The sequence below is a fragment of the Phalangium opilio genome, unplaced genomic scaffold (genome assembly GCF_054372755.1).
Source record: "Phalangium opilio isolate 3A_F unplaced genomic scaffold, DU_Popi_V2 ptg000052l_1, whole genome shotgun sequence".
NCBI classification, from domain to species: domain Eukaryota; kingdom Metazoa; phylum Arthropoda; class Arachnida; order Opiliones; family Phalangiidae; genus Phalangium; species Phalangium opilio.
In genome coordinates, this window is record NW_028324171.1 from 977,723 (window position 1) to 1,049,811 (window position 72,089).

At 38.0% G+C, this 72,089-nt stretch overlaps 4 long non-coding RNA genes across 12 annotated transcripts; 2 read left to right on the plus strand and 2 right to left on the minus strand.

The window, feature by feature from the left end:
• Window positions 1-14,863: 14,863 nt before the first annotated feature.
• Window positions 14,864-16,551, plus strand: LOC149673389 (uncharacterized). Of its 7 annotated transcripts, XR_016367063.1 has the most exons (6): window positions 15,492-15,539; window positions 15,627-15,705; window positions 15,791-15,883; window positions 15,957-15,979; window positions 16,051-16,140; window positions 16,324-16,551. It is a non-coding gene; the product is annotated as an uncharacterized LOC149673389 (long non-coding RNA). The 7 variants fall into 7 exon arrangements; XR_016367064.1 differs by lacking the exons at window positions 15,492-15,539; window positions 15,627-15,705 and adding an exon at window positions 16,157-16,235 and having other exon boundaries at window positions 15,740-15,883; window positions 16,051-16,100; window positions 16,303-16,551; XR_016367066.1 differs by lacking the exons at window positions 15,492-15,539; window positions 15,627-15,705 and adding an exon at window positions 16,157-16,235 and having other exon boundaries at window positions 15,740-15,883; window positions 16,051-16,100.
• Window positions 15,543-15,950, minus strand: LOC149673390 (uncharacterized). Its single transcript, XR_016367070.1, has 2 exons — window positions 15,810-15,950; window positions 15,543-15,740 (listed from the first exon to the last, which is right to left on the minus strand). It is a non-coding gene; the product is annotated as an uncharacterized LOC149673390 (long non-coding RNA).
• Window positions 16,552-18,969: 2,418 nt separating the features above from the next.
• On the minus strand, window positions 18,970-19,260 carry LOC149673391 (uncharacterized). The gene is made up of 2 exons (XR_016367071.1): window positions 19,222-19,260; window positions 18,970-19,164 (listed from the first exon to the last, which is right to left on the minus strand). It is a non-coding gene; the product is annotated as an uncharacterized LOC149673391 (long non-coding RNA).
• Window positions 19,261-66,317: 47,057 nt separating this feature from the next.
• Window positions 66,318-69,873, plus strand: LOC149673392 (uncharacterized). Of its 3 annotated transcripts, XR_016367074.1 has the most exons (3): window positions 66,369-66,892; window positions 66,969-69,112; window positions 69,195-69,873. It is a non-coding gene; the product is annotated as an uncharacterized LOC149673392 (long non-coding RNA). The 3 variants fall into 3 exon arrangements; XR_016367072.1 differs by having other exon boundaries at window positions 66,318-66,892; window positions 66,969-69,873; XR_016367073.1 differs by having other exon boundaries at window positions 66,318-66,851; window positions 66,969-69,873.
• The last annotated feature ends 2,216 nt before the right edge of the window (window positions 69,874-72,089 follow it).

The following is a 72,089-nucleotide window of genomic DNA, read 5'->3' on the forward strand; positions in this document are numbered from 1 at the left end:
TGTTTTCAATTGTTTATTTACTTTAATATTTTAAGGATTTAATTGATTTGTTTTTTTATTTTTCAATTTCATTTGCTTATGATTTTTGAAAACTCAAGTTGGGAAACAGGTGTCCTCAATTTGACGATTGTTCTCTACATTCTTATCCACCGATTGATTCTCGAGTCTCCCCTATATTCGAAAACTCGTTCTCATAATATTATATAAACTCTAGTGATTCTCGTTATATAATAACAATCGGTCTTTCTCATAGAATTATAACAATCATACTAACATTGTTGTCCTTAACCTCACTAGACAACTTTGTTATATTTATCTTTCGTCGACTAACTCATTTTAATTATATTCTCCTTACCCTGGCCAGGTACTTCAATTGCCTTAATGAATTTTCCTTGTCTAAGACGTTTGAGGACAAACGTGTCTTTTAGGGGGGAGTGGTGTAACGACAATGAAAAAAAATACTTCATACTTATAAATTCGTATTCTACAGGGCCGGTAGGCCCTTGTAGATATGACTTGATACCCTTCCGTAATGTTAAAGAAAAAGTCACACCTTTTAGGGTTAGCGTCCCATAGAAAAAGCATTAAAAAGTTTTCAGTTTTTTATGGAATTTGTGACAAGCCACACTGAAAAACTACAGCGAAGTTAGTTTTCGGGATACTTCTAAATTAACAAGCATTTATTAAATGGGAAACTTACCTGTTTCGATTTTTAATTAATAAAGTCTAAGTATTGTACTTTAACTAATTAACAAAGTGCATCAAAAAATTACTTTTCGGTCAGAAGTCAGCCTAACCTTATAGCGCAACCTCATAGCGCGCTTAAACCAATTTCTTCATTTAGTTCTCGTTGACAACTAGAAAAGCCTAGGTTTGTGGGTGCTAACAAGTTACGTTGACAAATTGCAAATGTTGGCTTTCTTGCTGATTGTCTTAATTTCTTAGCAGTAGACGCTAACAAATTACTTTGGTATTTCATCCGAGCTTGAGCACCTTTTCTAATTAACTGTAGCACCTTTAATAAGAAATACGTCGTTATCAGGTCGAATTTTCGTCTAGAAAAGTAATTCTGGTAAATAATTACAGTTAATAGAGGTTTTTATATCATTTAAAGTAGGCTTTTCGACGTTCTTTACGGCCAAGTCTTAAATTGTATTTTAGTTTGTCTATGTAATATAGTGACTGTTTATAGTGTCTTTCCTTTTTAAAGATTATAAGGAAGCTAATTCCCAGAACTGTTTTGGATTGGAATTACAAACATACGCAGTCTGCTTTGATTCATACTACAATTCCTAACCCTAGAGCCTAGGTTTTACGCTACTTAATACTGTATTCATCATGGCTTTTTGTTGGCGCTTCTAGTTTTAAGTAAAAAATGGCATATCGAAATTATTGTGGTTTAGAAATCAACGGTAGTGTTTTCACCCTGTGAAGATTTCAACTTCAAAATATTACAGGAAAGCAAAGAGTATTATTTCGGGCACACCCCACACCCCTTCCCCTAAGGAGACCTAACTTAGCCATTTCCCCTAGCTACTATGTGAGACAAATACGATTGGCTCACAGTGCGCCAGGCTTAAGCCAATAGTGTTGATAGAAATTTTGACGATATAAGCAGACGACAAAACAAATCCGATTTTGAAATTAGGGTGTAGAAGAGAACATCGGAAATTAAGAAGGTATTTTTACATTTTTCTTACTATTACTAAATTCCTTCTTATTATTGATACTGATATTCATTTAACTATTAGATTACCATTTTATTGCTATAAAATATGGACAAGCGGAACAGGGTAATTCATTCTTTTTCTGATTTGGATGATGAAAGTAGTTGTGATTCAACTGATTGGCTATTGGATAATTCTATTGCTTTGAATAATTCAAAGTTTTTCAAAGATGAGACATTTTACCATGATGCTCTTATACCTTTTCGTCGAGCTTTTAATGAAGCCCTTGAAAAGCTTTAAGATTTAGAGCGACTAAGTGATGGACAAACTGCTTTGACTATAAGAAAGTTGAAGTATCACACTTATATGCTAGTTGACGAAATACAGGATCTATTTTATCCAATATGTCAGAAGGTGAAAGAATACCCCTGCCCAAATTATGAACGCTTGACATTAGAAACTTCTCGTGATAAAGAAGTTAATAGAAAATTGATTGAAACTTTTAGACGCTTGCAGGTTTGTGTTTTTAATTGATTTAAATTGATAAAATAACATTAAAGTCGTTTAGAAATTTGTTTTTGATAATTTTTCCATTTTTAGATTTTTGGTGAGCTTCCCCAAGTAGACCAAGAGTTCATTGTTCAAGGTTTTCTACGTCGATTCCTCATTTCCTTTCAAAAGTTTTTGTCTAAAAAATACGGATCAGAAATTCAAATTATTGACGAGACAGAAGCCGTTGGCAGCAGTTCTGGAGCAAACAACGTTCAAAATAACAGAGCTAGAAATATTCTTCAAGAAAAAAATAAAGAAAACGATGAAGAAAATGCCCTAAATCATGTAGCTGGATCTGTTGTTGCGAAGTTATTAACATGGAAAGTTGAAAACAAGGAACAAATCGATAAAGCCCCATGAAATTTATTCAACAACTGTATCGAGGGGAAAACTGCTTAGACTAACAGAACAAGGGTATAAAATTTTCAAGTTAATGATGGCTATTAGTAAAAAAGGCTTAAAGCGGGAAAACATTAGACTAAAAACAGAAGCAGAAAAACAAATATCCAGAAATGATGAAGTTAAAACATTCTGGAACAAGTAAACGAACAATTCTTATTGCTTTAAGCGATTGATATTGGCTTTTCTAAAAATTCAAATCAAAGGACATTCCTCAAGTTTAAACGAAACTTTTGAATTTGAATCTAAAAAAGCCAGTAAAAGTTCAAAGGACATTAGGCCAACACTAAGAGCTATGTCAAACAATCTACCTAACAATGATGAATAGAGATAAAAAACTATTATAACTTTTAAGTTCCTCAAAATGGCAATATGAAAAGTGAGATAACATTTTAATAAATATTTTACCTAAAGCTTTTTACTTACATTTTCTTATGATAGGCTTAACAACCCTAAGCCTTTTAGAGTTATGCATATATTCCAGAAGTGATGGATTTAAGTTGGAACCAGTAACCTATCTATGGATACTGAATTCCTGTTCAAGGGGGTCCTGATTCATATGATTGGTTAATACAAATGGTGCTGTTAAAAATATAGACCAGAAGGCGCTTTCATTTTATTTTTAAGTATACCTTTACTAGTTTTAAGAATAACTTTACAAGTACCCCTCCTTTAAAATCCCTACCCAAAAATATGTCAAACGGTGACAAATGGACACTCAAAGAAAACTTTCAAGAAAAGGGGTAATCGGTGCAGCATCTCTTTAGAGATGGTTATCGCACGCGGGGAAACTTGGGTAGTCTTAAGCCATTGTAAAGCCTATAGTTTAGCCGACTTCTTGGCGCCGCAAACTATAGGTTACTGTGAGCCCTCACCTTCCTAGGTGAGCGAGCTTTTTGTAAAAATCAGAACTCTAAGAACCTTTCAAATGGATGGACCTATAAGGCCACTTTTTATTAAAAATAAAACTCTGTTTCTTGTTACCGTTTTTTAACTCGCATCATTCTAATTTCTTGAAAGATAGAAATTATCCTTTTTAACGCGCACTGCACTTAAGCAGTTCCCATCCATAGCTAGCTCTTGTTTTCAGTCCGAGAAGCTAGACTTTATTCAACAGCTCTCCCAGAGTATTTACAGGTGCTCCCTTTGACAATAAAAATTTTACCACGGATATAACTGAAATAACTAAATATATATGTATTCGAATTAGAGATGCGCTATTTGTGACATATTTGTTTCATTTTACCACTCCTTTCCAGGCCTTCTCTCGTTTCTTGGCTAAGAAGCATTTTGTTTCGATCACTTGGGCGAAAATCTCCAGGCCTGCTTTTTACGCTCTCTTCTCATTCTTTTAGGTACCCTAGAAAATCTTCTTCTAACCACTAAGGAAGTTTAAAATTAATCAATAATGAAGCTTTGAAACTAAATCTAGATTTAAAATTTTTTTCACTCTAAAGCGTTCATCGGAGATTGAAAAATAGGGAGCTATGTTAAAGTTGTTGGTTTCTCGAGCCTCCGTTAAATGTTTAGTATTCATAAGGTCAAAAAATTTGTTGAACATTCTTATGAACCTTATTGTTTCCACTAGTTCTTCATTTTCTTCAAGCTCCAAGGCCGCTGCTACTGAGTTACTCAATACTTGCGTTGCATACTTTACTCTCATTTTCGAGTAAGAAGTCATGAAAACGTTCATTGATGAGCCGTTTTAATAGTTTGGCAGGATAATTTTTTGTATAAATTGACAATATGAGTCCAGTTTATTTCTTTTCCATTTATCCATAATTTTCTTGAACATTGGTGGTATCTACTATTGCTCATACAGTTTCTGGTTGTTTTAATCAAATGAGGCACATCTGACACAAAATATACGTCCCTTTCTTTGTCTCTAGCGAATTTATTTTCAACTTTGTGAAGCGATTTTTGTTCTGATTTCATTGTGCACGTTTTATAAAATTTTCTATTGGGCGCAGCGCCATCACAAACAAACAATAGTACTTTTACTCCAATGAGTTCCAACTTTTCAACAGCCTCCCAAACAATGTCAAAAATTTCTGGACCTGTTAACCCTCTAGACGGGAAAAACGATAGCGGAAATCTGAAGTTTGTTGTAACACCACGAACCATCAACTTTAATACTTCCGGCTTTCCCGATTTATCTTTCATGATACCAACGAACTTGTCGCTTTTGCTGTCATAGTCTACTTTCTCTTTGGATTTCATTTCATCCCATAAAAGGGCAACATACTTCTTGTGTGGTTCTTCACCTAACTTCTCAAATTCCTTCTTTAGGTCTAAAAATATTTCACTGGTAAATACAGGATCTTTTTTTTTACCATATTTATTAAAGATTGCTTCGATGGCAGAGACAGAACTTCAGATTTTCTTAAGGCCTCGTAAGCAGCTGGTGAGTGATTTTTCACCAATTGTGACCACTCTAACACATCAGGGTGCCACCTAGCACCCCTTTTGTTTTTGCTTTTAGAGTTTCTTATTGATTGTTCTTTGAAAGTTTTGCTAAATGGTTCTTCATCAACGGCGCGCTCCTTAAAAAAGTCGCGTTGTCTTCTTAGTTTTTGTTGTGGAGTGGTTTTCTTTCTTTTGGCTTTCATGTTTAGTGTTTTTAAGTAAAGAAGGTACTTTCTATATCGTACACATGGAACGCATCTTATTCTTCTAATTCCAGAAGGAATTAATCCGGTGCACTTAACTGAGCGGACACACGTATCAGTTCCGTCGAAGCATTCTTTTCCTGTGCTGGGCCTATTCTTGGAATGATATCTGAAGGCCTGAACTAATTTTTTCTCTGGGCTACCGTAGCAGATATCCAGCTCATTTAACTTTTTAAATTTTCAATAGTTCTGCATTTGTTGCCGCTTTTCTTGATATATATTCCCAAACAAAATGTTGTTCACCCAAATAATTTTCATCATTTAGAACTTTAATTCCAACTTTCTTGTCAGCGGATATTATAACTTGAATTAGCTATTTTACATTGGAAAACTTGGAGAACATAAAATTTTCTAGTTCTTTCCCATATGACCAACCAATTTCAACGGCTGAATTAGCCAGATCTTCGGAATTTTCTTCATTAATAGTAAAACACGGTAATGGATCGGAATTTTCTGTGCTAGGTCCGCTGCCACCAACAAAATGCTTCGAACAAATATACCAATGGCTCTTAACCTTATCGGGTGTCGATTTACCGCATAACTTTTTGGCTTAGGGAATGGAATGAAAAAAAAAAGCCTTTCATGTGCGGTTTATAATTGTGTCGAGAGTCATTATGACAGCCAGGGTACAAACAGTGCCTTGTAGCGACCATATTTGCTAAAAACTAAACCTAATTTTATTATTTTAACACTTTTGTGCGTCAATAAGTGGCAATAGTCAATAATAAAAATATACTTACCAAGGCTTAAGTGAGTAACTCAGCGATTGCTTCTAATATAACCCCTAATATATACATAAAATTACGTAAAATGTAATTACGAACGAAATCATATTTAATTATGAGCAAAATGTTAACAATTTGTACCTTTAAAATAGAAAAACAATAGGAAGAACGTTGTGAACCGGAATTATAAAGGAATTCATCCGCTCAGCGCCTCAAAAGAAACTTTTAGAGGAGACGGATTTTTTGGTGAATCAGAGACCAAGTTTGGCTTTGACCAATAAAATTTGTCTCGGAAAGTAGCTAGGCGCTTTCAAAGGCTAAGTTAGGTCTCCTTAGGGGAAGGGGTGTGGGGTGTGCCCCATATAATAGTCCTTGAGGAAAGATGACAAAATGTTCAATGTGTTTTCCATACGGCAGTTAAAAGAGTGGTGTATACGTTAGCGCAGTTAATTCAACATTCTCATTTGAGGACAGGTATACACGGTCTCATTATTTGTTAATCTCACTAAAATGGTACTAATTGTGAAGGTGTTTGATGTAATTCCTTAAAACTAAACCAATGTAGAGGACCAGATTATTCGTTAAAACAATTTCGGTCCTATTGAATCAGTCATACTGTGATGTTACGTTATCATTTTATAAACTATTTGTTACCAACAGTGGATTGTTTAATTCATAAGTAACAGTGGTACTGGTTAATCCTGGAGGACAGTGTCGTTATATAATTTAATTAGTGAAATTATTTTCAGATTTACATCATAGATTCTCTCAACGTAACCACGTTAAAAACGGAGGGTTACGTTGTTTGCTATTTCCACAGTCCACATTGCCGTTTGTTTATTGGTTTAAATTGCTATGAATTGTATTTGGTTTAATTACTGGTATTCAAGCTAAACTATAGAATAACATCATTCACTAACATATTGTATAGATAATCTTTACCACAAACCTAGCACAAGATATGATAAAAATTTAACGCAATGTGTTTGAAATAATCAAAAACTCCTCTAAACATTAGAGTTAAGGTGAATTATACATACTCAGCTCATACTGAAGAATAGAGCTGACACTTTCGGAAGGTATAGCACTTTCTAAGTAGCAAGTGTACATGAAATTTAATTACGTTCAAGTTATTGATAGATTGTGGTTCAGTAGTGTAAATTTACTTTTTATAATGAGTTTTAATAAAATATTCGCTTTTATTGCAATATTTATTGGTGTTATTAATTCTAACTAAACAGTCACTATTATACACTAAACTTCTAAAAGCGACTATTCATGTTTTTAATGTTAATTTAAACCAGAGTGAAATAGGAAAAATGAGGCTTTACAAACGTCGGTAGTTTTAATATTAATTAAACCTTATTAATATTTTGAACCAAAATTTGAAGTATTCATTTAATTTTTTGTTAATTGTACCATAGTTTAAACTAACCGTGGATTAAGGTTCAGCTACTATTAATTTATATTGATGATGATTTATCGCTTTAATAATATGTTATTGCATTTAATGCGTTTATAATATTTGGTTGCATTTATTGTGTTGGTTACATTTTTTTTACAAGAGAATGGTATGCCCAGTGGCTTAACGCCCAGAATTTGACAGAGTTTTCGGGGATTTTGTTAGGGTCACTTCGAAAATTAGTTCCATGAGCTGCATGTTTGAAGGTAGCGGGTGAGTTTAATAATCCGACGGGAAGGACATTAAATTCAAGAAGACCTTTGTGAGTAACAAAGGCTGTAAATTGTTTGGCATGCTCTTCTAGCTCTATTTGCCAAAATCCATCTTTCAGATCTAGCACTGAGAAATACTTCGATAACCTCCTGCTGCGCTCGAGTTCTGTTTCCCAACACATAAAACACGTGGAACACGTTCTCGCGCGGTTGAAAGAATCAGGCTTAACCTGTAAAAGAAACGATATCTTTTTATGCAACTTCAGGTTATGTACTGTACCTTGGATTTATGGTTAGTGCGAAAGGCATAGAAACAGACTTAACAAAGACCCAGGCTATTAGATACTTTCCACGTCCTAAGAACGTGGAAAAAGTTCGATCTTTCCTAGGCATGGTAGGGTGGTAGCGTGAATTTATAGATAAATTCTCAGATTTAGAATTACCTTTTACAAATTTAACGAAAAACGGCAAGTCCACGAAACTGCAATGGACTGAGGAATGTGAGCGTAGCTATCCAAATTACTCTCTACCATTTTTCTTACGAACATACGCTAGTCTCGTAGGCTTAGGAGCCGTCCTTTATCAGATAGATTAAAACAATGAGCGCATCATCTCCTTCGCCAGTAAAAATCTTAAGGGCGTAGAGACCCGGTATCACGCAACCGAAGGCGAGTTATAAGCTGTAGTATGGAAGGCCAATTAATACCGTCACTATCTCGACTGTGTAGCGTATACGTTAATAACAGACAATAGCGCACTACAGTGGCTTTCGAAAATTAAAAATGCGTCTTCAAAATTAACCCAATGGGCAGTTGAATTACAAGAATTCCATTTCAAGGTCGAGCACCGCAAGGGTAGAGACAACGTCGTTGCCGACGCCTTCTCCCGTAGTGCTATAGACAAAAACGACCATGACGTAACTGAGTCCGCTCTGTTTGAGGAAATTTGTAGTCAAATGGATGTACCGAGTACGCAAAGCCCTATACTGTCCGCGCCATTGACACTACGAATAAAGATAATTGTAGCCCCATTAGAGAATTACGCACCTTGGCCGAAGCTCAAGATAAGGATGCCTCGATAATAGCCCTTAAAACGTACCTTTTAACAGGCGAGCTTCCTCAAGCGTCCAAGTTTGCGCGTAAAATGGAAAGCAAGGGGTCGCACTATTGTGTAACAGAGGGCGTTCTATATAAAATGATAGAAACCCGCCGTTCGTCATGAGGCTAAATTAGCCAAACCTATAACATGTCTTCCTGTCCCTGCGCCATAACGTCTTGCACGAGTTACACGATGACCCAACAGCGGGTCATTTCGGAGAGAAACGAACCCTATGGCGTGATATTTTCAAAATTATTTTAAACTATTGGTCACGTTGATACCTGACATAATCAAAGCGAGTGTTGCTGTAGTAACTTAGCCCATTAATCGTTATGAACATTTAGGTCGGAATGTTATTGAACGCGTTAATGGCATTTTGAAGATGCGTTTCCGACGCTTGGACATGTCAGGAGGTGCCCTGTGCTATAACCCTAGAAAGGTCAGCACTATAATTTATGCTTGCTGCATCTTGCACAATTTCTGTTTGGATGAGCCAATGCTAGGGACCAAGGTAAATTATAGTCATATATGTTGAATGTTGAATTTATGCATGTGCATGGATATACGTACATCTTTATGGCAAGAATGATGGGGAAGGATGCATAATCTGAGACGAACCGGCACGCTTAATGTGCCACAGCTCTGTCGGATGGGTCGCCAAAAATGGGGATGAAAGAGTAGGATTCAATGGTAATTACTTCACCTGTAGCCCTTAGCATTGAGTCCGGTTATTAATCCCCCGTTTTCGGCGTCCCATCCGACCTGAGCTGTGCCACAGTAAGCCGGTTTCACTCAGATTACGCATCATCCTGCCCCATGGTCAGTAAAGAGTGTGTACTAGTCCAAATTTTTTAGAACAGCATTCTCGACTCCATTGGGACTACATTTGATTAGAACCAGTTGTAATCTAAGTTTTTTTGTTTATAACTGGACCAGTTGCATTAAATCCGCAACCACATAACGTTGATACCGATGATGAACTTGAAGCAGAGCAAGCCCATGACTACAATGAACTGCTTCAAGCTGGACGGCAGATTTGGTAAACTTTGATAGAGCTGTAAATTCTGACCTTGGGTGGAACCACAGAATTTAACATCGTGAAGGTGGGGTGCGGTTGCAGTTGCAGTTACCACTTTGTCTCTCACCAAGAGGAAAATTTCGATACCGAACTGTGAAACTAGTCTACTTCTGCGTGGACTTTGCAAGTTCTCTCCCCATACACTTGTTAAAGGAGTTTTCCTCCGTGGTCTCACCCCGTTTCTCCTTTCCATCAAAACATGCTGCGGTTTAGGGTAATAGTGGTATAGGGTACTGTCAGCTGTGTTGGTAGATAAAGCCTTCTACTCCACAACGAAATGCGTGTACATTAACCCTTAACAATTTGACCTTGACATTTCACGACGCTTTAAACCGAAATACTTTGTGTCAGTCACACAGACCCATCATTCGTTCAAGGTTGAATAGTGTGCTCAGTTGAAAGCTACGCTAAACGTTTTAACATCTCAACTATTTATATTCTGGGTCATAAATGAAGAACTCCGGAGTCTCATTATTTCCGTATTGCGCGTCACTAATTAGATAATAAGACGTGGCTCACAGTGTAGTTGAGCATCACAGTTGCTTCCGCCATTTATCCGAGCTTGCTTGAAGAGAATGATTTAGAGAACATTCAAAGAGCTCGTTTGCGCCAACACTGATCAACAGGCATCACAATGGTTGATTTTAGACGGACGTGCCGAACTAGCGAGACCACTTTTTATGCATCACAAGCAGTCTCGACTAAGTTTGTTAATGATCATGAAAAATTCCATGATGTACTGCACCGGAAACCACACTTTGGCCTTTTCCCAAATATTATATATATAGAGCGTCAAGCTTTGACAAGACAACGTTCTAGAACTCTCCACACAAAGACAGACAAATCTACATCACTTGCATCAAACTAAAGCAATCTTCCGTCCAGGTAGTGATGACAGTGGCACGCCGATGAATTGCATTAACAGATCTATTGTAAAGTGAAGGTCTGTCTACTCGCATTTGACACTTCACACTACGAGCCCTCAGTGTGTTCTATGTTGAATAACTACATGAACCCAACACTACTAACCTCAGAGACGACTTATCATCTAGCAATGTCCATATCACGTTCAATGGCAGCCTCTACAGCGTCGAAGCCATCGCCATACCAACTCTCACGGTACAGGTTTGCCAAAAGAAATTGTCTGTTGCCCTACAGCGATTATGGCGAATCACAGCAGACGTTACGGTTAATTGTGGTAACATACTCCATTACTTCCCATTCGTGAAGACATAGTTGAAGAACGCATAAACACAATGCCTTTGTCTTCGATAACGTAAGCACATTATCAGTAGGTCTATTTCAAATATTAACTAAAGATATAATGATGATCATATTTTGATATGTAGAATATCACATTACAATGGATGATTCATCTCACACAAATGGTAAACTTATCACTCGCAGCTCAGTTTCCATCACAGCTTGAGCCGAGCAAACCATACATCTTACCCATTTCAAGTTTGAGACTATATTTTGAGGCGAATGTAGCCCAAAGGCGTCTAATGCGTCTCTTTACCCAATGAGACGTCATCATCCTAATAAAACACAATGCGACTCGCCACGTCAAATTCCCAGGCCTATCCCTCTTCAGACTAGGGTTCAGTTCAAGCCCTTGATGGCGCCAAAAATGTGTGCTTCCCATATCGATCAAGCTTTCGCTGTAGAGCCTGGTAACGCTGAAAAGGAAATTTATTAATTGATGGACATACATATATTAACGTTTACGACCAAATAATATAGATATCTGTTAAATGAGCGCTGCTCTTTGCTGATGACGTAAAGTGTATCTTCCATGAACCCATGTGATTGGACGATGCTCAAAGTGATGTAAACTGAATCTGTGAAGTTAGAGAGTAGTTATTACTCTCACCGTATACTTAGGACCAGGCTGATCTTGCAGTGGTGAAAAGATCTTTATTAACAATTACACATCTCAAGGAAAGTGACAAGCATGAACCTCCTACAGGCTATAAAGTTGCGAGGCACACCATGAAATCAAGAACATGCAATAAGTAACGAGAATAATCGTGTTTAAATATAGCAGGAGCATGCTTAATTTAAAATGTTAAATTAAACAGATTGATGAAAGTGCATGCCAGAATAAGCATGTAAACCATTAAATTAAAAGCGCATGCCAGACTAAGCATGTAAAACATTAAATTAAATTACAATAAAAGCGCATGCCAGAATAAGCATGTAAAAAATTAAATTAATTTACAATAAAAGCGCATGCCAGACTAAGCATGTAAAACATTAAATTAAATTACAATAAAAGCGCATGCCAGAATAAGCATGTAAAAAATTAAATTAATTTACAATAAAAGCGCATGCCAGACTAAGCATGTAAAACATTAAATTAAATTACAATAAAAGCGCATGCCAGAATAAGCATGTAAACCATTAAATTAATTTACAATAAAAGCGCATGCCAGAGTAGGCATATAAACCATTAAATTAATTTACAATAAAAGCGCATGCCAGACTAAGCATGTAAAACATTAAATTAAATTACAATAAAAGCGCATGCCAGAATAAGCATGTAAACCATTAAATTTATTTACAATAAAAGCGCATGCCAGACTAAGCAGGAAAAGCATTAAATTAAATTAAATTACGATAAAAGCGCATGCCAGACTCAGCATGTAAAACATTAAATTAAATTAATTTACAATAAAAGTGCATGCCAGACTCAGCATGTAAAACATTAAATTAAATTAATTTACAATAAAAGCGCATGCCAGACTAAGCATGTAAAAACATTAAATTAAGATTAAAGCGCACGCCAATTTTTGAGTGTTATAAACAATAAATGAAATGAAACAAATGATGATTGAGTAAAGCGCATGCCAAATTAAGCGCAAAATAAATAATACATGAAACTAAGCAAGACAGTAATGAAAATATCCAATGAAAATGTGCAATATATATGTACAAGGAAAATAAGAAAGAAATTAAATAGAAAAAGGTGCGTCATAAATTAAGCGCGAAATAAATGATAAAACACAATTTGCATATCACATTTTGCATGCAATAAATAAAAAAGAAGAACCAAAAAAAGAGGACTTCATGGAAACATGCGTGCAACCAAGGTTTCAGCCTGGACCATTGCTGCTTAGCAGCCTCGGCTTGAATCTTAGCAGCTTCGGCTTGAATCTTAGCAGCCTCGGCCTTCAACCTTTTCGTTTCATTTGCATGCTTCTTATTTTCTGCTTCGCGCTCCATCTTAAGTTTCTTATATTCGAGCCTGGCCCCTTCTTGTTCCAGCACCACCCGTTCATTTTCCACCAGTACTGAGTGAAGGTGTTCTTCATGCTTAACAGCTTCATTGGCAGATACAAGAAGCTCTTCTTTGAAGGACAAAGGTCTCTTGCGAACGTTAGGCAATTCAGCTGCAAAAAAACTATGTTCAGTTATGATACCAAATACTAAGAAGCCTATGAACTAAGCAGCGGACAATCACACTGTCAGTGTTAGATGTACGTCATTTATTCGCTGTTGTGTTAATGAAACAATTTCATTTGCAATGTCTTTTACAAATAGTTCCCGCAAGGTGACAACTGTTTTAACGAATGCTGCGACAAAATAATAAGAACTATTCACAGGTAACGTTAAGATAAACGCCTGGGCACGCAAGTATATTACCCAATTCATAGAACACTGATTGACATCTGTATTGTATTATAAAAAAACGTCTTGGTTTGGACCAAGGCCGAAAAAACAAATGATATGTGTGAGGTTTATCATTTGACTGTAGTTTCAGATATTTCAATTGTTTTAGTTATTTTTATCCATTTAATCCTTAATCAATATTAAATTCAATCAACTGATTTTACTGTTAATCGATCCATTCCCTCTAAATTAATTGAAAAAATTACATATCTACGCTTTTTCAAGAGCAATTACATTTTCCGAAAATATTTTATCATGAAATTTATTATTTTGAAGGGAGTACGTGTTGAGGTGTCAATATTGAATATTTGAAATATTCTACTGACTTTCTAAAAGAGCAGGTGAACTTTGACATAATTCGAAAGGAAAATGTAAATATTTAATAGTGGATGCCAAACAAGGGTGTTGCACGAATTTATACATTTAATTTCGTTAATCGAAATGCTACATTTCTATTGTCGCCTCTATGAAGAAAAGATTGCACTGCAATTTCCCTCTCCGTGCTTTAGAATTTCTTGGTCATAATTCAGTCTTCATTTGAAACGTCACCACCCCTTTCTACATTGTTGGCGCTACTTGTACACGGGTTACGTATTACGAGTAATTATTTTAGCACGCTTAAAGACCATTTCGGAAAACACACAGGGGTCGAGGCCACCATTGGGGTATTCTCCCTCGCACCAAGGGTCACCGCCCGACGGTGCCAAAGTTCACTAGAGGTAGGAGGCTAGTCAACACGCATTGCCTATAGCTTCTAGGCATCACCCTTGTGTTTTAGTTTCTCTGAATGTAATTTCTAAAATGGTCTACTCACTTACAAATGTACACAAATTACACTGAGTGATCGGTCCTTCAGGCGCTAGCGAGTGACAAGCCACAACCATAATCATTCATGTACACGAATCTTTTATAGTTTTAGGTTTTTCAGGTTGGCGGGCAAGTCCGGAGAGTCACTAATGTGAAAAGGTTTCGAACTATATGGTATTATTGGCTGACTGTGTTGCGACGGCTCAGATGACCTATAAACTTGAACCCAAAATTTTTTATATTGGGAAAATAGAGGAAGGGGGTCGGAGTAAAGTGTGACCTTCTTCGCATAACTGGTAATGAATAATGTGTATACCCATATTATTTCCGCATGAAATGTAATCTTCACCCTAACCTTTGGTTATATCAGAAGTAAGATAAGGGACTAGAAGTATCGAGGTAACCAAACTCTTCACTTGGCGATGGAAGCGGCATAAAATCGTCAAATTTGTTCACTAGTGCTAGGCTCTAATACCAATGCTAGGGCACTTTAATTCTAGTCCCTTATCTTACTGCTGGTTATTCTGAGAGAGCGGTTGCTCTCTTAGATAAGACCTCATACTGCGTTTAATGTATAAGGGTGGTTTTTTGATTCGATGTAACTTTTTTCCTATCATGGTTACTGCTTTGAAAAAATTCCACTGAACTAAAATTCGGACCCTTAATATGTGGTTAAAATTTCAAAGAGATCCCTCTATTAGTTTTCTTCATAGAAAATAAAGTTGCTAAGGGTGGTTTTCATTTCCATAAAAAAATTAAGACATTTTGGCAAAAAAAGGGAAATTTTCCCATAGGAATAACATGGGAAATGTTTGCTGTGATAGCCAAATGGTCTCGACCATTTTTTGAAGACTATTTATTCGATAGGTCTGAAAATGGTTTTAAATGAAAGGTTGAACATTTTTCTGGTGCCTTTCGAAGTTTTATTGAAAACAATTAATATTAAGTATTACTTTTTGTACTTTTAAGCACATACTTAAACTTACGACCTTTTATTCTGCTGGACTTACGTGGTATAATCCTAGCTAAAATCATAGAGAAACGTACTGTTGGACTTACGCTGTTTTACCGCTAATATAGCGAAGTTTTTTGTTTACTAAATGCGTCGTCCGCTCTGTTTATGGACGAGCTTAAGGCGAATTTCTCCACTTTTCATCTAAAAGAAGGGGTTAATCAGTCCCAATTTTATTTTATTCTCGTAAGTTAAACTTCATTATAATTTAATACAAAAGAATTTAAAGTTAAGATTTAGCCGATAATTTTTAAATTCACTGATTTCACTAAGCCTCGGTCAAAAGTTCAAGACAGGCTGATTGTACTATTGTAGACTAGAGACCAATTGGCCGTGTTGCGTTCGTTTTAAGGTGTTTCACCTGGTGCCATTGGCCAACGATAGCCGCTAATTAGGTAATTTGTTTAAATTAAATCAATTTTTGTTGTTTAAAGTAGATGAATGCAAACTACGCACAAGGGTTCGTTCCCTGGTTTCTCGACTGGTGCCGTCAGGCAACGGTTACCGCTACGAAGATACGTTTTTTACTGGTAAAATAAATGATAGATTCAATCACACTATCACTAAACCCTGTCACCAAATCAACCAATATTTTTAATTCAGGTTCTTCCAATCATTTGTACTAGGTAACAATTGAATTATTAATTATTTTGCGCCCATTCTAACGTTACCTAAGAAAACAATAAACAATGGCCAGATTGCGAACGATAAACGCTACAGAGATTATGTCTGGTGCAACCGCCAACGGTAACCACTGCGTAGATCATTTTGTTTGTTTAAATAAGTGGTAAAATAATTGATAGATTAAATCACACGATCACTAAACCCTGTCAACAAACCAACCAATGTTTTTATCCCGGCTCTTGCAATCATTTTTATTAGGTAACAGTTACGTTTTTAATTACTATTTATAACCGCTATTTAGAATAAACCCTTTGGTTTAAATTAGATACATTTTTGATGTGTAAAGTAGATTAATTCAAACTACGCAGAAGGGTTCATTCCCTGGTTTCTAGACTGGTGCCAGCAGCCAACGGTTACCGCTACGAAGATACGTTTTTTGCTGGTAAAATAAATGATAGATTCAATCACACTATCACCATCACTAATTCCATTAAAGGGATGTACAGTGTGTTAATTAATTAATATAAATTTTGGATAAATATGTAACACACTATCATTATTAAATTTCTGAAGAGAGGGGAAAAAAGGTTGAAATTAATTTTTTTTAAATTTAAAAAGCAAATTTGGCGCAGAAAAAACCCAGCACCTGAAGCCTGTCTTATAAAATTTTCACAAGATGATTCGTTCAAGAATGTCTAGAATTAAGTCGCAATAATAGAAGTAATAAATATTTCACCTAAGTCAGCTGATTTGGCCAGGCAGGGCATAGCCCACTCGATCCATGCTCACGGACGCAGCTCTGCATCTTGCGTCGTATTACGCGTGATCGAGTGGGCTATGGGCAGGGTAAACAAATACGGGGCTGCCAGGCTGTCTCTTATACCACAATGATGGTCATTATCCTTTACGAGAAATGCTTCCTTGTCCAGTGTGGGAAATAAGGCGGTGGCACAGGGCAGGGCCGGAAATAAGAAAAAATTCTTATAGGACACGCGTCCAGTGACCCCCTGTTTGACTTGAAAATTTATAGGACATTGTCCAGTGTCCACTGGAGTGTGCAAAATAGTGTCGAATCTCTTTAGTCAAGCTATCAAAACTTCGGAAAATTTATTGGTCAAACTGTCCAGTGACCCCCTTAGTTTTTAAAAAAATTATGGGACATTTTAAAATTTTATTGGACAATGTCCAGTGTCTTGTGCTTATTTCCGGCCCTGGCACAGGGCAAATGACCAGTTTGAAAATTAAACCACGGGACCACTAAGAAAATTCAAGGGTAACCAGAGTCCAGACATTAACTGAAAAAGTTTAATTGTCCAATTCCTAAGTTTAGCATACGACGTGACCAGGTCAATTATTATTATATACATAGTTTACAGGCGTGGAGAATTCCTACCACTAACACAAGGAGACCAAGCAACAAAGAGTGTAAAATCGTCTGCTATTTTACACTCTAAGTTGCCAGGTCTCCTTGTGCAAATGGTATGAATCCTCCACGCCTGTAAACTATGTATAGCGCGAGCAGCTTTCGTCCATGAGCGCGGATCGAGTGGGCTATGCTTGCAGGCAGAAACTTTGTCTCAGTTAGACCAAAGAGGGTAGAAAGAGGGGGAGTAGAAGCTAGCGGCTTTGGCAAGGCATTTTGGGTGTTCTCGCTTTTCTTTTTTATTTATTTGTTATATTTTCCTCCTAATATCCGGTTCACCGTATTTCAACCAATAAGAGGGCAGAGAAAGAAGCGCGCGCACACCGGGAGCTTAGAGGTAAACTTTCAAAGCGAGAACACTCCAGCCAAGCCGTCTACTCCCCCTCTTTCTACCCTCTTTGGTTAGACTGCTACAACGAAAACCGAAAACTAGTAACATAAGTCCAAGCCAGTCATCTGAAAGACTCAAAACGATGACTCTGATTCTTCTGAATTTGAAATATCAGTAGAAATGATTCTAGATAATCCTCAGAGTTATTTTAAATATTTTAATACTCAAAGTCAGGGGATAAAGAAAGGCCAAAATAATTTTAGTATGGAAATTTGATGTTTTCAGTGATAAATTAATCTCATTGGTGATAACTGATTAACTGGTACCTGAAACCATTAGTAACTAACTAGCAATATTAGGTCCCTTATGCTTACGCTCCCCTATATTTATGTTTGTGCTTAGTGCAGATTTTGAAAATGCAACAGTTTCTTAACAATCTTAATTAAAATGAAGACTGAAGGAACAGATATTAATCAAAAATGTCTTCGTGGAGTGACGTGGACAAAGACTAGAAAAAGTAAATGATAAGAGAACAAAATGGAATGACCGAAGTAACAGATATTAAATTTTTCAGTTTAAAGACATGATTATAAAGCATCAATTATTTGAAAAAAAATACTTATCTTCGTTTTTTTCACCAAAATTACATTTCTTCAAAAATTTTGTATCATGAAATTTTCCATTCTTTTCAAAATGGTTCGTGTCAAAGCTTTACTATATAACAGATACATGCGACATCGTTTACATTTACAGCTAGATTTCCAGTGTAGACCATGATAGAAACAGTTCCTCGTTAGTGATATTTAAAAGGATTGCAGCTTTTAATTTGAACTACGATACGTTTTAATACTGGAAACTAAACCCAATAGTGAAATAAATACACAGCCCACCATTTTGTCGGTGTCCATTTATGTGTTTCGTGTTATACGTTTGCTCTACAATGTGTTCCTCATAAATAGCAAGTCGAAGTCGTACCAAACTAATTCAATCACAACTTTTAAAACAGTTCTCATGCACTCAAGTTTCTTGTTAATAATATCTTTTATCCAAATTTTGATGATTGATTTATAAAACAATTTAAATCGTCGACCCAAAAAATGGGACCCAATCGAATCGTGGTCGTATAAATGCAGGCGCAAAACCAAAGCACCCTAATGCGACGTTTAAAATGTCAATCATGATGAAAGATAAAATTTCTTCCTTCGGTTGCATTTAGTCGTTTTAATTTCGAAAAGAGGAACCTTTAAAAATAAACCATATCCATACTCGGATATTTATTCTAATCCTTTTCATTCGAAAACTGTTAATACCAAAAAGGATATATCGAATGAATCTTTCTTTCGAAAACAATGCTGCCAATGTAATTTTGGTGAAAAAAACGAAGATAAGTATTTTTTTTCAAATAATTGATGCTTTATAATCATGTCTTTAAACTGAAAAATTTAATATCTGTTACTTCGGTCATTCCATTTTGTTCTCTTATCATTTACTTTTTCTAGTCTTTGTCCACGAAGACATTTTTGATTAATATTTATACCGATATTATATTTTTCCTGTGCTACAGAGAGCCACCTAATAAACGAAACAACACTGGATAAACATTGTTGTTTTATCTTAAGAAGACGACATTAGTTTATATATTAGTTTGAGAAAAAAGTTCCTTATCATATTTTCTCTAACATCACTCTTCTCAGAAACTTACTACAGATTTAAACTTTTTTGGTGAAAACTTGAAAAATTGTTAAGCCAGCAACAATTAAAACTATGTCCGTCAAGGTGCTTACAAGTTAGGGAGCAACGACACGAAATCCCTTCAAAATAATTAATTTCATGATAAAATGTTTTCGGAAAATGTAATTGTTCTTGAAAAAGCGTAGATATGTAATTTTTCAATTAATTTAGAGGGAATGGATCGATTAACAGTAAAATCAGTTGATTGAATTTAATATTGATTAAGGATTAAATGGATAAAAACAACTAAAACAATTGAAATACCTGAAACTTCAGTCAAATGATAAACCTCACACATATCATTTGTTTTTTCGGCCTTGGTCCAAACCAAGACGTTTTTTTATAATATCTGTCACTTCAGTCTTATTGTAATTAAAATTTGAATAATTTTATTTTTGCTTTATCGTCATACATTTTGGGTTGAAAGAAGAACTTATGTATCGTTAATTACATTTAACTTATATAAAAAACATAGATTTCGATAAGCATATAATTTGTACTTTATTTAAGAAAAAGTTTAAAAATCACAATATTTAAAATATAGAATAAAAATGTTTATTTGTTTCGTACACTCTATACATATACAGTGTGGTCGAGATCAGACCAACACCTTCTTTTATGTACAACCCCTAATACTGCCAACGGCTGATGTCATACTAAATTATACAGCGTGTAAATAAATGTCTGGAATTCATGATTATTATATGCTAGTGACAAGTTACAAAAAGAATACTGGATAATATGCCTGAATACAACAAAATATTTTAAAGCACAGTCCTACGATTGGTCTTAGAACGTGGGCCTCAAATTAAAACTTCTTAACTGTTTGGTAAACACATCAACAAAAATATTCGACGTTTCTAGAATTGTGGTTGAGGCACTCTTCCCGACGACTGTCCATGTCTTGCAATACATTTGCAAGCAGTAAACTCATGACGCCTGGTAAGACTAATGGTATTGCCGTCTTAGGTAATCCTCGTCCGTTAAGGCATGATGTAGGGGGTATGATAATGCCGTTAGTGATGCCATTGTAAACTGGCTTAAACAGTAGAATGGCTTAGTGCAACTTCTTGTTCCTTCGCTCTATTATTACTTATTAGCATGAATTGGCTTCAAAACGTGCTACGATGTCAAAATCTCTATCCTCATTACAGACTATACAGTCTCTTCTACATTCACGATCTTGCACTACCGAAATCACGAAGGTGCTCGCCAATGTCGGCAAAGGTGCTTCGCACCGGATGTTGTCGGTGTGGAAGCAGTTCGGCATAGAGCACTGCCTTTAGTTGAACGTTACTGCGATCTTCACCCAAAATAAACATGTCCAATTTGTCCTGGTTTGAATAGGTTGGCATTTTGCTAGGAAACGAGACTAACTAACTATAATTCTACTACTTAGCTGCTACACTGAAGACCCTGTATATCAAAAGGGACCGAAGTACCTCAAAGTTTTCAAAGATTGCCAGATTGAGCGGTCTTATTTTACCCTACACTTTCGAATTTCGCGCCTATTAATGTACTTTAAAGATAATTTAAATTAACTTAAGTGTGAAATAGAAAACATAGGGCTATACCAACAGCTTGTCCAGTTTTAATCTTAAGTAATTTATTTAAAAGTTACTCGAGTTCTCATCCAAAATATGTTTTCCCTTATTAACCCCACTTATATCTGTTCTTCAGGACGTTTTACACTTGAATGACGAGGAGGAGGAGGAAGACTTAGACGAAGGACTCGTCTCCGTCATGACGGAAGCACTAACGGTCGTAGCTCGACCAGCCGTTGCTACGAGGGACGTCGCCGTCACCACTTTCCCTTCGCCGCTAGGCGTATATCCATTCTAATAAAATGGAGTCTCTAGCTAGAGGGTGCTCTATTGCACTACCTGAGCGCCCCCTTGTTTAGATAGGAGGAACTATAAATAAGGTACAAGTATACATAGCCTGATCAGTCTAGGGAACTGAATTAGTCAATCATTTAGTAGAGTAGTTAGTCAAGAAACTAGTCAGTTGGAATCCCGTTCAACACCCGAGAGGCTAACACCTGTCATCGGAGAGGTAGAAGGTCGACATTCCTACCCTCTAACGGCTTAAGTTTGAATTGTATTGAATTCCCGCGCTTCTCTCACTCTAGTCGCGTACCGTTTGTAATCACAGCACAAGATACAGCTCTCTGTAAGTGTTTAATTCATTTAGTACGGACATTCCCTACTGGCGCTCCCGTAATTAATTTCACTCTACCTATGTAAATAGTCATTATCACGATTTATTAAATTTAATTAACCCCATAATTATTATTTTGTATAAATACCACTAACCTAACAAACCTAAAGAATAATGAGATCATCAAATGTCATCTAAATTTTGGTCTCAATTATTTCTAAACCTACTAACCAGAGCTTTTTAAGCGAATCGGTTACATATGGCATAATGGAATTTTTCTCAACGAACCAGCAGGGTTGATAAGAGTTGATCTTCCTTACCACGCTAATTTAGAAAACATCAGGCAAAATGGACTGAAGAAGAGTACATTACGGTAAATTAATTTATCCGAAACTACTTTATTTTATTTTTGTTTCTATTTATTTTTTTCCTTAAGTTGGAGAAAATCCCGTTGCCGGTGGACGGCGAGACGGAAATGGTGGACATCCTAATTTTCTTAGGGTTTGAAGTTGCCCTTCCATAAGCAGTGGTCACCCAACCTACCATTTTGACGTTAGATCTACCATCCTTCCAACCCATCCCATATGTCGTGCTGTCTCTGCCGTCCCCCCCCCTACACACGAAATCCGGGGTGTCGAGACTATAACCAAACCGTCATTTGTCCCTAAATTAGGTTCCGCCAGCCAGAGGAAAAGCCCTATTCTACAGGTTCAGAGAGATCTACAAAGAAAAAAGGGCGAAGCCCATCATCGAGGCGGACAAGTTACAAAAACAAAACAATCTCGATGAGATAATGACCCTGGGACCCTATTCTCTAAGGTCCTTTTGGAGGAAATTCGATCCGAATCTTTTCATTCGGAGTCAATTTCTCCGAATGAAAATAAAACGTATTCTGTAAGAACCTTATCTTAATCATACGGTATAAGAGTGAAAACATGCTGTCAAAACTCGTATAAAACACGGCCTCGTTTTCGTATTTATTGCTGTATTTATCAGTTTCTCTAGCAATCGGAGTTTTATGGTTAGGTCTTCTCGAAAGTCTTTTTCATTGATTTTGGCAAAAGGAAGTGTCACAATTTTGTAATTCCATTCTTTAAGCACTTCCTCAATAATTGAATCGTTTTGAGTTTGCAATCGACCTTCGCAGACTGCATCATTCTTAAAGGTAGACGGTGCTTCGTTAACGGTTTGAACAATATTTTGCTTAAATGCTTTAGTGGTAGACGGTCTTTTTAGGTTTATTTCTGAGTTCAATTCTTTAGACGTTTTGATATATCAGGTTTAACAGTTTTCTCGTCAGCAATACTTTCCCTCTGTCTTGCGCAGATGATGCATTTAAAATCTTAAAGAGCCATTTTCTACCAAGTTCGGGCTCTATTATTTTAGTTTTTTCTCCTTTTAGAAAGATGTACAACGATAACTGAGTGAGTAATCCGCAATCGTAGTCATTTGCTTGCTAAGTGTTATCATACAGAATAATAAATTGCCAATCTATTAGGCAAATATTTGGATCTTCACTAGCTCCCAGACTTAACGATGTAATCAACAATAAGATTTGGAAAGGTTTTAGTAGTTCCTTGCTTGATGTGTTTAATGAATCCAAAATATGTATTTCTTTCGCTTTCATGAAAATAAGACCGAGCATCCAATGGTCATACGCCAGGGTTTCGTGGAATCGAAAGAGCTTAAACCTCTTTCTTTGCAGCTTCACTACCAATCAGAAATTGAAGGAGATATTGAAATTATAATCATCATTTCAGTAGAAAGCTCGAATATAATGATCGCTGCTAATACCTAGAACAAGATCTTTCATATCCAACTTACAAATTAATGTAAGCATAGAATCGTGCAATCTAGAGTTTGAGATATATTCCTCAGACAACAAAATGGAATATTTCTTCCCATTTCTATTAAATTTATTTCTCTGGAGACAACTTTGTCTATGTTATAAAAATCCTTTTCTTGAAGTGTAACGGATTTATGTTCTCTATCAATTTCCTACACACATTTTAGCACTTCTGTTTTAAAGGGAGTGGAAGTCAAAATTTTTCCACTATTTAAAAGCGAATTGGATCGTCATTTGTTTCTTGGAAAGAAATGTTTTGATTCGAAACCTGATATTTTCTTACAGAAGTAAATGTATCTTCATTATTGTCTTCCCCCCGGGAGGTCTGCATATTTTTTGGAATGATGGAATCAACTGTACTTTATGAGAGGCGTCTTGAACAGATTGAGCAACTGAAGGACTCTATGTTGTTTAAATATTTTCGGAGGATCTTCTTTACATAGCATTTCCGCTGCAGAAATGTGGAAACAACTGGTCTTTCGTTTTCGATAACTCCCGTAACGCCAAGGCTGATCTTTCGTGGTAATGGATAGAAGTTCATACTACACTTTGGACTCAGCAACAGGAATTTTCTACTCACAACGATTTTTTCTGTCTTAGTGTCAAGTTGAGTCCCATTTTTTTGGAACCTAAATTAATCATAATAATGGTTGCGGGTCGCGTCCCTATGGGCGAAATATCATGTGTAATTACCCCAGAAGCTACTCCGCTTATAATAGAAGAAATGGAGGATGATTTTATGCTTGATGAGGGAGCTGAAGTTATGAACATCATGATGGGAGTGATTCCGTAAGCCCGTTTCCAATTATCCATCCCGGAGATATGTAAGTGAATACAACAACATATATTGTTGTTTAGTATCAATAATTAAGTTTGTTTTAATGTTATAAGCGCCTACTTGGGACATTTCGATGGGTTTAACGAGGAGATAATCTTAAACAAACTATGACGGATACGGGTAAATACATCCATATTTATACACCCCACCATAAGTAGCGCTAATTCATTTGGTTTAGCATCATGGATCCCGTCCGTATCCTTTTACTACCGAGTTTGGCCACCCCCTCGATCCGAGCTCTTTTGGTCACACTCGAGGACATTATTACGGGTTACATACGCCCAAGGTGTGTATTTAAAATATAGCTAAGTTTCAGATTATTTATAAATATACCTTGTCAACCCCACCTCCTTAGCCCGACGAGAGATATCAATTATTGCTCTTATTTACTATTATCAGTGTTCAAAACGCCATATTCACATTCATGATAAGGAGGCTGGATTCTCGCAACCGCTTAAATGGGGGTGAGGAGTACGAGCTCGCCACCTAGCTCGACAGGGCGTTGATTGAACATGTCGGCGTTGAGATTAATCTCAGTGTTTGCACTAATTACGCAGTATCTTATCAGTATATTCATTATGAAAATATGAATTTTGAGTTGGTCATAGTTGCAGTCTAGCATAGCTACAATTGTCATAAAAGAAGTTTAATTATTGGGGTTTATTAACTCAAAGTAGTAGAAAATATCGCTCTGAGGTTATGCACAAACCTCAAAATTTATCACCTTAAGCTTTATTTGCTTCAGAATTCAACTATTCATTGAAAATGCTCAACTGACGTCATCAAGGGTCAACCAAATGTGCGTTGTGTAATAAATTGATGGAATATACACCAAGAACTAAACAGTAATGTATTATGTACCTCTTAGAACTTCAAGCTAATGGATTATTACCTCTTAGAACTTCAAGCTAATGGATTATCTACCTCAAAGAACTTCGTAAACTCACATGTTTTTTTGCTCCGCTTTTTTTACTCAAACGGAATTATGGCCGAACACTGTGCTGGTTGCGATAATGATATAACCACTACTAAAGATATTATCCAATGTACCGGAGAATGCGAGGGCTATTTTCACGCGAAATGTACCACACTAAAAAATGAAGACAATTTACGGAAACTTGGTGCAAAAAGAACAACCTGGAAGTGTGAGTCGTGTAAATCAACCGATTCAAAGCGAAAAAACTCGGCATCGAGTAATTCAGTAAGTGTAATGCAATCACCAGATTTTCTACATGTTATCATGGTCCAGTTAAACGAAATGTCCCGAAAGCTTGACGCCTTAGATACTACAAACTTAAAACTGAATGATTTTGAAAAAGCTGTCCAGTTCAACTGAGATAAAATATATGCATTTAGTAAAGTTGCAGTTGTTCGTGGTTGTGCTTAGGTTGTGAGTGAAAACGAGAAGTTATCAAAACAAAACTTATATTTTTAGATTTAAAGTAAAACAGGAGCATTTATTGAGTGGAATGATTAAGTCGAACGCAAAGTATACGCGTAGCTTGAATTCACGTTTGAGACTGACTATCTTGGGGTTTTACTAGCTTTTATATACCATTGTTATCTTTGTTAGAGATTTTCCCTATGGAGTATTAGCAATAGGGTATTTGAAAGATAACATTTAATTCATTTTAAGTGACTCTTGGATTAAGTATATGAGAATTAAAGAAAAATTAAGAATAGCTTAAAATACTACGTATCAAGGATTTTTATAAATGGTAAGTACCCTTAGGCCCGGACAGTAGTAGACTTTAAAAGTGAAAGAGGAATTTAGCGGTTTAGTCCTAAAGAACCAAGTGGTGGATAATAAAGTCCAATTTCTGGAAGGGAAGGTTGCTGACCTCGAATTCAATCAAAGAAAAGATAGTTTAGAGTTGTCGGGAATCCCAGAAATCCCGAACGAAAATCCAATAATTATTGTACAAACAATAGGCAAATTATTAAATCTAGAATTACCTACTAATGTCATTATCAAGTGTTATTGTAAACATAGACCCCCCACACATGTCAAAAAAATTCCAAGCCCTATAGTTGTAAAACTCCTTAACTGTCATTTGCGAGATAGATTTTTTGAAAATGCTAGGCAAAATAGAGAAGAATTATATAGTGATAATATCCACAACTCACTTAAACATGAAAAATTCTATGTAAATGAAATACTTCTGTCACACACCAAAAACGTTTATTCGAAGCTTTTGCTAAGGAAGAAGGATTCAAGTATGCCTGGACGACAAATGGAAAAGAATTCTTGCGCAAAGAAGATGGTTCAAATATAATTAAAATATCCTCATTGAAAGATTTACACTGTTTCACATAAGTATTAATAACCAGCTGTTAAATTAAATTACTACCCTACTTAAATACATTAATGATTACTGATAACCCCGAAAACGATTTCTACCCAGAACTTCAGTATAATCTTGATAACTGTCGTAAAAAACTTGTTAATAATAAAAAACGCTTAGATTATTTCATCTAAATATAAAGAGTTTATTAAAAAACTTTGATGAACCCGCATTAAACCTAGACTTCATAGTATTAACCGAATGTTGGCTAGCCGAGAAGGACTCGAAACATTTTCAAATTAAAGGATATCAAACTTTATCTACCACGACATTTTCAAAAAAAAAGTGATGGTGTGATTGTATTTGTAAAAAATACAATCAACGTCGAAAGCTGTGAAATAAGTATTGGAGGATCTAACGCAATTTACTTAGATATGAAGTACAATGGTATTATAACATATCGCCTACTATGTATCTATCAATCACCTAATGGTATTTTAAAAGATTTTGTACATGATTTAAATCTAACATTAACAGAATTTAACAAACAACATGTCGAAAACATAATTATTATTGGAGATTTAAATATTAATATACTTCCTAACGAGAGCGCTGCTTTGAACTCGGATTATTTAGATATATTATACCTGCAGGGCTACTCTTCACTTACTAAATACCAGAGTATCAGACTCCTCAAAATCATGTTTAGATCATTGTTTCGTTATATTTGCACTTGAACAAGTAACTGTTAGTGTAGTTTTGCGATCATATATTACTGATCACTTCCCGATACTTATTAATGTTTGTCAAGAGACGGCTGTAACCGAAATTCTGGGCAACAGTTTAAAAAAAGATGTGCAAATAGACCTCAAAAAGTTACAAATGTTGTTGGGATTTGAAAACTGGTCAGTAATAAACAAACAAACAAATGTTGATTCTGCGCTGGAAACTTTTATAGAACACATGCCTTATATTAACCTTTCTAAAAGTAATAATATTTTAACCACAACGGTTAATAATATGAATCCTAAAAAACAAAAACTGCATAAACCATGGATAACCCCAGGTCTAGTTAATTCTATGAAAACTAGAGATAAGTTAAGAAGAAAATACCTGAAAGAGCCATTTAATCTTATAAGAAAGGAAGAATACCTTAATTATCGTAACAAACTTACCAATCTAATTAAAATCGTAAAAAAATTATTTCGCGCACAAAATTAGTAACGGTGGTAAAGATAGCCGTAAGATATGGCAAATTATTAATGAGTCCACTTCTAGACTTAAACCAACAGAAACCGTTGCTAAGATAATTGATCCCATACAGAATATGGAAATTGATGTTGAAAAAAAACCTCAAACTATGTGCCAATTTATTCAATGACTTTTTCTGCTCTATCGGCGAGAAAATGGCACAGAACATATTGGGAGACAATACACAACCAAACGAAGTAATACCTCCAGATGACAAATGCCTAAAAAATGATAAATCAATATACTTAATTCCTATAGACAAAGTAGAATTAAAAGCGGAAATAAGAAAATTAAAATTAAATACTGCAACTGGGCATGATACCATCAGCGCTTATATTCTTAAAAATGTTGTTAATTTCATAATTGATCCATTAGAATATATAATGAATCTTAGTATCACTAACGGAATTTACCCAAACAGCTTTAAAACCGCGATTGTAACCCCAATACCGAAATCGGGCAGCAGACTAAACGTTACTAACTATCGACCAATCTCAGTTCTTAGTCAGCGCTCAAAAATTTTTGAGAGCTGTCTAAAGACTCGTTTGGTTGGATATCTGGAAAAAAATAGTTAAATCTCCAAAAATCAATTTGGCTTTCAGAAGAATCTGAACACAAATGATGCGATATACCACTTTACAAAGAATACTATAAATTCCTTAGATAAAAGACAAAAAGTCCTGGCAGTATTCCTAGATCTGCTGGCCAAGGCATTTGATTCGATTTCCCACGTAAAATTATTGCAGAAACTAAAAAATTACGGTGTAAGGGGTATCACACTCGAACTGTTTGAAAGTTATCTGGCCGATAGGCAACAAATAGTTCGAATTGGAAATCCCAACAGTGACGCCCAAGTGGTAAAGTATGGCGTACCCCAAGGTACCATACTTGGCCCCATCCTGTTTCTTGTATACATAAACCATTTTTGCGACTCCGATGAGTCAGATTGACCAATATCGTTTGCTGATGACACAGTACTAATTTATGTGGGCCAATCGTGGAATATAGTGTACGCAAAGGCAACGTTGGGGCTAAACAAAAATCGATTTGAATTAAATAGAAACTTGTTAAACCTAAATTTAAATAAAACCAGGGATAGATAGACTTTTTTAAGACGGAATAAACAATATTTGGCCTTTACTTCAGTCCGACTCATAGACGAGTATATAGCCCCTTCCTTCAACACGTAACCAAAAAAAAGGAAATTATCTTATTAGCTCACTAAAACTACGTATTGGTGACGTTGCTGACAAGGAGGGCCAAAAATACGTAATTCTTGTTTAATTCTGTCGCTATGACTACGACCCCTCTTGCGTTGTACCATAGCCCACTCGATCACGCGCGTCACGACGCAAGCTGCTCGCGCTATAGCGGGAGCGCGGATCGAGTGGGCTATGGTTGTACAGATAAGCGTCTTCACAGGGGCTCAAAATGGAGCCGTCTAAATGCGAGGGTCCGGTAATTATTCGGCAATTGTTTTTAATAGCAATTAAGAAGGTAGTTAGTGAATTTGTTGCCGGTGTTTTGGATTTGGAGTACACCTGTAAGGGTGAAAAGTGTTCTCTAATTCTTTCTTAAGCCAAGCATGTCTACTATCCTCATGATTTTGTAAACGAATTTGATGAAGTTAACCAAGGCTTAGTGAATGGGCAGGAGTTTTGTGAGCTTAGTGTTTGGTTAAAACCTGTTCGTACTGTAATATCTATGAAGACTTTTACTCAATTCTAACTCTCACTTTTAATTTTCTTGGGTCTTCCCCGTTTTTTTTCACTTGCAAGCCCTATGCCTTGCGTAACTTCCATTTTTAAACAATGTTATTTCAAAAACTACAATCCGAGCCCATTCCAACTTGGCAGACGAAGGGGCAGACGACGTTTATTTGACCCGGATATACATACAACGCCATAACAAAAATAAGACGCGCCTCTTCTTTTATATCCCTCCGTCACGGGTAAGGGGGTCGTGGACTTGGACGCGCACCCGAATAACCCTGTTACCCATTACGTCTTAAAAAAAGTCTATCTATCCCTGATAAAAGTAAATATATGACATTTACATTGAAGAACCAAAACGGTTGGCCAGAGCTAGAATTAAAAGCCCATAAACCCCATTGTCTAATGCATAATTGCGCATGTACTACAATTGAAAAAGTTAATTCAGTGAAATATTTGGGCCTCCTCATAGATGAACGACTAAAATGGGACATCCACATCAAATCAGTTTTGAAAAACCTTAAGATAAGTTTCTCACAAACTTATAACACTTAGCAAATTTTTAAAGCAAGATTTGCTACGAATAGTTTACTTCGCTTTGGTGCAATCCCATTTGCAGTATGGAATAATAGCATGGGGTAATGCTTCCCAAACAGTTCTACGTTCATTAGTTGTACTGGTTACTAGAATATTGCGTATTTGCCTCCATAAACCTAATGATTATCCAAGTAAACTCCTTTATAAAGAACTTAACGTTATGTCCGTCGAACAAATTTATGTATATTTAATCTTATTAGACGGGTTTAGTAAAAGGTTCCAAGAAGCTATAATATGTCACGAGAAAAACACCCGATCTGTGAATCTTGGTAACCTAGCACTTCTCAAAATGTTAACGTCACTAGGTCAAAGTCACGCCTCGTATATAGCCATTAAGTATTACAATAAATTGGACCCACCTATCAAATGTATAAATATTTATCCAAATTTTAAAATAGCCATTAAAAATTGGACAAAAAATATGATTTAAAAAACCACTCTCAGAGAGAAAAAACTGACTCACTGCTCACAACATTACCATTGAAAAGTCGTCCGCGCACAAGTATATCTTTAGCGGACGACGCAATTCCAAACAAAAAATAACCAGACTCAAATAAAATGTAAAACATTTTGGAAATAAAAATAATAATTTGAATTTGAATTGGCGTTTATTACGTGTAAAACAACATACAAAATTGTACTTTTTATAGTCATACACGTTTTAAATTTGTTTTATATATATATATATATATATGTTATATCTCTCTACTTATAATGTAACGTCAAGTGAACCAACAATTGAAAAAAAAACAAAAAAACTAAAGTTAAAATTAAAATTAAAAGCAAGGTAAAAGATAAAATATAAAAGATAAGATATAAAATACAACGAAAGGGGAAATACTTAATTCAATGTTATAGACTTAAATAAGGTCCACTTAAATAAGATTAAAATTAACATAAGTTAAATAAGTAAATAACTAAATGAAAGTAAAAGAAAGTAAAAGGCTTAATGTTCACAATAGCGCCTTCTTGAGATTGCTAACTAGGGGTGTGCGAATACCACTTTTTGGGTATCGAACCTATTATCGAATAACAAAAAATTTTCCTTATCAAATACCGAATCGAATAGTTTATTCCAAATCGAATACCGAATAGTTGGGCCTTGGTAATTTTTTTCTTCCCGATTAATCGCGAATAGTTAAGCCTAGCAACCGCGAATATTTAACCCTAATATTTGCGAATACTAGGCTTAACTATTCGCGGTTAATGGGGTAGTAACCCTAATATTCGCCAATAGTCCATACAAAGCAAGGAGAAGAACATTTAGAAGCTCCTAAATTTCAAAATACCTCTCCTCATTGGTGGTCAAGTGTTTCTAAAAATTTTCCTATGCACTTGCTGGTAGTTTTTGATGGGAGACAAATAAAATTGGGGTAATATTTTTTAAATAAGGTGGGTCTCTAGCACCAAGGACCTAAATTTATGGTAGTCGAACTTTAACCGAATAGTCAGTTCGGTATTCGATATTCGAATGGAATAGTGAAAATGGGCTTATCGAATACCGTATCGAATTATTCGGTTCGGTATTCGATCGAATTATTCGATTGAAACGGTTAACCGCACACCTCTATTGCTAGCAAAACGAGACTTAACTTTTTCAAAAATATCCGGTGATTCTTTCATATTATTGAAACTATTTTGCATTCTGCATATAGGGTTCAGATATTTATGATACGGTTCATAGAAAAGTGATGCATTTCTCGTTTGTCTGCAAGGTATTTTAAAATTTATTTTGCTCAAGAGTTCACTACTGTCTATGTTTTTATGGATTAGATTATAGAGAAATAAGATTTCCATATATTTAAGTCTGGTTTTCACTGTCATTAGGTTTAGATCTTGTAAGACTTCCAAATAGTTGTACTTATGATTATTTTTAAAATTTTTACAGTACACCTCCACGAATTTTCTTTGCACTCTTTCTAATTTTATAATGTTATATTCACTGCTCCCGCCATATACCAGTGAGCCATACTCCAAACGAACACGGACTAAGGCGACGTAAAGAAGAAGGAACACTTTAGGGCTTTTTAAGTTTTTTGCTATTCTTAATACAGCGTATAACCTTCTCAGACTTTGATATTGGATGGCTTCAATTTGTTAGCCAAATAGCAGTTTGGAGTCCATCAGGACCCCTAGATCCACCATATTTGAGCTTCTTTGCAGTATTTTCCCATCGATTTGGTATGGGTACTGAATATAGTTAGTTTTCCTGGTGAATGTTACTACATACGTTTTATCGGCATTTAGCGGAAGTTTATTGGTCTTTCCCCAGTCATTGAACGTTTCTAGTGTGTTGTTTAGCTTTTGACAATCTTCTGGAGTGCTTATGTCGCTGAAAGTCTTGCTATCATCGGCGTACGCCAGACAGTCGTCTTTATTGGTCCAGAGTAAGCCCTTAATAAATATAACGAACAACAGCGGTCCTAGGGCGGAGCCTTGCGGTACTCCTACTGTCGTTTCGTAGCTAATTTTGGTGAAATGTTTCCTGTCTTTTAAGTAGTCAGAAATCCATTTCAGCATTGATCCGTCCATTCCGTACCATGATAGTTTTAAGAGTAATATATCATGGTCCATACGGTCGAATACTGAGATCCATGTATTTACAGTCTACTTGCTTTTGATTTCTGACTCATGGTAATAGGTAGTTGGTAAATGCGATCAGGTTTGTGTAAATAGACCTTCCTTTACAAAATCCGTGCTGGGCAGGGGCCAATGTAGCGAAAAACCAGCTACTAACGTATTTATGGATTATTGACTCAAAGATTTTTGCAAAGACGGAGATGATTGTAATTGATCGATAGTTATTCACTTCTCCTTTCGGACCCTTTTTGTGTATTGGGACAGACACAGATGTTTTCCATTGTTTTGAAAAGACTCCTTGCTCGAGGGATACGTTCAATATATATCGAAGCGGGGTTATGAACGATTCTGCGCAAGCTTTTACAACAAAGCCAGGAATATTGTCGATACCACTGGCTTTTTTAGGTTTCAGCTTTTTTATGCCTTCTTCGATGCTTTCCTCGGTCAATTGAAGTTTTAGGAACGGTTGTAACTCGTGCCCGCTCATATTTGCAATTAAAGTTTTTTCTCCTCCATAGTAATTTCTGTCCTTTTGGAGCCACCTATTTCCTCAAAGTGCCGTTTAAAACATTTTGCAATTTGTACAGGTTCGGTAAGAGTCTCGTCGTTTTCCCTCGCTAACCGTATGATGTCCGTAGCCCTAGGTTTCAGTCTGCTATTCATATAGCCCCACAGATTTTGAGGTTTGTTTTTTAGTTCATTTACAATTGAGCAGCCAAATTTTTCCTTGTCGATTCGTAACAATCTCTGTGCTAGTCACCGTGCTTCCTGGAGTTTCTCCATGTCTTTCTTATTAATTGTTCGTTTGAATTTTCTCTGGAAATATTGTTTTCGGCGTAATGTTTTTCGTAATTCTTGTGAGAACCAGTGAGGATACCTTGAAGGTTTGCGACATTGTTTTGGTATGTACAGTTCCATGCCATCCTGAATTATGTCGTGCAGATTTGCAACAGCCATTGCAATGTCTTTGGTTGACAGTATCTGAGCCCAGGATTGCTCCCGCAAGTAAGTATAAAGGCTGATATAGTCTCCTTTTTTGAAATTGTAATCACTTGTTCGTTTTTCAGTACCGCTCCCCTTATATTCTTCACTTGATTGAACCGATATCAGCAACGGAGGGTGATAATTGTCAATTGGCGTCAATGGTGAATCATCTTCACGAAGTTGTAGGCTTGGACAATTGCTCATTACAAGATCTAGGACATTTCCGGATATATTGCGTATAAAATTATACTGGTAGAGATTTGTTCTCAGAAGGAAATGAAGTACAGCTTCCGCTAGGGGCTTTATCACTGAATTGCAGTGATTTGTCGACCCAAGCTCCCAATCTGTTCCAGGTATATTAAAGTCCCCAACCATTAAGATATGTCTGTCCGAATCTTCCAGCATTTCGCTTAACTCTTCAAAATAGGTCATATATTCTTCCTTAGGTATTTATGGCGCAAAGTAGTGGTTTCCGATTAGTGTTTTGTTTTTATTATTGGATTCTACTTCGACCCAAACGGATTCTGATCTAAGTTCCAGGTCAGTTCGCGTTTAGAGTTTTTTTCACTAGGATAAGACTCCCTCCTCCCCTCTTATCTTTGTGACTTGTCTGAAGTCGATCTGCTCTAAAAACAGTCATAAGGTTTCGGTCAAACAGATTGCGTCCTTGTGAGTGTTAAGTAGATCTAGCCTCACCTCGTCAAGTTTTGTCCGTAGGCCTCTCACATTTTGATACACAATTCGTAATTGAGTTCTTTTGTTAGGTTTATTATTCTGATTTTTTTGCCTGTTCATCCACTTATGAACCGTACCTTCTCTCCAGCAATTCTCGTAGAGAATTTGTAGTTACTTTTCTTTCAAGTGATCATCAACAGTACCGTTGCCCAATGATACGTTTTCGCTGGAGGATGATTGTTCTGTACTCCTCGATTCAAATTGTTCTCGTACCAAAGATCTGTTTAATGGTATCTCCGTTTCGCCTTCCGGCTCGATTTGATTATTGTACAGGTTCCCACGAAATTGCTTTACATGGACATCACTAGGGCATGTGGCACTGTCAAGCAGTCGGTCATATTCATCGTGTGAGGACGATATGTAGAACAAGGAAAATTTCAGGCATTTAATTTTCTTGAATCCATGTCTATCATGAAGCCAGTCCTTAAGGTCCACAGTCCTGCGGGGGGTCTCTGGGCAACATTACCTTTTGGTCCTCGAGCTTGTCCAAGACAGGTGGTTCACTGTGACCGCAGTGGATCAATCTACTGGTCCTTCTTAGGGCTTAGGTCAATTGGGTGTCTTCCCCTGGTGGGTTGCGCCCGAGTATATAAGGGTTACAGCCTTGGCCTTAAGTTTAAGGTCCCCTTGTTGGGCTCGGTGGTGGGTGGGGAGTTTCCCTTACGAATCATTACTTATCTTAACTATGGATACCTCTAAAAATACACCCAATCCAGATGGGTTAACATCTGGAAAATCGAAAATTAATAATAATTATCTAGGCGATGAAACGGCTAATTCTTCCCCTGATAGTACAGGTGTCCCCTCCCCTGGCGTAACGAAAAAGCGGAAGTTAGATTTCACTGAACAGGGTCGACAGGAGGCCTCTGGCGCAGGAAAATATAGTAACTTAGTTTCCGATTCGATGAGTAGACTGCACTCTATAATTACCAACTTCGAAAATAAAAAAAAAAAGATCCCAAAGGCTATAGGGGGGCTATACTTACGATTTTCGAGGAACTTCTTAGTGCATTCCAGGCGCAGATATTAGAAATGGCACAATTAGAGGGCCAGGTTGCACTGCTTAAGGGTATCAGACGTGCGTCTGATGTCATTAAGGAATATGTTAATAAACCTGATAGTCCGGATTTGGGGGAGGAGGTTAATCCTCAGAGCCACACTGAGGAAGGTTTTAGGTTAGTAACTAAGCGCAAGCGCAAAAATATAGAGCTCTATATTAGTACCCCAACTACCTCTAGGAATAAGGCAGGAGGAATGGTGAATAGTAGTAACAAGGGGAATAACTCAGAAAACACTAGCAATAAAAATGAGGCGAATAATAGCAATAGAAATAAGGAAAAACATAACAATAATGGGAATAAGGAAAAATATAATATTAACAAGGGTATAAACCTTAATAATAAAAATAATAAAGTGAATATGGAACCTAATTTATCCCAAGGATCTGTCAGGTAGCGCTACTAACGAGGGGAGCGAGGAACCTATGGAAACTGTTAGTTCTGTTGAAGAGGGGAATGAGGTAACCGGGATTACTTTGAGTTCCAGGCAAAAGAAACGGGGTTCTATTATCCAAATAGAATCGTAGAGGCTAAAGTAAAATCTTGTAGTATATCAGACCACGATTTGACCTGGATAATTAGGCAAAAATACTGTCAGAAAGTCCCAAAAGTAATGGGAAATGTAAGGAATTTTAAAGTAATAAATACACAAACATTTGTTAAGGAATTACAACATAAATTGAAAGAGCTACCAACTACAAATCCAGATGAGACCCTACTATTTCTCCAAAGAGAAATAACCTGTAGTTTAAACAAGCATGCCCCACTTAGAAAAAAACATGTTAAAGTCAAAAGTGCACCCTGGATGACACCATACATTAAAGCGCTAGTATAGAACTAAAAGCCGACAATCTGCGATAAAAGAATATTATCAAAACCTTTTTCGGAGGCAAAGAAACTACGTCAATAGCCTAATAAACAAGCAGAAAACGGATTACTTTTAAGAAAGAATAAGTAAAGGAAATAGCACAAGTATCTAGAAATCAATTAAACCGTATATAAAAATGAATACGAACAAACCCATCACCAGACTTATCTGTGATAATCAGACTATAGAAGACCCAAAGCAAATAGTAAACGCTATGAACGAACATTACATAACTATAGCTGATAAGCTACTAGAGGAACAATTCTGCCAGCCAACCCGGCCACGAAAAGAAAATGAACAAGGGAATTACGGGGCTACCCTCGATAACTTCGTTCCTGTAAATGAGGCCACAGTGTTTGAACTACTCAAGAAAATACAGCCTAACAAGGCCTGTGGACTAGACGGTCTTGCACCGGGCTTGATAAAAGCATTATCCGCAATTCTTGCAAAACCATTAACAGAAATTATTAACTTGTCCTTTGAGCAGGGTATCTTCCCTAGGAAGTGGAAGATGGCAAAAATATCACCCATCTTCAAAAGTGGAAGTCAATGTGAACCAAGTAACTACAGACCGATATCATTATTGCCAACCTTCTCTCTTATATGTAAGAAACTAGCCTATAGAAATCTAATGGCTTTCTTAGAAGAATACGAGACATTATACCATCTTCAGTCTGGATTCCGTAATAAACATTCAACAACTACATGCATATTTAACCTATATGAGGCTTTACTAAAAAATCTAGACAAGCAAATGTATGTAATCATAGTCTTCGTGGATTTATCAAAGGCATTTGATACAGTTCAGCACGACATTTTGATAAATGATCTGGTAAAAATGGGATTACGTGGAAATGTCGCTGCATGGTTTAAAAGCTATCTTCATGAAAGAAAACAAATTGTTCATCACAATGGACATCATTCTCAAGTATTAACCGTTAAAAATGGAGTACCCCAAGGAAGTGTCATGGGGCCACTACTATTTAATATATATACCTCAACGGTCCACCAATCACTTACAAACTCGGAAGCCCATGAATACGCAGACGACACTGCTATAATTGGGGCCAATGCACAATTGAAACAGCTAATAAGTGACATCGAAAATGATATAGATGAGTTAAATAATACATTAAAATCAAGGCGACTTCTAATAAATACGGAAAAAACTAAACTCATGCTTTTTACCCCATATGGATTGAAGAATCATTAAGATGGACGGAACAAGATCATTATGTCTCAAGGAAGGTTAGATCAAGGATATGGCTACTCAAGGCACTACAAAACCACCTAGACACTGAAACACTAAGGCAGTTATATATTGCTTGCATTAAACCGGTGATGGATTACGGTAATCTTTTTTACGGGAATGCTAACAAAACAACCTTTTCACAATTACACGCCTTATATATTTCTTGCGCGAAATTAATTACGAAGGCCACAAAATATTCATCGGCCACAAAAGCGGCAGCAAACTCTAATATAGATACGCCGTACCAAAGTTATTTAAGAAATATGTTAGTATATGTACAAAATTAAAAACAATCTTGTACCGCAATATGTACTCAGCCGGTTTCCAATAAGTAAACAAAAACACAATACGCGGAATGATACAAATTTTTACGTCGAAACATTCACCTCAAAATATCGGAGCAAAAGCGTTAAGCACAAGGGCGTTAGTCTCTGGAATGATCTCAACAATGCCACAAAAGCCCTAAACTCTATAAATACTTTTAAAAACGACATAAACAGTTACACTAAGACAATCTGAAATTAAGAACTTTATATTTTATTTATTTTATTAATTTCATTGAAACTAGATAAATTTATTAGCACGGACATATTTGTAAACAAGAATTATCTTAAAGATTGTTTCCGAATAAAAAAAAGCCTTTTATTATTTATTATTATTATTATGGCTAATTACCTAGGAAAATTTATTCCAAACATGTCAGAGATTGCGCAACCGCTAAACTCTTTGATGAGCAGCAAAAATCAGTGGCAATGGTCTGACGTTCAGCAAGACGCGTTCACCAAACTTCAACGAATCCTCCCATCGATGCCGATATTGGCCCCATTTGATCCTAAGAACAGATCCGTTCTTTCTGCTGATTCATCATCGTTCGGCATTGGAGCCGTATTACGTCAACAACAGCCCGACGGCTCTCTCAGGGTAGTTGCGTATGGATCAAAGACATTAAGTCAGGCGGAGCAAAGATACGCACAAATTGAAAAGGAAGCGCTAGCCATGGTTTGGGCTAGTGAGAGATTCAAGGACTACATTGTTGGGGTAAAAGTTGACATAGAGACCGATCATAAACCTTTGGTTGCAATTATGCAAACAAAGCCACTTGATGACTTATCCCCTCGCCTAAGAATCCGTCTGATGCGATATGATTATGAAGTTAGCTATATTCCCGGCAAACAGCTAATAATCGCAGACACCCTATCTCGACGTCCGTTGCCAGATGTGGGAGCCACCGAGCTTGAAGACGAGGTCATAGCTCATGTGCAATTAGTCACCTCAAGCATACCAGTATCAGACGTCCACTTATCAGAGATATGGATTGCACAACAGGAAGATGAGACCTGCAAGAAAATTCGACAATATACTCAAGTTGGTTGGCCGATACCAAAGGATGTCCATCAAACTCTCCGAAAATATCTTCCGTTCCGCGACGAGATAACAATTCAACAATGTTTACTCATAAAAGGCCCAAGGATTCTGATACCCGATACCTTTCGAAGGGATATTCTCGAGAAAATACACGAAGGTCATCAAGGCATTACTAAATGCCGAGCACGAGCGAAGTCCGCTGCTTGGTGGCCTGGGATCTCTAAGGATATTGAGGACAAAGTCAAGAGTTGTATAACATGTATCAAAGAATCTAGCAACCCTCACGAACTGCTGCGACCCAGTGCATTTCCAGATCGTCCATGGAAGATACTCGCGATGGACCTATTCTATTTGCAAGGAAAATGGTACTTACTTGTACCCGACTTTTACTCCAGATATTTTGAGATAAAGCAATTGAGCGACATGAGCACCAAAACGGTAATCAACGCCATCAAGAAAATCTTTGCGACACACGGAATTCCGGAAGTAGTGAAAAGTGACAATGGACCGCAATTTCAGAAGACCATTACTTCAGAATTCCGAGAGTTCGCCAAAACTTACGGTTTCATACACGTAACCTCAAGCCCAAGATTTCCACAAGGCAACGGTTTTGTCGAATCGGCCGTTACAGTCGTCAAGCAAACACTCAAGAAAGGTGACGATCCTTGTCGCGCCATGTTGTCTTATAGATCAACGCCTTTGGCTAACGGTTATACTACTGCGGAGCTTTTGATGGGACGCAAACTTCGCTCCACCTTGCCAACAACTGCTAAGGATCTGTTACCTAGTATTCCGCCGTACGACGTAGTCCGACAAAGGGAGGAAAACCGCCAGAGGAGATTCAAGGACAATTATGATAACCGTCATAGAGCCAAAGAATTATCCATACTCTCAAGGGGAGAAAGTGTGTGGATAACTGATCTCAAGACTCAAGGATCGGTCAAGTGTCAAGCAGAAGAACCAAGATCATATATCTTGGATACCCCTCGGGGCGTAATCCGAAGAAATAGGTATCACTTGATAGCATTGCCGTCAAAGTCCATAGAGTCCAATAGCTACGAGCAACAACTATCAACGTCAAGGCGCTTCAATATTCATGCACCTGAGCCATCACAACCATCAATGCCAATCAACTCTGATACTCCTGAGCCACAACAGTCAGACTACGCATCACAACTGTCAATGCCAATCAACTCTCATACTCCTGAGCCACAACAGTCAGACTACGCATCACAACTGTCAATGCCAATCAACTCTGGTACTCCTGAGCCACAACTGTCGACAGCAGCAGAATCCAGCAGCAACCAGTCAGAATCATCACCTCCAATCGCAGTCATTGCAGTAAGAACAAAGAGTGGCCGAGTGGTGAAAAAGATCCTCAAGCTTAATTTATGAATTAGATAAAATCCTAGCGATATGTAAATTAACTTAAAAGAAAGGATGTTATATAATGTAGATACTGAACTGAACTGAATTGAATTGTCTTAGATGATTTAATTGGACTTTGTACCTTGTGCAGGCCTATATAAGAGTAAGAGCTAACGAGGGGCTAGTTAGTTATCGCCCGAGCTGTAAAAATGTTAAGACGAACAGTTAATAAAGTTGATATTATTACGTTTTAAACAGTCGTGTTATTAATGAGCAGATAACACAACACAACCTTGCTCCTGAGGTACTTTAATAATGCTTGAAATCTATAATCAAAATATTTCGCGCATGAATTAGGGTCCTACTGAATCAACTTGGCTTTATCACTGAAAGCCATAGCTTCATTGTCTTGGTTATTCGTTATCCTTTTGCCAAAATGCGGGGGAGTTGCGAAGGGGCTCCAGTATTCTGAAGTCATCGTCATGGTGAAGCAGCGATTCAATTCCACCTTCCAACCTCAGTGTCTCCGCTGTTAGTCCACGCCCGTCAGCAGACTTAGATTTGCGTGAACAAATTTGAATTGTTTGACTGACTTTCATAGTCTCAATCTTTAACCATTTAAAAAATAGATTGGTTACGTCACTAGCGCACCTTCTGTCCGAAGATAGCAATTCCCAGTTTACAATACCTTGATAGCTGCATTTGACCTTGATATGTGATAGTTCTTCGCAGTCTTCATCGTATAGCAAAGACACGGGACGGCTACCTTCTCCTGATGCAAACTTTATCGTGACATTTGTGTCCAATAAATCATCAGCTGATAATAGCAAAGAGTCTCTGGCTCCACAATTGGCGCTTTCATCTTCCTTTTCCTTAACTCATTCTTCGTCAGTATCAATTTCCTCTAATAATTAAAAAACATTTCCTGCACAATGACACTCTTGCCCACTTGCCCACCACCTTCGATTGAGGGAGTCTCGTTCACCTGTGCGGCTTCACTTTGAGCAATATTTCTTTCGTTTTCGTTTACGACGAAATCAACTGTTTCTTGCACCAACGTGTTCTTGAGGTCCTCCAAAAAAGTAATACAATGTTTCTTATAAAGTGGTGATTGCATGATTGCAGCAAAGCCTAAAGCACGGCTAAAATAAGCTTAGGGCACACTGTTTCAAACAAAGATGGGTTATTATACTGCATGCGACGCATTAATTTCACTTGTGTTGTATGTGTGTTGTTAGGCAGCCTTGGTAAAACGGAACAGAACGTGTCCACGATACAAGGAACATTAACAACGGTGCCCTTTAACCCTTTTTGCGAACCACAACCAAGAGATCGTATTTGAATGAAGGGAATTCTAGGGCTAACAAGCCGTTGCTCAAGATGAGATAACCCTCTAATAGTCAGTCTCATTTACGACTGGGGGGAAAAAACCATTAACGGCGCTGTATTTTGGTACCAACCCATTTAGATACGGCTGCGTGGCAAGCCATGCACAATTCCACTAAGGGAGTCTAAACACTGGTAACCAATCCGACGCGTGCCTGAAAAGTTTCTAAACTTGTTGAGGTCGAACTGTTCTTAAAACAAAATCTAGAACATATTTCGCACTTGTTGCTTGGTACATCTATAATCGATTAAGAATATGAAAATAATGGGTCATCCTTTTTAATAGCCCTCCTAAAGCAGGTAACTTAATTTTCATTATGACGAAATTCAGGATCATCCCTCGGAACGCCATATTGGCCCTTTCGTTCTCTTGAAATTGAGGGTCTTCCCTACGTTTCGCCATATTGGCCCTCTCTTTCTCCCGAAATTGAGAGTCTTCCCTTCTTTCCGTCATATTGGCCCTCTCCTTCTCCCGAAATTGAGTCTTCCCTGCGTTCCGCCATATTGGTCCTCTCCTTCTCCCGAAATTGAGAGCCTTCCCTACGTTTCTTTCCCTAGCTACATTCACAACTGGTTTTCAGTGTAAACACTATCGTCTCGTCTCACCAACAACATGAGTGTTAACGTTAAATAACACTAAAGTTCAATTGTAGCTAGACGCACTGATAGTCAGTGCGCACCATAAAGAGAATAAAAAACTCTGTAGCTACTACCCGTTTACCACTAGCCCTTTTACTAATCTAATTGCCACCATGATCTTTTCTTCTATTATAAAATCTTAACCTGATTATTACAGAGTGTACTTAACTTTCGGCTCACTCTAAACCGTTGATGTCTCTTCATTTCAGACACAAAAAATCAAAACCCAAAGTTTACTTCACCTCAGGCCTCAACTATTTACTCTTTTTTTCACTAAGCCTATAGCGGCTAATACTTAATATACTCGCCGGAGTCAAGGTCTTAGCGTTCTTCATGAAATCACTAAATCAATGGTTATTCTATATAAAGATGTAGTATAGCTTAAGTAATATATAAACAGCCATTTCAAATAACAATATTAAATAAAATCTTTGGAATATCAAAATGAAAAGGAGCTTTATAGCTACAAAAGTACTAAATGCATCATAATTACGAAAAATATTTCCACATACTCATTTTATATTATGGAAAAAGGGAATATTAAGGTTCTGTAAGATTTCTTTACACATCAAAACAAAACGAACTTCTAACGCAGCGCACTAGTGTAACAACGGACGGACAAAGACAGACAAGCACATAGACTGCTGTTTAACCCTTTTCGTATTTATTTTGAGTTGAGAGACATGATTATCTTAAATACTAAAATAAATATAATTATTATAATAAATTTTCTTCGTTTGTTATTCACCTTATTCAGCGTTACATCCTTTTTAAAAAGAACAATTAAACATTCTTGAGAGACTTGACTAATATCGACGTTTGGATTGAAGGATACGACTGTTGTTTCGCCTTACTCAAATAGGTAGTATGTAAGGGTTTCGAATCGCACCTATGGATAAGAACAGCGCATTTGCGTGAACCTTTGGTGGAAGCCTCGCCATTGGGAGGCCAGACGTTTCTAATAACCCTGGCCGATCGCCGCGTATGTCTTAACCTGAAGGATGATGATGATGGAGTAGAAGCCAGGTGTACAGACTGGTGTTCATGTGGGATGGACAAAAACAAAGACCAGAAGATGGTGGTGTTAGAAGCCAGGTGTACAGACTGGTGTCCATGTGGGATGGACAAAAACAAAGACCAGAAGATGGTTGTGTTAGAAGCCAGGTTTACAGACTGGTGTCCATGTGGGATGGACAAAAACAAAGACCAGAAGATGGTGGTGTTAGAAGCCAGGTGTACAGACTGGTGTCCATGTGGGATGGACAAAAACAAAGACCAGAAGATGGTGGTGTTAGAAGCCAGGTGTACAGACTGGTGTCCATATGGGATGGACAAAAACAAAGACCAGAAGATGGTGGTGTTAGAAGCCAGGTGTACAGACTGGTGTCCATGTGGGATGGACAAAACAAAGACCAGAAGATGGTGGTGTTAGAAGTCAGGTGTACAAACTGGTGTCCATGTGGGATGGGCAATGATCAGAAGATGGTGGTGATTAGAAGCCAGTGTATAAAAACTGGTGTCCATGTGGGATGGACAAAGACCAGACAGGCAATGGAGTGGAAAGCAATTTTCGAAATTTCCGGGAAATGCAGTCCGGAAATTGAGAACACGTTTGCTCCGATTTGCAGACTGCGAACGCGGTCACGTGGGTGTAACAACAGACAGACAGACACACACCAGACACCCATGTCCATTGTAAAACCTCTCCGTGACGTCATCGTCAGTCGGAGAGGTAAAAACTAGGGCTTTAAACTAAAAAATCAAAAGTAGAAGTTGAGTTGGGGTGAAATCTGAATCATCCACTGTCGCTTTTAGCGAAGAATTAAACTTTCAAACGGGTATGAAAAACTAAAGGGGCATTGACAAACACGAAAAAGAGACTGTGAAACGATACATCCCTCGCCATTAAGATAAAAAATATATAGGTATAAATAATTTAGCTTAATATCTATATCAAAAGTTGCATTAGTTTGATGGATACTAGAAACCGAAACCCAATTAAACTCTTAGGGAGCAATTAGCAACATACAATTTCTAAGAAAATATGAGAAAGACGATCCATAAGGTTGTGTAAGGGCTCTAGATTTGTCGATTCTAGTGGACTTTAATGCACGAACTTATCTCTTTCTCAATAATGACTGAAATGGCAAGATATTAAGTTTGGGCATCGGCGTGTGTTAAGCAGTGGTTATTGTTTTATTCTAGTGAACTAGTCAATCTATGAACATAAAAATAATTAATAAAGAATGAACAACAAAATTATTTAAAACAAAAACACAGTAGAAATATTGGCGGAATAATTGTTCAAAGCTTTTTTCACCGCGTTGAGCTCATGAGTCAGCATTTGTAATTCATTAAAAGGCGAATAATTGGTCTATTTGGCCTACTATAGTCGATTTTCAGAGAAAATAGTCACTTTGTTTAAATCATTACGCGTACTGTAAGATATAAGATGATGTGTATATTTAAAGGCTCAATTTTACCCTTCCCATTAAATTTTCCGTCGTTCATTCGTTATGGGTTATCATAAAACAACTATCCCAAAGTTTGAGCTAATTGTTTTAAAGATTGTCTTAAAGGATCAAAAGGAAAAGTGCCTATCTTACCACTTTCCAGGCAGGAAAACAATGGTAAATTTAAAACAATTGGTCTTATTTTTGGCCACTATATTGCTTTAATGAAAGCTTTGCCAACTGAAATATACTGCACAACGCTAATATCTAAAATCTATAACAAAGATTATATAGCAGACGAACTTTTAATGCAAGATTTCTTTCTGTATCTAACATTAACTGCAAGAAAGCTGGCAATGGAAGCACAATATGCGACTAGTTTCGCGGATCACTTATTCAATGAGTAAGTAGCATTTTATCAGCATTATGATTTGCAAAGCATACCATGCAAAAGTAAAATTCACTGCCACGTGATAAGGATTGTGAAAAATGAGACGATTTTTAAACAAATGATCTTAATGAGGGAAATGTTTTACGTATTGACTAAAACCCAGGAATTGTTTTTAAAAACTTTAACTTAAGCTAAAATTTAATCTCTGTTATTACGTTCAATCTTTTACAACTGATATTGACGAATATGCTTTAACAAGCAAACAGAAAATTAACATATATTTCTTGAAAACCTCATAAAAAATCTCTATGATAAGCATTTTTCCACTTTCCTGAGATACATTACCGGAACATCATCTTTGCGAAAACAAATATTCGTGTCATTTAAACGTGGTTATGGATTAGAGAGAGCTCCTTATGCCTAAAAAATAACCAAAATCTCATTGTGTCCGAGAACTTATCAGCTTTCCTAGAATTTACCGACTTCTGTTTAGGAAGGTGCGAAAACAAATATTCGTGTCATTTAAACGTGGTTATGGATTGGACAGAGCTTCTCATGCCAAAAAAGTAACCAAAATCTTATTGTGTCCGAGAACTTTTCAGCTTTCCAAGAATTTACCGACTTTTGTTTAGAGAGATACTACACATTATAAGTAACAAATTGATTATATTTAGAAACGACGTCTCATTGTTACATGCTAAGGAAAGTCTCAAAAACATTCAATTTCATTTATCGGAACATAATATTCTTACAAGTGCAATTTATGCTATTGAAAGTCCTAACAGTTTATAATTGTTAAAGTAATGTTACACCTCAGACCACTAATATAGGGACAGTCATCTTAATAGGAGGCTAGGTTAGAATAGAGCAACGCCTGATTGCAGCGCCGCGGTGGCGGCTTTGGAATATTTCGAACTCTAACACATGCATGTACCTCTAAACAGTAGTAAACACGGTTATGTAAGCTATGATTTAGGTCAGGTCTTGCCTCAATGAGCTCAAACTAATACAGGCATCAAGAATGAACATTAGGATGAAATTAAACGAAGGAGGATTATAATTAAATAATTATGTTAAGGTGAGTTAAAAGTTATTATGATTTTCAAATTTACATAGATGTTGAACGAGTAATACACATATTATAAAAGCTTCATGGTGTGATATAGAGAAATATAGTTAAGCCTTTGCTAAAATTACATAGTCGTTTACTTGGTTTAGCTTAGATAAATCACAACTACGTAGTCGTTATTTATTCAAGGTTTAAGGTTAATCTAGATTGAGGGTTAATTCACAATGTTAGGTAAACTGGTTAAGGAGTTAGTTATAAATATTAATTAAATTATAGGATATACAATGGAAGCTCATATTGAGGTTGTGCTACGAAAATGTTTTTGGGAAGTTGTAGAAGTTAAGAAATCTCTACTGATAGTATGTAAGAAATTATAAATCAAAGAGTTTTTCATTTAGAAACAGTATCAACACAATATTTGGACGTGTTAAAGAATTCTCTTGTTAATTTAAGAGAACTAACAGAGTTAAATTTCGAAGATGGTGTGGCTACAACACTTAAGGAGTTAGCATTTACTGAAATGTTTGACTCATTCGTAACCGTTCAGGAACAACTATCTGAAAAATTTTCTCTGATGACAAATCTATCAAGCAACAATTACAGAGTTGAAACAAAAACAATATTGAGAAATAATTATATAGAACGTGTTTTAACACAAATTATCAGGTGTATCTGAAATATGGATCTAATAATCCTTCGTCCTTGAGACTGAAGTAAAAATTAAATTTTTAACAGGGATATAGTGACAAGAGCGGCGTCTAAGTTAGATTTGAGGTATTTGGCTCAATCTCTTTTGAGTAGAATACTTGAGGAAATTCTGACTTCGGCGACTAAAAAAACAACTCATTATACGTGCAAACTGGGACTTATAAACGGAAGTCGGTGCTGTTGCATCTTTAAAGGAGAATTATCACCCAGAAGCCGTTCAAGATGTTGAAGGATCTGTCATTTACGGTTTAATAAAGTCCCGTCCCTTGAATTAGAGGGAAATTGTGAAAGGTAGAATGATGCAAGCCACCACCAAGTCGAGAGATGGTGACTGGACTAGATTGGAAAATAGAGGGGTTTAATTGATATTAGCAACGAAGTGTGTGATTTTCTCACGCTCCTTTTGTCGGTATCTCATAAATGCTTTCCCGCAAACAATTTGAGATTCCCAAAAGGGATTAAGCGGCTCGCAATAAATGAAATCCTACACAACGAAGAAGTTTTAAAAAATGGGATTTAATTTGGGGAGATTTGACCAGCGACAAAAAACTCTCAAGCTTAAAAAACTGTCATCGGAAAATTCATAAATACGCAAGGAAATGGTTTGCAAACTCGCCTAACGCAAATGCATCAAATCCAAAGTAAAAAGTTGGCAAAGGAGAAGAAACTTAGATCGAAATTATCCTCAATCAATGATCAAACCATTTAGAAATTAATAGTGCTAATTGATACTGTGATAAAAGGTTCCTAAATATTAATGATACTAATGTTTCTTGAAAATGCAATAACGTTTTAAGTACTAGTCGTTTATGTAAAATTTAATGTTTCTTATAGTTAAGCAATATTTTAAATAAAAATTTCAAGTATTCCAATGAATTTTAAAATATTTTCTTAGGAGGAATGGTACCTCTTCCTCTTTATTTGGTACATTTTGTTTATTTGGGCTTGAGATAGTGACCGGCGACACGATAACTGATCCCGAGTTACCACTAACTGGCGGTTTAAAGTACTGGCGAAGATAATAGGTTTTACGGTTCCGCTCCCCATACTCCTTGGCTTTTGAGTTCAAACTGGCACCTTCCATGCCTCGAATCTTACTGAAATGTTGTTCTAAGAAATCCTGGTTGAGACGGGTTGTAAAAAGAAATTTTGCCTCTTTTCTTAGCATGAACCTCACAACGCTCACAACTGACCGACCTATTGGTTATTCAATACTTTGATTAATTTATACAAGACACTTCTTTCTCAAATGAACTCACTGGTAAACCGTAGCCCTTCAACTGTATCTGAGCTCAGTAACATCATTTTCCTTTCTGCGTCAGAAAATATGCCCTCTCGTTCTTTCACCTCCCGTTCCCAATCATCAAGATACGTTAAAAAATCTTCTTCGATCCATTGAAAAATTACTTATAATTGACCAGGAAAATATAACAAAAATCTGAAATATATCAGTATCCATACTTTGAGTCTATCATCATCAACACTTGTAAAGGGTAGTAGATCTGGATTTCTCTGGCGATGGCCTTGGTTCAAGTGGTGAAATTCATTATGTCAAACCATTTATTCATATATCGAATGAATTTAACAGTTTCATTGACACTATCTCCAAGATATTGCTCCATCGCGTTAGCAACGCTAGAGCTTAAGACCTGGGTAGCGAGTTTAACACGCATTCTTGAGAACGAATGAAGGTAAATATGGTCGTATTTCAGCTTTGGTAGCTTCCTGATGGTTTTTTGTGATTCTATGTTATATACATCAACCACATGATACCATAATATGTCTTTGCTTTGAATAGTTCCCTAGGTGGATTAGATTCTTCATTGGGCACTTTTTTTCTTAGTGTTTTTGGCATTGGATTACTTAAATTTCGGTAAACCACTTTTGAAAAGCAGTTTCGAGTGGTTTTTATGAGATGAGGCGCGTCACATAAGAAAAATAACGGTCTTTCTTCATCCCTTAAGAATTTGTTATCCATAAAGCCGTTGTGTCCTCCATTCATTTTGAAAAATTTGCGCTTTGTCGATGCTCCATCCCCAACAATTGCCAAAACACGACAACCCATTCCTTCTAAACGATCCACCACACCCATTAAAATATGGTTCAGTGTTTCGAACCTAGATTGTGTGTAGGGAAAAAAGCCAAGGGAAACTTTATGTTTGTTGATATTCCTCTCACCATTACTTGGAGAACGTGAGATGCTAAATCAAGCGCTTTATTTTTAATATTGTAACCGTAAAATTTAAATGTAGGAAAGGGGGCCTAATTTCACGGCTCACAAAGATATTTAAATAAAAACTAGCAAATTAAGAATTTCCCAGGTTCCCGTTTAAAGAACTTATTGCCCATGACTAATGATATTTACCAAATGATCCATTGTGGCAAGAATAACGCAGATAGATAGAACTAATAAAGATATTTATTGTTGGCAAAAACAAAAACACGTCCGTACTGGATCGCGGCTACAAAAACTTGACTGACTACTGACAGGCAGCGGCGGGGGTTTTTATCCTCGCCGAAATAGTTTTTTACCAAAATAAGGGCCAGTGGCGCTTAAGGCACCACTTGTGGAAAAGATATAACAAAAATTTTAATGAAGCAGACGACGCTAAGGGGATCGGTGTATGCTACGGTTACATCACCCCTCTAGACAAGTCGTTGGTCTTCAGAGGGAGGGGGGCCCTTCGTCCCTTTTCTTGGGCCTATTGCGGGGGCGGGCCTTATAGGCCTCGCTTCGTCGTGGCCCTGGTTTGAAACAATGATTTTCATGGTGCCGTCCGACTTGGAAACGGCGACATAAAGTTTGTCGCTCATCGGGAACCATGTACGGCGGTGGGGCGTTGGCCGGACGGTCCATAGGAGTTACGGGTAGTGGTTGGGGCGCGGCGGACTCTGCTCGGCCACTATCCGGGGAGTGGCTGCTCGAACTTCCATGGATGCCGGAGTGCGGAAGGAGTGAAGGCCTAGACCTCGCCCTAGTGGTGGTGTTATGACGGGTTGTGTCCCTCGACCTCGTCCTCGGCCAAGAGGGGCAACGGCTTCGGCCTCTGGGACGGGAGATACCCGACCGAAATCCGAAGGGCGTAAGCGCACTTCTGGTGAGGCGGCAGCCGGTGCAGGTACGGCGGCTGGCACGAAGGCCGCCGCGAGAGGTTCTGGAGGCGTCCAGTTCAGAGCCGTCTCGTGTCTCTCGATGGCTTCCCTGGGGCTGACCAGATCGGCTTGGACGGCCTGGTGTTCTCGGTGTACGGGGTCATTTTGAACCTCCGCGGCGGCAGTATCAATTGCCTTGACAACATACCCCCGAGGAGGGGCGTCCAAGGCGCGTGCTACGCACGGAGCGAATAGGAGGCCCTCGCAGCGTAGGCCAGGGCAGATCATGGCCCTGAGTAGGCGCAAGCCGGCTAGATCTAAAATTAAAAGTGGCCGCTCCTCCTGAAAAACGCGTGGTGACAGGGCAGCAGAGGTGTCATCTTCCACGCGTGAAATCCTCAGCACCGGCGACTGAGCCACGAGGTGGTCAGCAGGGGCGAACGGCCAGCGTTGTTGGAACACTTGTAGTTGCCACCTCTGCAGGCGAAACCCCTGGCGGCGCCGCGGTAGCCGCAAGGCCCCGTGGGAAATCAGGGCGAATGGCGCCGACAACATGACGGTCGCAGGCACTTGGGATGCATGGTATGGGGCGTCATTCGTTTCGATGAACACCGCGAAAGTGCCCATCGGTCCCTGGAAGGCGTCAAAGGTTATTAAATTTCTTTCCGAACAGTTTCCCATGGTTCTCGCGAGATAGCTTGGCGCGAAAAGTTAAAATCAAACGAAGTCACATCGGTGATTTCATGCACGCGCAAATACTGTACTACGTCTGCGCGAGACCGAAGAGTTTTATGCGGATATGTTGCTGGAGAGTGATAATAAATGTCCATGTTAGGACCTTCAGGCTTTGGATTCTTCCTCAGCACTATCTCACGATTCCATCCTTTACGAAAAGGATTGACAAATCTCATAAGAAGTTCCCAGGTTCCCGTTTAAAGCAATTATTGCCCATGACTAATGATATTTACCAAAGGATCCATTGCGGCAAGAATAACGCAGATAGATAGAACTAATAAAGATATTTATTGTTGGCAAAATCAAAACACGTCCGTACTGGATCGCGGCTACAAAAACTTGACTGACTACTGACAGGCAGCGGCGGGGGTTTTTATCCCCGCCGAAATAGTTTTTTACCAAAAAAAGAGCCAGTGGTGCTTAAGGCGCCACTTTTGGGAAAAAGATATAACAAAATTTTTAATGAAGCAGACGACGCTAAGGGGATCGGTGTATGCTATGGTTACACCATTAACTTTATTTTCTAGCTCTTTTATACTGTCAAGATAATTATCCAGGTTAACAAATCCTGACATTTCTCCCGTGGATTTATGACATATAATATCTTGTTTTATCTTCATCTCGTCGATCGCGATGCACACGTACTTCTGATGTTCATCCAGAGCATTCTTATCGAAAACTTTCTTAAATTCATTAAAGGTTTCAGTTGAAAACCTAATATTTTTCGACCATTCTAGATGAATATTTTAGTAGAGTTCTCTGGGAAAGCAGTTTTAAAGCACCTGATTCTATCAATGATTTATATCCTTAGGGTGATTTGCTATGCATGTAAACACACCATTTCACGAAATCGGGGTCCCATCTACGTCCATTTTGGGTCTGGTTCGCAGGTCAGGCGGAAGGATTTAATAGAAACGTATTTTAATCGATACATCTCAAAATTTTCTTTCGAATGACATATTGGGCAAAAAATTAGGTATTGAATTTTAAGAGCTGGTCTTGAATAACTACAGGCAATACTTCACCATCGGGAAAAATATTCTGACTTAAATATTGAGTTAAAAATAATGAAAACTATTTTAATCGCTACGAGAGGGTTTAAACTATAAGTCAGTAAAATTTTATCCGTATGGGGCTATTATTTTGAACACTGGACTCGAACTCTTTTGGGTTGTCTTCAGTGGTCTTCCCCTTAATGAAAAATGTCCAGGTGAACATCCCCTCTGGTTCAGGTCGCTATCTATCCCTGATCAGTAACGCACGCCCTTTCCCTATCACTGGTAATCTCAATCGCGCTTGGGGGGAAAAAAATTCCCCATTTTCAAAGATGCGAGATCAGGTTCGTCTCACCTTATGTTCAATACATTAAAGCCTTCATGACAGTTATTTCTATCGGCGTTAGTATAGCGTTAAATAATAATAAATGGTTAACTGAATTCCGGTACAGGGATGGTTTATAGAAGGAAAACTTCTAAATATCCACTATAAAGCCTGGTTCTCATTTTTCGCCACGCGACTTGATACGCGCGACTAAAATGAGCGAATTTTCTTCTAGTCGCCGTCAAAATCGCCCCAAAGAGACTGTTCTATTTTTTTTCGCTACACGCTCGGCGAAAAAAGACTTCAGCCAATCAGGTTCAGGTAGTGGGAAGGGGAAGGGGGAGTGTGAGTGTGCTATGTCGCCAATTTTAAGCCTTGGTTACTTGATGAATGAAAATAACCATTGAGTTCTAATATATATGTTCTGATCTCTATGAAAATAACAGAGGTAAGTTTAGGCAAGTACGCTTCTAATTTAATTTTTTAAGAGTGAAATACGTACGCTAGCTAAAATTGATTATGTTTCTATTAGATATATATGGATATGTCAAAACATTCTATTAAGGGAGGCAAGAAAATAACTTGGTTCATTATTAAATAGAATACAAGTTTGAATTTTTAGGCTTAAGATGCGTAAAATAGCGCTGAAGCGTTTTTTTAAATTTCGCGCCCAATGAGAACCACTCCCCCAGCGAATAAAATATCGCCGGCTTTTTTCGCCACGCGAAAAATTAATTCGTCGCGAGGCGAATAAAATATCGCTGGCTTTTTTCGCCACGCGAAAAATTAATTCGTCGCGACTATTTGCCAAGTGAGAACTAGCCTTAATACCTACTACATCGGGGATAGAATTGTGTTATTCCCCGCAGATCTGAGCGCCATCGTTTGAAAAAGATTCGAAGTTTAGGTCAGTGGTCCTCCCCCTTAAACCAAATAGGGTTTAGTCAGATTTGACAGAAAATCAATCCATCAGTGGTTTAGTTTTAGATCTTCAGGGTTTGATTTTCCTAATATTGAAGCCGTAAATGGTTTAATTTAGGAACATGTTGGTGTGTTTATTTTTCATTACAGTCATCATATTTGACCCACTACGGTTTATTTTTAAAACCATTAATGGTTTATACTCAGAATGCAAACGGTTGATTTTCCATCCATATGGGAAATGAAACTCTTCTCAATATGATTTTATATTGAACGCTTTAGGGTTTTATTACAGAACCTTCTTCAACCCAAGTAGGTTTCCTTTGTTTCCCTTGGCGTTCTCGAATTAGCCACTTTACGGTCTAAAGCCTTTACTTTAACGGTTTGAACTCCTTCCAAATTGAGTTTTGAATTACACCTTTTATGGTTGAATTTCAGCACCAATACGGAATTTCGTCAATACTTCACTCATATATTATGTTTTTAAACTTTAGAAAGTATTTTTATTGACCTCAAAAGTCCTTGTATTAAACCCTTCAATGGTGTTTAACTAAACTATTATGGGATTTATTTTTCATCGTATTAGGACAATAACCCTTTTCAAAAATCTTCGATATCAACCCTCTCCCCTTTTTAACCAGAAAGCTTAAACAAAATATTTATGAAATTTCGCTTTAGTAAATAATTAATATCTCGAGTTAAATTTTTACAAAGAAGTTAATTTTTTAAAATCTGTGTACGAGTTTTTTCACCTGCCCCGGGCAATGGGTGAAGTTTAACTCTAAAAATACTGATTCTATGAAACGGAAAGTTTTAAAAAGTTCATCTGGATATTCCACGTTAAATATCCAGTAACTGGAGATGAAAATACTTATTGCATTTGGAAATTAGCACGCCTCAGTCACTTTGATACGATCGATGTACAGTTCATAATTTGACTCGGATAATATTATACATCCGGAGTAAATCAAATATGGTAGGGTTGCCGCTCAGGAAAATCATTTTTTCGTGGTATTCTTTAAACCTGACTCACTGGTATAAGCAGTATCGAAAAAGATATCTTCAAACCTAGCAAGTGATGCAATATCGTTATTATTATTATTAATACGAAATTCAAGTACTTAAAACGAACTGAAAATTACATTGCATATTTTCAAGATTCCCTTCCCTTTTTTAGTTCAGACAAGATTTCAGCTTTCAAATTAACTCCTTTCTTCGTCAAAACCCAATGTTTTCGGAATAGTTCATTAACATTTCATACAGCTTTTTATGAATATTAATTTTTGTTATTCGTTCGAATTCCAATCATAACTTTAAAAAAGTCCCATATTATTAATTACCTCTCCGAGTGACGTATGTCACGGAGAGGTTCTGTAACGATCGTGTGTGTCTGTTTGTTTGTTTGTTTGTTTGTTTGTTTGTGTGTGTGTTTGTGTGTCTGTTGTTACACCCACGTGACCGCGTTCGCAATTTCCAAATCGGAGCAAACGTGTTCGCCATTTCCGAACTGCATTCACAGTCACGGAAATAGCTCCTCTACTTGAGTTCTCACACCACCATCTTCTGGTCTTTGTCCATTCCACAAGGACACCAAACTGTACATACTGGCTTCTAATCACCATTATCTTCTGGTCCTCGTCCATTCCACTTGGACACCAGTCTGTACATACTAGCTTCTAATCACCACCATCTTTTGGTCTTCGTCCATCCCACATGGACACCGGTCTGTACATACTGGCTTCTAATCACCACCATCTTCTGGTCTTCGTCCATTCCACTTGGACACCAGTCTGTACATACTGGCTTCTAAACACCACCATGTACTGGTCTTCCGTCTATTCCACATAGACACCAATCTGTCTCATCGTTGGGTTTAAGACATTCGCGGCGATCAGCTAGGGTTACGAGAAACGTCTAGCCTCCCTAGGTTGGGTTGTCCACGATAGGTTTTCGCAATTGCGGTTGTTCTTGCTTTTAACTGTAGTTCGACACCCTTATATACTACCTATTTGAATAAGGCGAAGCAACCGGCGTATGCTTCATTTCAAACGCCAATATTAGTCAAGTCTCTCAAGAATGTTTAATTGTTCTTTTTTAAAACGATGTAACGTTCAATAAGGCGAATAACTAACGAAGAAAATATTAAATAATAATTATATTTATTTTAATATTTAAGATAATCTTGTTTCTCAATTCAAAATTAGTACGAAAAGGGTTGAAAAGCTGTCTATTTGATTGTCTGTGTGTGTCCCTCCGTTGTTACACTAGTGCGCTGTGTTAGAAGTTCGTTTTGTTTTGATGTGTAAAGAAATCCTTCAGAACCATAATATTCCCTTTATCCTTAATATAAAGTGAATATGTGGAAATATTTTTCGTAATTATGATGCATTTAGTACTTTTGTAGCTTCAAAGCTCTGTTTCATTTTGATATTCCAAAGATTTATTTTAATATTATTATTTGAAATGGCTGTTTATATATTACTTAAGCTATACTACATCTGTATATAGAATAATTCTTGGTTTAGTGATTTCATGAAGGAAGCTAAGCCCTAAACTCCGGCAGGTATATCTAGCATTACCCTCATTAGGCTTAGTGAACTAAAGAGTAAATAATTGAGGCCTGAAGTGAAGCAAACTTTGGGTTTTGATTTTCGTGTCTGAAATGAAGAGACATCAACGGTTCGGAGTGAGCCGAAAGTTAAATACACTCTTAAATAATCAGGTTAAGATTTTATAATAGAAGAGAAGATCATGGTGGCAATTAGATTAGTAGGGCTAAGCTACAGAGCTTTTAATCTCTTTATGGTGCGCATTGACTAGCAGTGCGTCTAGCTACAATTTAGCTTTGGTATTATTTAACGTTAACACTCATGTTGGCAAACTAAGAATATTGTTGAGGTGAGACGAGACGATAGTGTTTACACTGCAAACCAGTTGTGAATGTAGCTATCAGAATATAGGGTAAGCAGCTGGAGCGTAGACTTCATTTCCTGTTTTTTTTTGCAATTGACTGATTTCCATGTGTCCAAGATTTATCCTTATTGGATGTAAAATGTCGTCTGCTTTACTGTATATTCGGTATGCTTGGAATACTGCTTCAATATTTCGTAAATTTTTACTTCAAAAAAGAGAAATAATTCCATATATAGGTAAATAACTTTGTAGTAGTAGACCTCTTGACTCGGAGAGGTAATATTTTGGTTTTCCCAACTTGTTTTTCAGTTGTTTTCAATAGATATTGAAATTATTACTTGTGGGGCGTCTGAAAGCGCTGGACATGCTTCCAAAACATTATCAACCGCTTCCACTTTCAAATAGTGTCTCCTATCAGTAAATCTTTTGTCCATTTTTGAATCAATAACCTCCTAGTCGATTGCCGTTTTATTAAATTCATTGATCATCATCAATTTATGAGCAGCAATACTGTCCTCATCCTCGAAGCAATTCATATAGTTTAATTTTATATCTATTGCAGAGGATATTTATCAAAGAAAGCTAACTTTAGAAATTTCTGAAGCTAGTAGTTTTATTCCAGATGTTTATAATATTTTCAAATTAAACGGATCAATCAATAGAACACAACTACTATCTCATTTGTTTTCACATTTGTGATAGGATCAATATTTGAACCAGAAATGTTTTGCTTAACATTTTTATATGAATCTTTTCCATATTTTTCTTCGTGATCGTCCACAATCTTAAAGTTTGTCAGATAAAATAGAGACTATTAGCTATAACCTTCATAAAATACATAAAGATACGTAGATGACCTTCTCCTGGTTGCGTTTTGTGCGTGGTTATTACCAATTTTTCCGCATCTACTTTATGATGTGGATACCTAAAAGGCTTATTTAAAGTCAGTTTAGATGTTTATCGAACCAAATGTCTGTATTCTATAAATAGAATAATTACAAGCGAAGTCTTTTAATTTGCAGCGGCCTCACCCCTGAAGCCGTTGCAGACGATGACGGAGGGCTGAGCAGCCTCGTCCAACTTTGGGACTATGTTCCGCCCGCCGCCATCTAAGCTCCTCCTCCTTTCTCATCCCAAACCCCCGTCCCAAAACAAACCAAGGCGATAAGAAACGACGGTTGTTTCTACAAGTTCAGTTAGTTTTTGTTTTCCATTTGACCAGGCACGGGTCAGTTATTCGGTCTAAAGAACGATTTTTTGTATTCCGAAAATTGAAGAACGATTTTGTACTCCGCGAATTGTCGCGATTCCAAACTTGGATCCGGTTAATTTTTGAGTTTAAAAATACGTCGAAATAAATAAAATTTTTCAAAGTTCAAGAAAAGTTATGTTTATTTTCTTTGGATTGGATTCCCTTACCGGACGATAGTAACGGCTTCTAGTTAGGCCTACAATAAATCCCCTCACTATTGAACCTAAGGGACTTGTAAAAAACCCCTCAAACGACCGGCCCCATAGTATTTCACGAGGGGGAACTGTTACAAATGGTGAAGTGTCCGTCTTTCTGCGCCTCGGTCTCTTTTTCCGTCGGGGTGATCGGGCCCGATTCGTGTACTTATAGTTACAGGTTAGTTCAAGTTTAGACAGAACGCCGCCATGTTGGAACCTTTCCTTCACGAACATTCGAGGCAGAATTTTCCGATTTTTATTTCAAGCGGGTTGAATCATATATTTTATTAAATCTACTATTGATTTAATCGGATTAATTTAATTTGGAATTAAACGCTTGTTAGAGGATATTATTTTCCGGGATAGATAATATTGAATCAAATTATTTTGAAGATTTAAATGAACCCTCTCGAATCGTGCCCAAATTCAAATTTATACAGTGAAAGACACGATACAGAATGCTCCTCAGCTTCGGGAAATATTTCGGAATCCTCGGGATCAACGTTACCGTTAGCTAAGCCTAACCTCGTGGCTGCGGATATTATACGCCCCCCTCGATTGAGTGATTTATATATGGCATATGCCCAAAACCAAATGAAGATTCCGCGTGGGATGATAACCTTGATTTAACCCCATATTTACATAAAAGGGACGACAGGGTAGAACAGGCCTCCCCCAATTACAGGTTTAATAATTGAAGAGAAGAAGAAAGAATTAGACATGAGAATAATTTAGCCCTATACAATAGCATGAGCCAAAGTTTAGACCCCCAGGGGAGTAGCCTCGTTAGAAACAGACACAAAGGGAGTACCCCCGATTTAGTCAAACAAAAGGTGGAGGCTGAAGTAAACTGCTATGCAAGGGCCAAGCAATTTATGAATAGCTGGGGTCCCCCAAAGAAAGTAGTACCTAAGATTACATCGACTGCGAACTTTACGACAATGCCAGTACCAATTTCCTCCCACAGTGGGGCTAATCCACGTAGAAGCTCGGTCGTATATACAAGTGCCCCGAGTACGCCAAATATACCCAGTTCAGTAAACCCTGGACAAACCCAGAACCCTATAGGACATATTCCACAGGGCATTCCTCAGTCCCCACCTTGAGTGCAACCTCAAGGTACACCATTTGCTAGTCAACCCTCAATCACAGAGTAGTCCAAATACTGGAGGTGCCCAGCAGGCAGCCTTCCTAGCGTCAGTCGTGCAATCCTTTTCAAACCTGGCGATGTCTAACCAGGGCAATGTGAAAGGTTTAGAACCCCCTGAGAGATTTGCGTTTTATGGTAGAAAAAACGAAAGCGTTCCTGAATTCATTAGAAAATTCGAGGAATATGAAAGCTTCCATAAAATCCGTGAGGATGATCAAATGCTTTTCATGCCCCTCCTGTTAAGAGACAATTCTCTTTATTGGTATCGTTCCCTCCCTCAAGGAGTAATTTGGGCAGAATTTAAGGGACGACTAAAACGTCATTATAGGATTAAGGATGAGGGAGCTAAGGCCTGAATAGCTTTACATAATAGAACACAGAAACAAAATGAATCCATCGACGAGTTTTTTGGCTATTTCGTGAGGGTAAATCAGAATTAACACCCTCCAATACCGGAAGATGAACTACTCATAATTAAACAAAATTTAAGGATGGAATATAAAGGGTTACTTGTGGTTCTCCAAGCGCAAACGATTTCAGACTTACACGATGTATGCCTACAAACAGAACAAACTTTTGAGCTAGACCAACCTCTCTCATCCCAAGACAACCAAAATCCAATTGCGCAACAAAATATGGATGTGAGAGAGCCACCTATACAACAGGCCCTGCGGTATATAGCACCCAGACCTAAAGTAAATTCTCAACAAGTAGTTCCTCAGTCTTCGGGTGTACAACCAATAGCTCCCTCTACAACTGGTTATCCCCAGACGGGAACGAGTCAAGGGTACATCCCGAACATGGGAACTCATACTAACATGGACATCCTGCATGGGAACAATAACAACCCCCATCAGGAAGGATATTACAATCCTACCCCGTCCAAAATGATCCTCAAACCTACCCGGTTCAAAATTATCGAGCTCCTTTCCCGAGGCCCAGTTCCCAACCAAGGCAACCCCACCTTGCGACAAGACCTCCACAAAGAAGACGAAGCCTACCCAGAGACGAATACTCTCGTCAAACTCGAGTCTTCGAGAGAAGAAATCCGGACGTTGAACCCAGAGAAAACCAGCATCAGCAACAAGAACTACAGCTCGTTCCGAGACGTCCAGAGAATCAAATCCAGGAGGGCCAAAATCCTCCGAGAGTCACCCAGGACGACCGACCAGTCACCTGTTTTAACTGCGGTGGCTTGCGTCACAATGCCAGCGAATGTCCATCCCCAAGGGTAGAGAGACAAAGAGGGAATCCCCGAGGACGTCTCCCTCCCGCAACACAATAGTCCCGCAAGAAGAAAATCGAATCGTGGCACGATCCTCGTTACGACTAGCCACAATTCGAAGAAGAAGAGGACTTCCCAAAAGAAAACCACATTTAATAAACATTCAATTTGAACACACAACCATGCAAACTAGAATCGATAATGGGGCAGAAGTCTCCATGATTAGTTTAGACCAATGGCAGGCCATACAGAGATTTCGAGGAGATGTCAGATTAGAACCGAACTCAGAAAAATCAGAATGTATCGTAATGGGAAATGGACAATACTCTTTTACTGAAGGCTCTACCGTATTAGATTTTGAAATTAAGTTTGAACAAGATATAACGAAGAGGTTTAGTCAAGAGTTCCACATCGTCCCTTCACTTCTCTGCGATGCAATCTTAGGTCAAGATTTTCTAGAAGACTGGAAAACTATTATTGATTTTGGAAACTTAACCTGTAACATTGATGGACTAGTATTGAAACTCGTAGAAATAACAGAGGATAAACTTCCTCCCTCACCCCAAATGATTTCTAACGTCAATGAAGCAGTTGAATCAGCCTCCCTCTCATATAAGCAGAAGAGAGAATAGGGGATTGTAAAAAAGAATGAGGTCACGTGAAAGTGTTTTCAGTACTGCCAGATAACTTTAAAAAGAAGGCTGGACATATTTAAAACGTCCTACTACACCCCCTCCCCCGCCCATAATCGTTTTTTTTTGGTGGGACAAGGCCTAACTGAAAACTTTATTTTGTGGATTTGGGCGCTGCAGATAATTAAACGTTTTAATTTAAAACTGAAGGTGAGTTTTTCTTTTACTACGTGCAATATGAAGTACGTTTGCATTACATTGATGTTCATTTTTTATAAATAAACGTCCAACTAAAGGAGCGTCTGCTCAAAGGTTCAAAGCAGCTGCACCACGTGACGAAACACTTTTTAGTGCCTTCCCCCCTATTTGTTTCCCCTCCTAATCTTTTTTACAATCCCCTATTGAAAGAACTCCTCCGATTTCCGGAACTCTTTAGTGACAAGTTAGGAAAAACCAGCTTAGTGGTCCACGAAATACACACCGGAAATGCTAAACCGATACACAAGAGACCATATCAAGTTAGTGATGCCAAGAAAAAAATCATTGAACATAGCATCTATGACATGCTCAAGGACGGAATAATCAAGTCATCTACATCTCCATGGGCATCACCAGTGGTGATCCTAGAGCAAGACGACGGATCCGATACAGGCAAGAAGAAATACCGTTTCTGCATAGATGTTAGAGAATTAAATGTCATCACCGCAAAGGATCACTATCCAATTCTAAGAATCGATGAAACTCTCAGTAAATTGGGAAAACCCAAATACATCAGCACATTGGATTTGAAGTCAGGATACTGGCAAGTTGAAAAATACGAGCGGGAAAATACGAATTTAACGTATTACCGTTCGGACTTTGCAATGCGCCAAGTACCTTCCGGCGGCTCATGGACGAAGTCTTCCGAGATGGAGAAAAATTCGCGATCGTCGTGTACCTCGACGATATTCTTATTGCCTCCGAGACATGGAAAGAGCAGAAGAACGCTCTGGAGTATGTAATGAATAAGCTTAAGAATGCCGGCTTAACTCTTCAGTTGAAGAAATGCCGCTTCGCCCAATCGGAAGCAGTCGTCCTCGGACATGTAATCAACGAAACCGGAATTTACATAGATCATTCCAAGGTTGACGCAAACAAGAAATATCCTCAGCCGAAGACACTGAGACAACTCCAAAGGTTCCTTGGAATGGCCGGATGGCATCATAGGTTCATACCTCATTACTCAAAGATAGCCACTCCACTCAATCAATTAAAGAAGAAAGGAGTCAAGTTCACATGGGGTCCTGACCAAGAAGAATCTTTTGTGAGAATCAAAGATCCCATCTGCAGTTCACCACCATTGGCCGCGTATAAACCAGATGCGCCGTGCATATTAACAACAGATGCGTCAGACGCCGGCTTGGGAGCAATGCTATCGCAGGTTCAAGAGGGAATCGAAGTCCCGATCGCATATGCCAGCCGAAATCTCCGAAATGCGGAAGCAAAGTACAGTCCTTCAAAAATGAATGTCTAGCGATCTATTGGGCCATTGGACATTTCCGTCCCTACCTGGAAAGTAAACCTTTTACAGTTGTAACCGACCATAAAGCTTTACAATGGCTATTTGGACTCAAAGAACCAAACTCCAAACTAGTCAGATAGGCAATGTATTTACAAACGTTCGATTTCAAAATTCAACTTAAGAAAGGAGTCGAAAACGTCGTGGCTGACGCCCTTTCGCGAGCTCCAATAGGACTATTCGCCATGTTTGTAGCCTCCACCATGGAAGAGGAAAATCTAGACTCACCACCTGAACACCCCATCGGATCATTCACACGTCGCGTATATCTTACCACCATATCCCCACGCGAATTTCCATATCTTTGATCGCGATGATATCATTACCGCTCAATGGGAAGATCCCGTTATTCGCGAAATCATGGAACAATTGAGACAAGATAACCCTCCAGACAATACAGAGTACGAGTTGGTAAACAACCTCGTGTACCGAAAAGCGTCCGGAGTTCGTCCAGCACGGATTTATCTTCCACAATCTTTCAGAAGAGAAGCCATGAGACTCCTGCATGATCACCCCCTTTCTGCCCATAGAGGTAAATACAAAACACGAGAAAAAGTAGGACATCGATACTGGTGGCCCGATCTTGACAAGGACGTCAGACAATACGTCTTATGATATCTTTAGTTCCGACTGGACCCTTCGACAAAATAGGAGTTGATATCATGGGACCCTTTCTGATCAGCAGAAGAGGATACAGATTTCTTCTCGTCTTTACGGATTACATGACGAAATTCGTAGAACTAGTTCCTTTAAAAAGAATAACAGCCGACGCATGCGCCCTCGCACTGAAGAACTTCGTATGTCGACGGGGAGCACCGAAGAAAATCCTTAGCGACAGAGGAACTCAGTTCGTGTCATCCCTAAGGCACAACACGTGCAAATTCTTTAACATTGGACCAATTCACACTTCACCGTATCACCCTCAGTCGAACTTTACTGAGCGGGTCAACCGAGTCCTCGGAGAAACCATTTCCATATACGTCTAAAATAATCACAGAACGTGGGATGAAACTCTGAACGCTCTTGCGTTCGCGATAAACTCAGCGCCCTACGAAACGACTAAAAGATCTCCCTTTTACTTAAACATGGGACGAGAACCGAGACACCCATGGCACATCGACATAGGGATGCCCATAGAGGAATTTGAAGATCGCTCGGAGACCTTGAAGATCTTGAAGGATCAGTGGAAGTTAACCAAGACTTTCTCAAAATTGGCTCAGGCCAAACAGAAAAAATACTAAGATCTCAGAAGAGAAGATCTAGAATTCGACATTGGGATGATAGTTTGGAAACTGACTCATCCCCTATCTAACGCTAACTTGGGACGAATGGCCAAACTATGTCCAAAGTGGACGGGCCCCTACAAGATCATAGAGAAGAGAAGTCCGCTAGTTTATGTCCTAGAAGATATGATCTCGGGACAGAAGACCGGCCCAATTAACATGTCACAACTCAAGTTATACCACACTCCTGAAGTTCCGTTAGAGGACAACGAAGAGACGCCTTCTCCAGGAGAAGAGTCGGGAGAATCAAACGAAATTGACACAAACGCTGTAGCACATATCCAGAGAGATGAAAACAATCAACACGAAGCAGTTATCTCTCCACAGAGAGAGTGCCAACTCCAGAGAGAGTACCGCTTCACCAAGTACCAGAAGAAGACCAACCTGCTGAAGGCGTGCAAGAAAGGGAAAACACCATTCCAAAGGAACCTTTTTCCCCAGCAAGAGTACCAATCACGCAACCTCCTGAGGGAACACCTCCCCAAGAAGCGCCAAGGGAAAGACCTCAACCTTCCTCCGAGTCCTTCGAGGAAGTTGTGGAGATGATCGGACCTTTCCGATTTGTGGACAAGATACCGAAAACGAAGTCAAAAGAAGCTGGACCGACTAACACCGAAGTCCAGCCAGCGGAAAAGGTCCAGCCGGATGAAGGTCAAGAGAATATAATCAGTCCCGACGTAATACATCCGGAGACCGTACCATTGACTCCTGAACCACAAGCTCAATTGGAACCTTCAAAGCCTGAAAAAGAAAAAAGAGATCACCCGACTACGACAACAACCGAAAGCGTTCAACCCAAGAAAAAACTCTTCGAAAATTGAGCACTTCAACGGATGTAGAGAGAATACCGGAACAGGAGAGGAGAGGTCCTACAACCACTTTGCCCGCCGCTCCGGAACCAACACAAACACATATAAGGAACGTATCGCGCAGCAGTCTTTCGAGTGATGAGCCAGAGATCCCCGATCTCAGCAAAAGACATCACCCTACCACTTCCTCTTCTATTATTGGAAGACGAAAGAAACCGCTACGAAAAGTATCGAGTAGCAGAAATACAGCGATAAAAGAACCAGCCATTTCTCATCCGCAAGGTAGACCCCGAAGAAAAAACTGTCCACCGGATCAGCGTCGAGATCAACTAAGTTCGTCTTCGGAAGAGATCGACAGAAAAGAAGATAGACAACGGCGACAAAAGCGCAAGAGAGCCACAGCGACGACAAGCTCGTCAACCAAGCCCTTGAAAAAGAGGCCAAAAGTCCATGCTCTATCAACTAGTCCTGAAGGCGAAACCCCTCTTCCGACAAATGGAACACGTTCAACGTCGCCAGCAGCTACGAACCTAAATCCCTTAGCTCCCATGGATGAATTGTCAGAATCCGTGAGTACTGGAGAAGATATTCACTCTCCTGACACTCCGGCTATAGCAGAACAGTTCCCCACGAACTATGAGAAACCATTCAAGTCGGGATGGGTTCGAGAATTGTGTTATAGACACACAGTACAGCCAGGCAAAGTAGTCCTGGATGTATATTATTATCCACCGGGACGAAAAAGTCGCATGTTACGTTCACCAAATGAAGTTGCACAGTACCTTCGACAAAAGGATATTAGGGACCTAGACCCCGTAGACTTTTGCTTCAAGAGAGTCCCTATAGCAAAACCACCTTGGGAAAGGGTTCGACTAGCCCACCCAAGACGCTTGGCGCCAACAGCCGTTTAACCGGAACACGACGTGTTCATACCATTGCGATCCGTCACGCTCGATCTCAATGGGAACTCTTCCTACATCCCTATGGGACTTTTCTAATTTTCTTCCTTTTAGATGGCTACTCTTCCTCCTCTATATTGGAGACTGGCTCCCCGTCTACAACGCGGGCGGATGACCACCATCGCTCCGGAGGACTACCTTTTGAGACCGGTCCCACGAGAACAACCTATAGTATCGTTACCCGTAGCCCACTCCTTTGGACCACTCTCCAGAGAAGAAGAGATCATTCCCGATGCACAATTCCTTCCTCTTCGGATCACGACACTGGTTCCCGAACCGGACGTACTGGTCCTGACGGAGGAAAATGAGGATTTTGGAGGCAGAGGCCTTAGACCTGCCGCGCCAAAGACCCAATCGGGGAACAATGCCGGTATTGTCAGTCTCGGACGGGACAGGACCATTTCACGCGGCCGCTGCCGAAGCAGCCCCACAGAAATCCCTAGACGAAATTATGCTCGAAATAGCCAAAGAGTTCCCAGACCCAATGCCGACCATTCGTCCACCGGTCGTAGACCAACCGCACGCTCCACCAGCTGCCATGCTGATGACCCCTCCTTCCGCTGTCGTCCCATAGCCAAGAGCTCCACGAGTGGACCCAGCGTCGTTAACGAAAACGGTTCCTCAGGAGGCCGAAAGCCTTCAACAGGTTCCCGCCGAAACGATCCCCAAGGTAGCCGCCCAGGGTCTCGTCACCTCACAGCAAACCCCTCTTCTCGACACCGTCCCACTGCCGGACCCGCCAATCGCCGACATCCAGCGTACCCCACCACCTGAACCAGAACAACTTCCATTGCCGGACCCCATCGAGGCAGCCGAACCAAGAACGCCGAACCCTTTTCCCCCCGGGTCGCAAGAATTCCGCGATTTCGAGGACTATGGCCCCCTCCCGATCCCCCAGAACCGGCTTTACCAATTTGACGAGTACGATAAATTATTCCTCGAAGATCTCCCCTATCTTCAGGAGCCTCCACATGACAGGGAACTTTTTCCCGTTGCATGAGACAGGATACCGAACAGCATGGCCATCCGTCTATACCCCATTCACCGGGACGGGTATCCCCTATTACGCCGTCCCAGCACGGCCTATGTGTGTAAAGCATGCGACGCGGTCGGACGACACTTCTCATCTCTTTGCCCCAGAAAATTTATTCTTCGCGACCGGCGTAACGGCCTTATGAAGACGACGGTTCAAACCGATTGAACCTTGATATTCTACAGGGCCGGTAGGCCCTTGTAGATATGACATGACACCCTTCCGTAATGTTAAAGGAAAAGTCACACCTTTTAGGGTTAGCGTCCCATAGAAAAAGCATTAAAAAATTTTCAGTTTTTTAAGGCAATTGTGGCAGGCCATACGGAAAAACTATAGCGAAGTTAGTTTTCGGAATACTTCTAAATTAACAAGCATTTATTAAATGGGAAACTTACGTGTTTCGATTTTTAATTAATGAATTCTAATTTTTGTAATTTAACTAATTAAGATAGTACGTCAAAAAATTACTTTTGGGCCAGAAGTCAGCCTAACTTTATAGCACGCTTAAACCTAATTCTACATTTCGTTCTCGTTGACAACTAGAAGGGCCTAGGTTTGTGGGTGCTAACAAGTTACGTTGACATATTTCAAATGTTGGCTTTCTTGCTGATTTTCCTAATTTCTTAGCAGTGGACGCTAACAAATTAGTTTGGTATTTCGTCCGAGCTTGAGCACCTTTATATGTATTTTCTAATTAACTGTAGCACCCTTAATAAGAAATACGTCGTTATCAGGTCGAATTTTCGTCTAGAAAAGTAATTCAGGTAAATAATTACAGTTAACAGAGGTTTTTATATCATTTAAAGTAAGTTTTTGAACGTTCTTTACGGCCAAGGCTTAAGTTGTATAGACTAATAGCACCCCATCTTATTTCCACATAGAGCTTAATACAGTCGAAGGCAGAGGGCTGCCATTACCCTATTTTAGTTACTCTTTAAAGATTATTAAAAAGGCTGATTTCCAGCTCTCATTTGTTTTGGAATCCTGTGTATAGTCTGCTCAATTTTATGCTAGAAACATAGCCTAACCGGGTTAACACTAGGCTTTTTATGCTGTATTTACCGTGTGCGCTTCCAATAAATGGCATACCTATTCAAATTATTAACGTGTTGAAATAAAGATAATGCTTTTCACCCTGTGAAAAGATCGAAAACTTCAAAATACCGCTGGTAAGAAGACAAAAAGCTTAATATGTTTTCCCTACTGCAGAGTCGTGATGTTTACGTTAGCGCAGCTTAACTATTTGTTACAACAGTGGATTTTGTTAATTCATAAATATAAGTAACAGTGGTGCTGATTAATCCAGGAGGATAGTGTCGTTATGTAATTTAATTAGTCAAATAATTTCCACGTTTACATCAGCGCAGATTTTTCCAACGTAACCACGTCAGCAACGGAGGGTTACGTTGTTGGCTATCTCCACAGTTCACATTTATTTGTCTAAATTGCTATGAATTGTTTAGGTATTTAATTTAATTACTGTTATTGAAGCCAAAGTTGCTAAACTATAGAATCACATCATTCATTAACATATGTTATAGATGATTTTTATGTTACCGCAAATTTAGCACGTGGTATGATAAAAGTTTAACACATTGTGTTGGCAAGAATGAAAAACTCTTCTAAACTTTACAATTAAGGTGATTTGAAACTCATTTTATAAGCTAAATCAACACTGCCAAACCTCAATCCTTCATTAATTTCAACTTAATTATGTATAATTAACGTTAATTTAAACATGAAATATACATATTTAGATGAGAACTCGAGTAACTTTGAAATAAAATACTTAATTAAGATTAAAACTGCACAAGCTGTTAGTATAGCCCCATGTTTTCTATCTCATACTTAGTTAATTTAAATTATCTTTAAAGTACATTAATAGGCGCGAAATTCGAAAGTTTAAGGTAAAATAAGAGTCAAAACCCACTAAAAATTGCAATTAAGGTTAAGTATATATTGAAAGTCATTTATAACCTAAATGTACACTGCCGAAATACAATCTTACGTTAATTTTAAATCAATTAAATATAACTAACGTGAAATTAAACCAAAAATTTTCATTTTTTGGATAAAAAGCTCAAATAACTTTTAAATAAACTGTTTAATTAAGATTAAAAACTACCCAAGCCGTTGGTAAATCCCAATGTTTTCTATTTCACACTTCAGTTAATTTCAACTATGTTTAAAGTACATTAATTGGCGCGAAATTCAAAAGTTTAGGGTAAAATAATGACTGTGGCAAAAATGTTAAACTGCTTAAAATCTTCCAATTAGGGTAAAAAATTCCAATAAATTATACTTTTAAGCTTAATCGACTCTCCCGAACTGCGCTCAAATTAAGATTAAAACAACGCAAGTTTTTCGCACAGCCACAGATGTTTCCTATTTCACTTTCGAATTAATTTAATTCATCATTAAAATACATCAAAAGCGCATACATATTTTAGAGTAATTGCAATTAAAGTTAATATTTCATTGAAACTTGTATTATAAACTAAATCCACACTAGATAAACCGTTAAATTAAACTTAATCAAGTATAATTAATGTGAAATTAACCCAAAACACGAATGTTTTTGGTAAATTCATGGATACCTTATAATTTAACTAACAAATTATAATTAAAACTACACTTATCTTTCACTCAGCCTCCATTTTCCTGTTTAATTCTTACACTTAAAAAATTTAAAATCATTTTTCCCATATTGAAAAGAGAGCCATTGAAAAGGCGCGAAATTTAAAAGTGTTTTGGGAAGGAGGGGGCGGGGGTACAGTTTGTGTGCCTTCTTAACAGGAGTATTGTTACAATTGTAACACTACAGACCTTGTATTTCTAATGGAACCGGCAATACCGCAACGCCGAGCCGAAAAACCAGGATGGTAATTGTTTGGACCTATCGGGTGAGGACATTGGAGCACCAAAAACATACCGCGGTGTCACTTGTTGAACGTTAAAGCGACCTTCATCACTTTAAATCCCATGACCTGCTCAATCTGGCAATCTTTGAAAACTCAACTTTGAGGTACTTCCGGTCCCTTTTGATATAAGGGTCTCCAGTGTTGGAGCTAAGTATAAGAATTACAGTAGTTAGTCTCGTTTCCTAGCAAAATGCCAACCTGTTCTAACCAGGACAAATTGGACAGGATGTTTATTTTGGGTGAAGGTCGCAGTAACGTTCAACTAAAGGCAGTGCTTTATGCCGAACGGTTTCCACACCGACAACATCCGGTGCGAAGCACCTTTTCCGACATTGGCGAGCACCTTCGTGATTTCGGTAGTGCAAGATCATGAACGTAGAAGAGACTGTATAGTCTGTAATGAGGATATAGATTTTGACATCGTAGCACGTTTTGAAGCCAATTCATGCTAATAGTAGAGCGGTGGAACAAGAAGTTGCACTAAGCCATTCTACTGTTTGTGCCAGTTTACAAGGGCATCATTACTGGCATTATCATACCCCCTACATCAAGCCTTAACGGACGAGGATTTCGTAAGACGGCAATACCATTAGTCTTACTATGCGTCATGAGTTTACTGCTTGCAAATGTATTGCAAGACATGGACAGTCGTCTGGAAGATTGCCTAAACCACAATGGTAGAAACGTCGAATATTTACGTTGAGGTGTTTACCAAACAGTTAAGAGGTTGCAATTTGAGGCCCACGTTCTAAGACTAATCGTAGGACAGTGCTTTAAAATATTTTGTTGCATTCTCCAGTATTCTTTTTGTACCTTGTCACTCGTTGTCACTTGCATACAATAAAACATGAATTCTAAACATTTATTTACACCCTGTATAATTTAGTATGACATCACCCGTTGGCAGTATTGGGGGTTGTACATAAAGGAAGCTGTTGGTCTGATCTCGACACCACTGTATACGTATACAGTGTACGAAACAAATATTTTTCTTCCATATTTCAAACACCGTCGTTTTTAAGCTTCTTTCATAAATAAAGTGCAACATTATATGCTTATCGAAATCAATGTTATTGGATATAAGTTAAATGTAATTAACGATACTGAAGTACTTCTTTAAGGAATTAGAAATAGATCAACCCCAAATGTATGACGGTAAAGCTAACATAATTATTCAAAATTTAATTACATTAAGACTGAAGTAACAGAAATTATAAAAAAACGTCTTGGTTTGGACCAAGGCCGAAAAAACAAACGATATGTGTGAGGTTTATCAATTGGCTGAAGTTTCAGATATTGCAATTTTTTTAGTTATTTTTATCCATTTAATCCTTAATCAATATTAAATTCAATCAACTGATTTTACTGTTAATCGATCTATTCCCTCTAAATTAATTGAAAAAATTACATATCTACGCTTTTTCAAGAACAATTACATTTTCCGAAAACATTTTATCATGAAATTAATTATTTTGAAGGGATTTCGTGTAAGCACTTGACGGACATAGTTTTAATTGTTGCTGGCTTGACAAATTTTCAAGTTTGCATCAAAAAAAAAAACTTAAATCGGTAAGTTGCTAAGAAGACTGATGTTAAAAAAAATATGATAATTGAAATTTATTTTGTTCAGACTAGTTAATAAACGAATGCCGTATACTTAAGACAAAGCAACATCGTTTATCATGTGTGGTTTTTGTTAGTAAGTAGCTATCTGTAGCACTGGAAAAATATGATATCGGTATAAATATAACCAAAGGTATAGGTAAAGATTACATAAAAAGAAATACGTTTCAGTACCAATGGCTTTTGTATTCATTTCCATTCATTACTAGTTAAACGAAGAAGGTCACACTTAACTTAACCCCCCCCCCAAGAAAGTATAAAGTACGAAGAGGGAAATTGCAGTGCAACCTTTCTTTCACAGTCGCGACATTAGAAATGTAGCATTTCGATATACGAAATTAAATGTATGAATTCGTGCAACACCCTGGTTTGGCATCCACTATTAAATATTTACATCTTCCTTTCGAATTATGTCAAAGTTCGCTTGGTCTTTTTAGACACAGTATTTCAAATATTCAATATTAAATCCCTCAACACGTACTCCCTTCAAAATAATTAATTTCATGATAAAATGTTTTCGGAAAATGTAATTGCTCTTGAAAAAGCGTAGATATGTAATTTTTTCGATTAATTTAGAGGGAATAGATCGATTAACAGTAAAATCAGTTGATTGAATTTAATATTGATTAAGGATTAAATGGATAAAAATAACTAAAAAAATTGCAATATCTGAACTTCAGCCAATTGATAAACCTCACACATATCGTTTGTTTCCTCCCTTCTAATTATCTTTCCTTGCTTTCTTCTACATCTTCTCCTTCTTTTCCGAGGGGGTGCATGCAGCGGCCTCACCTCTGAAGCCGTTGCAGACGATGACGGAGGGCTGAGCACCCTGTCCACTTTTGGGGACTATGTTCAGCCCGCCGTCATTTAAGCTCCTCCTCCTTTCTTATCCTTTAACCCCGGTTCTAAAATCAACCCGAGGCGAAAAGGAACGCCGGTTTTGTTTCTAAGAGTTAGTTCGCACCTTTTGTTTCTACGGGGCAGTTCGTTTTTGGTTCCTGAACAGTTAGTTCGTTTTTGTTTCTCACGGGACAAGGCACGGGTCCAGGCTCGGTTTAAAGTAATTTCGAAAACGAAATAAATTGTACTCCGCGTAATACCGCGATTTCCAAACTTGGATCTGGTTAATTTTGAAGTTAAAAAGAAATCGAATTAATAAAAATTTACTCAAAGAGCAACACAAGGTATGTTTATTTTCCTTTGGATTAAATTCCCTTACGGGACGATAGTGACGGTTTTGAGTTAGGCCTAAACAACTCCCCTCGCTATTGTACACAAGGGACTTGTAGCGCGAACCCCCAACGACCGGCCGATAGTTCTTTTCCGAGGGGTTCCGTTACAATATTATAATTAATATAATCATAAATAATTAGCATAATGCATACATAATTAGCATAATGTATACATAATTAGCATAATGCATACATAATTAACATAATGCATACTGACAATCGC